The following is a 62,709-nucleotide window of genomic DNA, read 5'->3' on the forward strand; positions in this document are numbered from 1 at the left end:
GTCTGAAGTCAGGCAGGTTGATTCCTCCAGTTCCATTCTTCTTTCTCAAGATTACTTTGGCTCTTCGAAGTTTTTTGTATTTCCACACAAATTGTGAATTTTTTTGTTCTAGTTCTGTGAAAAATACCATTGGTAGCTTGATAGGGATTGCATTCAATCTATAGATTGCTTTGGGTAGTATAGTCATTTTGACAATATTGATTCATCCAATCCATGAACACTGTATATTTCTCCATCTGTTTGTGTCCTCTTTGATTTCTTCCATCAGTGTTTTATAGTTTTCTATGTATAGGTCTTTTGTTTCTTTAGGTAGATATACTCTTAAGTATTTTATTCTTTTTGTTGCAATGGTGAATGGTATTGTTTCCTTAATTTCTCTTTCTGTTTTCTCATTATTAGTGTATAGGAATGCAATGGATTTCTGTGTGTTAATTTTATGTCCTGCGACTTTACCATATTCATTGATTAGCTCTAGTAATTTTCTGGTAGAGTCTTTAGGGTTTTCTATGTAGAGGATCATGTCATCTGCAAAGAGCGAGAGTTTCACTTCTTCTTTTCCTATCTGGATTCCTTTTACTTCTTTTTCTGCTTTGATTGCTCTGGCCAAAACTTCTAAAACTATGTTGAACAGTAGTGGTGAGAGTGGGCACCCTTGTCTTGTTCCTGATTTTAGGGGAAATGCTTTCAATTTTTCACCATTGAGAGTAATGCTTGCTGTGGGTTTGTCATATATAGCTTTTATTATGTTGAGGTATGTTCCTTCTGTTCCTGCTTTCTGGAGAGTTTTAATCATAAATGGATGTTGAATTTTGTCAAAGGCTTTTTCTGCATCTATTGAGATAATCATATGATTTTTATCTTTCAATTTGTTAATGTGGTGTATTACATTGATAGAATTGTGGATATTAAAGAATCCTTGCATTCCTCGGATAAAGCCCACTTGGTCATGATGTATGAGTTTTTTAATATGTTGTTGGATTCTGTTTGCTAGAATTTTGTTAAGGATTTTTGCATCTATGTTCATCAGTGATATTGGCCTATAGTTTTCTTTTTTGTGGCATCTTTGTCTGGTTTTGGAATTAGGGTGATGGTGGCCTCATAGAATGAGTTTGGAAGTTTACCTTCTTCTGCAATTTTCTGGAAGAGTTTGAGTAAGATAGGTGTTAGCTCTTCTCTAAATTTTTGGTAGAATTCAGCTGTGAAGCCGTCTGATCCTGGGCTTTTGTTTTCTGGAAGATTTCTGATTACAGTTTCGATTTCCTTGCTTATGATGGATCTGTTAAGATCTTCTATTTCTTCCTGGTTCAGTTTTGGAAAGTTATACTTCTCTAAGAATTTGTCCATTTCTTCCAAGTTGTCCATTTTATTATCATAGAACTGCTGATAGTAGTCTCTTATGATCCTTTATATTTCAGTGTTGTCTGTTATGATCTCTCCATTTTCATTTCTAATTTTCTTAATTTGATTCTTCTCCCATTGTTTCTTAATGAGTCTTGCTAACTGTTTGTCAATTTTGTTTATTTTTTTAAAAAAAACAGCTTTTAGCTTTATTGACTTTTGCTATGGTCTCTCTTTTTTTTTTTTTTTTTTGCATTTATTTCTACCCTAATTTTTAAGATCTTTCCTTCTACTAACCGTGGGGTTCTTCATTTCTTCCTTCTCTAGTTGCTTTAGGTGTAGAGTTAGGTTATTTATTTGACTTTTTTCTTGCTTCTTTAGGTAAGCCTCTAATGCTATGAACCTTCCCCTTGGCACTAATTTTACAGTGTCTCATAGGTTTTGGGTTGTTGTGTTTTCATTTTCATTCATTTCTATGCATATTTTTATTTCCTTTTTGATTTCTTCGATGATTTGTTGGTTACTCAGAAGCATGTTATTTAGCCTCCATATGTCTGAAATTTTAATAATTTTTTTTTTTCCTGTAATTGAGATCTAATCTTACTGCACTGTGGTCAGTAAAGATGACTGGAATGATTTCAGTTTTTTTGAATTTACAAAGACTAGATTTATGGCCCAGGATGTGATCTATTCTGGAGAAGGTTCCGTGTGCACTTGAGAAAAAGTTGTAGTTGATTGTTCTGGGGTTAAATGTCCTATAGATATCAATTAGGTCTAGCTGGTCCATTGTGTCATTTAAAGTTTGTGTTTCCTTGTTAATTTTCTGTTTAGTTGATCTATCCATAGTTGTGAGTGGGGTATTAAAGTCTCCCACTATTATTGTGTTACTATTAATTTCCTCTTTCATACTCATTAGTGTTTGCCTTACATATTGCCATTTTCCTATGTTGGGTGCATATATATTTATAATTGTTATATCTTCTTCTTGGATTGATCCTTTCATCATTATGTAGTGTCCTTATTTGTCTCTTTTCACAGCCTTTATTTTAAAGTCTATTTTATCTGATATGAGTTTGTGATTCCTGCTTTCTTTTGGTCTCCGTTTGTGTGAAATATTTTTTTTTCCAGCCCTTCACTTTCAGTCCGTATGTATCCCTTGCTTTGAGCTGGGTCTCTTGTAGACAGCATATATAGGGGTCTTGTTTTTGTATCCATTCAGCCAGTCTTTGTCTTTTGGTTGGGGCATTCAACCCATTTACATTTAAGGTAATTATTGATAGGTATGGTCCTGTTGCCATTTATTTTGTTGTTTTGTGTTCGCGTTTATACAAACTTTCTGTGTTTCCTGTCTAGAGAAGATCCTTTAGCATTTGTTGAAGAGCTAGTTTGGTGGTGCTGAATTCTCTCAGCTTTTGCTTGTCTGTAAAGCTTTTGAGTTCTCCTTCATATCTGAATGAGATCCTTGCTGGGTACAGTAATCTGGGTTGTAGGTTATTATCTTTCATTACATTAAGTATGACCTGCCATTCGCTTCTGGCCTGAAGGGTTTCTTTTGATAGATCAACTGTTATCCTTATGGGAATCCATTTGTGTGTTATTTGTTGTTTCCCCCTTGCTTCTTTTAATATTCGTGCTTTGTCTTTGATCTTTGTTAATTTGACTAATATGTGTCTTGGGGTATTTCACTTTGGGTTTATCCTGTTTGGGACTCTCTGGGTTTCTTGGACCTGTGTAACTATTTCCTTTCACATTTTAGGGAAGTTTTCAGCTATTATCTCCTCGAGTATTTTCTCATGGCCTTTCTTTTTGTCTTCTTCTTCTGGGACTCCTATGATTCGAATGTTGGGGCGTTTCACATTGTCCCAGAGGTCCCTGAGGTTGTCCTCATTTCTTTTTATTCTCTTTTCTTTTTTCCTCTCTGCTTCATTTATTTCCACCATTTTATCTTCTCCCTCACTTACCCTATCTTCTGTCTCCGTTATTCTACTGTTGGTTCCCTCCAGAGTGTTTTTGATGTCATTTATTGCATTATTCATTTTTAATTGACTCTTTTTTATTTCTTCTAGATCCTTGTTAGACATTTCTTGCATCTTCTCCATCTTTGTCTCCAGGCTTTTTATCTGTAACTCCATTTTGTTTTCAAGATTTTGGATCATTTTTATCATTATTCTAAATTCTTTTTCAGGTAGTTTCCCTATCTCCTCCTCTTTTGTTTGACTTGGTGGGCATTTTTCATGTTCCTTTACCTGTTGGTCATTTCTCTACCTTTTCATCTTGTTTAGATTGCTGTGTCTGGAGTGGGCTTTCTGTATTCTGGTGGTCTGTGATTCCTTTTTATTATGGAGGTTTCACCCAGTGGGTGGGGTTGGACCATTGGCTTGTCAAGGTTTCCTGGTTAGGGAAGCTTGCGTCAGTGTTCTGGTGCATGGAACTGGATTTCTTCTCTCTGGAGTGCAATGGAGTGTCCAGTAATGAGTTTTGAGATGGGTCTATGGGTTTGGTGTTACTTTGGGCAGCCTGTGTGTTGACAATCCAGGCTCTATTCCTGCCTTGCTAAAGAATTTGCGTGGTATGTCTTGCTCTGGAACTTATTGGCTCTTGGGTGGTGGTTGGTTTCAGTGTATGTATGGAGGCTTTTGGATGGTCTCTTATTACTTAATGTTCCATGTAGTCAGGAGTTTTCTGGTGTTCTCAAGTTTTGGGCTTAAGTCTCTTGCCTCTGGATTTCAGTCTTATTCTTCCAGTAGTCTCAAGACTTCTGCAACTATACAGCACTGATAATAAAATTTCTAGTTTAATGGTGAAAAGATTCTCCACCATGAGGGACACACAGAGAGGTTCACAGTGTTACATGAAGAAGAGAGGGAGGAGGGAGATAGAGATGAGCAGGAGGAGAAAAAGTGGGACTCAAGAGGAGAGAGACAGATCTATGCTGTTCCTTGTTCCCAAAGTGTTCTCTGTAGCCCAGACACCCACAGAGATTCACAGAATTGGATTGGGAAGAGAAGGGGAAGGGAGGAAATAGAGGTGTTCTGAGGTAGAAAACAGAGAGTCAAAAGTGGGAGAGAGTAATCAACACACTCCTGAATAAAAATGGGTACTGAATATTGGATTCTTAAATGTCCAAAATTGATATCAAATACTGAAAAACAAAGATTAAAAATCTAGAGTAGAGGTTAGACTCTTAAAAATACAATATTAAAAACAACAAAAACAGAAATAATTTTTAGAAATATATATGAAGTTTGGTTTAAAAATAGGGCTTCTTTTTTTTTGCATGGTTATAGTGAAATGAAGATGAAAATTAAGGAGTAATAGAGGACTTTAAAAAAAATAAGAGAAAAAAAACACAAGAAAAAAAATTTTCCTAATTAAAAAAAGTAGTAAAAATATATGAAAATGAAAGTTAAGGAGTAATGGGGGAGTAATAGGGAATTTTAAAATGAAATAAAAGAGAAAAAATTGAAAAGAAAAGAAAAAAAAATTAATTAAAAAAAAGTTAAAATATATCTAGGAATTTCTCTGGAGCTGTTGCAGTCAGTGTGGGTTCGGTTCAGTTTCAGATAGCTCCTCATTCCAGCTTACACTTCTCGATATCTATAGGCCCTTTCAGTGTAGTTGGTGTTACCTACAGGGATTTTAATATGTTGCACCAGTCACTTCTGAAGCGGTTCCCTTTGTTTATTTGGCTTCTATTTGCCGCTCTCTTCAGTATCTAACTTCTGCCCTGACACAGGCAGGCAAAGGTGGTCTCTTGTTTAGGTTTGCTTGTTCAGTCGTGCTGTGGGGAGGGAGGGGCGTTGCAGACAGATATCGCTGTGTGTGGGTAGCTCTCACAGTGTTCCGGCCACACTGGGTTTGCCCCCACTCACAGGTGTGTGCTTTCCCTGTCTACACTGCTCGGGATCCCAGCTGCTCTATATGGAGTGGGCCCTGCGTTGCATGCGGTTCCAGTTTTCGGGTATTCCACAAAAGCGTGGACTCGGTTGTGCCTGCGTTTTGTGCCTTCCCTGGCCCGAGCAGCTCAGGCAGCCAGGAGCTTGAGGGGCACACTCTCCCCGAGTGCCATGTGCCTTTTCCCCTCCGTGGTCCCAGCCTCAGTTTCTGCGTGTGCCAGTTGGGTGCGTGCGCCTTGTGTCTATTCTCAGGAGCTGGCCTCTAGCCACGACCCTCCCGGCAGATGTCGACCATCCAGAATCTCAGGAAGTCTTTGGTTAGAAACTGGAAGCCTGTTTGCAGTTTGGTAGGGGGGTGCCATCTCTGGGGCCGAGTTTGCCCCTTTCCCCTCCCCCCTGCCTCCTGCCTCTGGTGGGGGATGGGCCGGTCTGCCGCTGGCTAGCTCCTCTCTGAAATTGCTCAGTCCCTTTGTTCTGCGAACCGCTGGCAGTGTGTTCCGGCCAGTTAATTTTCTCTCTCTTGCTATCCCAGTGTTTAAGTTGCTATCTCATGTTAGCTCCTTCCGATTGCCCTCAGGGCACTTGGGCCTGGTCCTTACCCTAAGCAATGCCGCCTGCTCCTCTCCGTTCAGCCCCCACTTGCTGGTCATGGATGCGGGCGCCTGGGGTACTTTTCTGCTGGGAGTTGCTTTTAGGCATGTAATCTGTGGGTTTTATTTATTTTTTCCTCCCAGTTAGGTTGCCCTCCGAGATTCGAAAACTTCCCCCAGACCCGCCAGTGAGAGGGTTTCCTGGTGTTTGGAAACTTCCTCTATTATGACTCCCTTCCTGGGACGGGTCTCCATCCCTAGCTCTTTTGTCTCTCTTTTTATCTTTTATATTTTGTCCTACCTCCTTTCGAAGATGATGGGCTGCTTTTCTGGGCGCCTGATGTCTTCTGCTAGTGGTCAGAAGTTGTTTTGTGAAGTTTGCTCAGTGTTCAAATGTTCTTTCAATGAATTTGTAGGGGAGAAAGTGGTCTCCCCGTCCTATTCCTCCGCCATCATGGCTCCTCCCCCCACCAATATATAATCTTTTATAACAGGCTAAATTCATCATTGTTTTATAAATAAAAAGGAAAGAATTAAATCCAAGGCAACTTTCTTTTTTTTTTTTTTAATACTTCATTAAAGTATGCCATGATGTTTGTGTGTTTTGGTGTTTGGGGTGCCATATCTTATTATCTTGGTGTCTTCATTTTAGGCTGTAGAATTTGTAGAGCCCTCTAACACAGAAAAAAAAAAAACTGGAAAAACTCTACATATAATTGTTTTTTGAGAACTTAAATTGTTGTTTAGTCACTAAGTCACGTCCAACACTTTGTGACCCCATGGACTGCAGCATGCCAGACTTCCTTGTCCTTCATTCTTCCTCAGAATTTGCTCAAACTCAGGTCCATTGAGTTGCTCATGTAACCCAATCATCTCATCTGTCATCCCCGTCTCCTGCCTTCAGTCTTTCCCAAAACAGGGTCTTTTCTGGAGAGTCGTCTCTGCACATCAGAGGCCCAGAATATTGGAGCTTCAGCTTCAGCATTAGTCCTTCCAATGAATATTCAGGACTGATATCCTTTAGGACTGACTGGTTTGATCTTCTTGAAGTCCTAGGGACTCTCAAGAGTCTTCTACAACATCACAGTTCAAAAGCATCAATTTTTTGCTGCTCAGCCTTCTTTATGGTCCAACTCTCACATCCATTCATGACTACTGGAAAAACCATAGCTTTGTTGGCAAAGTAATGTCTCTGCTTTTTAATATGCTGTCTAGGTTTGCCATAGCTTTTCATCCAAGGACCAAGTGTCTTTGAATTTCATGGGTGCAGTCACCATCTGCAGTGATTTTGGAACCCAAGGAAATAAAGTTTCTCCCTGTTTCCATTGTTTCCACATCTATTTGCCATGAAGTGATTCAATTGGATGCCATGATAAATTTTTTGAATGTTGGATTTTAAGCCAGTTTTTTCACTCTCCTTTTTTACTTTCATCAAAGGTCTCTTTCCTCTTCACTTTCTGACATAAGGGTGTTGTCATCTGCACATCTGAGATTATTGATACTTCTCCCAGCAATCTTGATTCCAGCTTGTGCTTCATCCAGCTTGGCATTTTGCATGATGTACTCTGCATATAAGTTAAATGAACAGAGTGACAATATACAGCTTTGATTTACTCCTTTCCCAATTTGGAACCAGTCTGTTGTTCCATGTCTGGTTCTAACTGTTGCTTCTTGACCTGCATACAGATTTCTCAGGAGGCAGGTCAGGTGGTCTGGTATTCCCATCTCTTTAAGAATTTTTCCACAGTTTGTTGTGATCCACAGAGTCAGAGGCTTTAGCATAGTCAATGAAGCAGAAGTAAATGAATGTGGGATCCTGAACACCAAGAAAAGAGTGTTTAAAAGAAGAAAGAGTGATTAAGTGTGTAAAATGCACTGATAGGCCAAGTAATATGAGACTTAAGAAATGAGTTTTGGATTTAACCAAGTTGGATGCCCCTGGAGAATATTTTAGTGGTGAGAAGAGAGAATATCAAGACAAGACATATAGCTTAGGTTACAAAGGGTATTTCTGTAAAGGGAAGAAGAGAAAATTATAGCATTCCTTTATTTTTTGTTTTTGTTTTTTGGTTTTTGGCATTAATTCATCTTTATTTTTTTATTTTTTTCCATTTATTTTTATTAGTTGGAGGCTAATTACTTTACAATATTGTAGTGGTTTTTGCCATACATTAACACGAATCAGCCATGGACTTACATGTATTCCCCATTAAACTATCATAAGTCTTTGTTTTTTGTTTTTATTTGTTTATTTGTTTGTTTGGTTTTTTAGCAAAATTCCAGTAAATTCATTTCCCAAAATTCTGACCATCTTGCTAGCAAAATTTTCTAGTATATATCTACCTCAATTTTCCATATAATGATATGGGCATCACCTCTGCTATGAGAGTAAAAAATATATCGTGTCTGAAAAAGTGAAACCTGAGTATATAAATAAGGTATGCACACATTATGTATAAAATATCAGAATTTTAGAGATCCTTAATTAACTTAAAATCCCTTAATATGTAAAACAAGTAGTAGTAAAAAAGTATTATTAGAAGTGAAGATGCAGGCTAAAAATAAAATGAGAAATTGTGATGTCATCTTCCATAGAGTATATGCTGGATATCCCAAGGCCCCATTTGAAGATACTTAGTTGAAGTGCCTCTAGACACTAGATACATTCTGTCCTAAATCAACTTCCTCCTTGTGTAGTCCAAGTATAGGATATTATAGCAAACCTCATCAAGGCAGTTTGATACAATAGCAAGTTTATGATGTTTGAAATCAAATGGGCCGATAACTTTTACCCTATTTCTACCACTTAAAAGCAATATTACCTGGAACAAATTAGTTAACATATTTAAGCCTCAGATTTCTCATCTTTAAAATATATGTAATGAGGAGCCAAGATGGCGGAGGAATAGGACGGGGAGACCACCTTCTCCCCTACAAATTCATCGAAAGAACATTTGAATGCTGAGCAAATTTCACAAAACAACTTCTGATCGCTAGCAGAGGACATCAGGTGCCCAGAAAAGCAGCCCATTGTCTTCAAACAGAGGTAGGACAAAATACAAAAGATAAAAAGGGAGACAAAAGAGCTATGGACGGTGACCCGTCCAGGGAAGGGAGTCTTAATAGAGGAAGTTTCCAATCACCAGGAAACCCTCGCACTGGCGGGACTGGGGGAAGTTTTCGGCAATCTAACTGGGAGGAAAAATTAAATAAGGCCCACAGATTACGTGCCTAAAAGCAAGTCCCAGCAGAAAAGTACCCCAGACGACCGCACCCGCCAGCAACAAGCGGGGGCAGCATTGCTTAGGGTAAGGACCTGCCTGAAGACCCTGAGAGCAATCGGAGGGAGCTTTTTTTAAATGATGGGACAAAATTAACCGGCTGGAACACACTGCCTGCGGTTCGCAAAACAAAGGGACTGAGAAAGCCCAGAAAAGAGCCGGCCCGTCCCCGCCGGAGGTAGGAGGCAGGGGGAAGGGGAAAAGGGCAAACTCAGCCCCTGAGAAGCCACCCCCTCCCACATTGCAAACAGGCCCCTGGTTCCTATCTAAAGACTTCCTGAGACCCGACTGGCGGCGCGCGCTGGGGTCGCGGAGGGGAAAAGCGCGCCGTACCCGGAGAGAGGGCGCCCAAGCCTCTGGCTGCCTGGGCCGCTCAGGCCAGGAAAGGCAGAAAAGGCAGGTGCAACCGAATCTGCGCTTTTGTGGAGTACCAGAAAAATGGAACCGCACTCAACGCCGGGCCCGCTCAGGAGCCTGAGCAGTGTAGACGGGGAAAGCACTGACACCCGTGAGCGGGGCAAACCCAGTGTGGCCGGTGAGTGCTAGCCACACGGAGCGGTATCTGTCTGCAGCGCCCCGCCCTCCCCGTAGCAGGACTAAACTGAACTAGCGAACCTAAATAAGAGATCACCTCCGCCCGCCTGTGTCAGGGCGGAAATTAGACTCCGAAGAGAAGCCAAAATAAACAAAGGGAACCGCTTCAGAAAGGACCTGTGCAACAGATTAAAATCCCTGAAGGTAACACCGACTACACCGGAAGGGGCCTATAGATATCTAGAAGTGTCAGCTGGAAAGAGGACCTATCTGAAATTGAACTGAACCTACACTCACCGCAACAACTCCAGAGGAATTCCTAGATATATATGTATTTTTTTTTAATTTATAAAATAAAAAATTTTTTTTTCTTTCCCTTTTTTTTATTTTTTATTTTTTCTCTTTTATTTTCTTCTAAAATTCCCTATTACTCCCCCATTACTCCTCAACTTTCATTTTCATATATTTATACGATTTTTTTAATTAGGGAAAAAAAAAATTTTTTTCTTTCCTTTTTTTTTTATTTTTTATTTTTTCTCTTTTATTTTCTTTTAAAATTCCCTATTACTCCCCCATTACCCCTCAAATTTCATTTTCATATATTTATACGATTTTTTTAATTAGAAAAAAAATTTTTTCTTTCCTTTTTTTTATTTTTTATTTTTTCTCTTTTATTTTCTTTTAAAATTCCCTATTACTCCCCCATTACTCCTCAACTTTCATTTTCATATATTTTTACGATTTTTTAATTAGGAAAAATAATTTTTTTTTTCTTTTTCTTGTTTTTCTCTTCTATTTCCTTTTAAAGTCCTCTAATAATCTTCTATTATTCCTTAATTTTCATTTTCATTTTACTATAACCTTACCAAAAAAAAAAAGAGAGAGAGAGAAACCCTATTTTTAAACCAAACTTCATATACATTTCTAATTTTTTTGTGTGTTTTTGTATTTGTTTTTAAATATTGTATTTCAAAGAGTATAACCTCTACACTAGATTTTTAATCTTTGTTTTTCAGTATGTGATATAAATTTTGGACATTTAAGAATCCAATATTCAGTTCCCATTTCTATTCAGGAGTGTGGTGATTACTCTCCCACCTTTGACTCTCTGTTTCCTACCTCAGAACACCTCTATTTCCTCCTTTCCCCTTCTCTTCCCAATCCAATTCTGTGAATCTTTGTGGGTACCTGGACTACAGAGAATACTTTGGGAACAGATAACTGTGTAGATCTGCCTCTCTCCTCTTGAGTCCCCTTTTTCTCCTCCTGCTCACCTCTATCTCCTTCCTCCCTCTCCTATTATTCCTGTAACTCTGAATCTCTCTGGTTGTCTCTCACAGTGGAGAATCTTTTCACCATTAACCTAGAAGTCTTATTATCAGTGCTGTATAGTTGGAGAAGTCTTGAGACTATTGGAAGAACAAAACTGAAATCCAGAGGCAGGAGACTTAAACCGAAATCCTGAGAAAACCAGAAAACTCCTGACTACACGGAACATTAAGGAATAAGAGACCATCCAAAAGCCTCCATACCTACACTAAAACCAACCACCACCCAAGAGCCAATAAGCTCTAGTACAAGACATACCACGCAAATTCTTTAGCAATGCAGGGACATAGACCTGAGTGTCAACATACAGGCTCTCCAAAGTCACACCTAACACAAAGACCCATCGCAAACTCATTACTGGACACTCCACTGCACTCCAGAGAGAAGAAATCCAATTCCATGCACCAGAACACTGACACAAGCTTCCCTAACCAGGAAACCTTGACAAACCAATCGTCCAACCCCACCCACTGGGTGAAACCTCCACAATAAAAAGGAACCACAGACCACAAGAATATAGAAAGCCCACTCCGGACACAGCAATCTAAACAAGATGAAAAGGCAGAGAAATACCCAACAGGTAAAGGAACATGAAAAAAGCCCACCAAGTCAAACAAAAGAGGAGGAAATAGGGAATCGAGCTGAAAAAGAATTTAAAATAATGATAATAAAAATGATCCAAAATCTTGAAAACAAAATGGAGTTGCAAATAAATAGCCTGGAGACAAAGATTGAGAAGATGCAAGAAATGTCTAACAAGGACCTAGAAGAAATAAAAAAATGTCAATTAAAAATTAATAATGAAATAAATGAGATCAAAAACACTCTGGAGGGAACCATGAGTAGAATAACAGAGACAGAAGATAGGATAAGTGAGTTAGAAGATAAAATGGTGGAAATAAATGAAGCAGAGAGGAAAAAAGAAAAAAGAATCAAAAGAAATGAGGACAACCTCAGGGACCTCTGGGACAATGTGAAACGCCCCAACATTCGAATCATAAGAGTCCCAGAAGAAGAAGACAGAAAGAAAGGCCATGAGAAGTTACTCGAGGAGATAATAGCTGAAAACTTCCCTAAAATGGGGAAGGAAGTAGCCACCCAAGTCCAAGAAACCCAGAGAGTCCCAAACAGGATAAACCCAAGGCGAAACACCCCAAGACACATATTAATCAAATTAACAAAGATCAAACACAAAGAACAAATATTAAAAGCAACAAGGGAGAAACAACAAAACACACACAAAGGAACTCCCATAAGGATAACAGCTGATCTATCAATAGAAACACTTCAGGCCAGAAGGGAATGGCAGGGCATACTTAAAGTAATGAAAGAGAATAACCTACAACCTAGATTACTCTACGCAGCAAGGATCTCATTCAGATATGAAGGAGAACTCAAAACCTTTACAGACAAGCAAAAGCTGAGAGAATTCAGCACCACCAAACCAGCTCTTCAACAAATACTAAAGGATCTTCTCTAGACAGGAAACACAGAAAGGTGATGTAAACGTGAACCCCAAACAACAAAATAAATGGCAACGGGACCATACCTATCAATAATTACCTTAAATGTAAATGGGTTGAATGCCCCAACGAAAAGACAAAGGCTGGCTGAATGGATACAAAAGCAAGACCCCTGTATATGCTGTCTACAAGAGACCCGCCTCAAAGCAAGGGACACATACAGAATAAAAGTGAAGGGCTGGAAAAAAATATTCCATGCAAACGGAGACCAAAAGAAAGCAGGAGTCACAATACTCATATCAGATAAAATAGACTTTCAAATAAAGGCTGTGAAAAGAGACAAAGATGGACACTACATAATGATTAAAGGATCAATCCAAGATATAACAATTATAAATATATATGCACCCAACATAGGAGCACCGCAATACGTAAGGCAAATACTAACGAGTATGAAAGAGGAAATTAATAGTAACACAATAATAGTAGGAGACTTTAATACCCCACTCACAACTATGGATAGATCAACTAAACAGAAAATGAACAAGGAAACACAATCTTTAAAGGACACAATGGACCAGCTAGACCTTATTGACATCTATAGGACGTTTCACCCCAAAACAATCAACTTCACCTTTTTCTCAAGTGCACACGGAACCTTCTCCAGAATAGATCACATCCTGGGCCATAAATCTAGTCTTGGTAAATTCAAAAAAATTGAAATCATTCCAGTCATCTTTTCTTACCACAGTGCAGTAAGATTAGATCTCAATTACAGGAAAAAAAATATTAAAAATTCAAACATGTGGAGGCTAAACAACACGCTTCTGAATAACCAACAAATCATAGAAGAAATCAAAAAAGAAATCAAAATATGCATAGAAATGAATGAAAATGAAAACACAACAACCCAAAACCTATGGGACACTGTAAAAGCAGTGCTAAGTGGAAGATTCATAGCATTACAGGCCTACCTCAAGAAACAAGAAAAAAGTCAAATAAATAACCTAACACTACACCTAAAGCAACTAGAGAAGGAAGAAATGAAGAACCCCAGGGTTAGTAGAAGGAAATAAATCTTAAAAATTAGGGCAGAAATAAATGAAAAAGAAACTAAAGAGACCATAGCAAAAATCAACAAAGCTAAAAGCTGGTTTTTTGAAAAAATAAACACAATTGACAAACCATTAGCAAGACTCTTTAAGAAAGAAAGGGAGAAGAACCAAATTAACAAAATTAGAAACGAAAATGGAGAGATCACAACAGACAACACTGAAATATAAAGGATCATAAGAGACTACTACCAGCAGCTCTATGCCAATAAAATGGACAACTTGGAAGAAATGGACAAGTTCTTAGAGAAGTATAACTTTCCAAAACTGAACCACGAGGAAATAGAAGATCTTAACAAAACCATCACAAGCAAGGAAATCGAAACTGTAATCAGAAATCTTCTAGCAAACAAAAGCCCAGGACCAGATGGCTTCACAGCTGAATTCTACCAAAAATTTAGGGAAGAGCTAACACCTATCCTACTCAAACTCTTCCAGAAAATTGCAGAAGAAGGTAAACTTCCAAACTCATTCTATGAGGCCACCATCACCCTAATTCCAAAACCAGACAAAGATGCCACAAAAAAAGAGAACTACAGGCCAATATCACTGATGAACATAGATGCAAAAATCCTTAACAAAATTCTAGCAAACAGAATCCAACAACATATTAAAAAAAATCATACACCATGACCAAGTGGGCTTTATCCCAGGAATGCAAGATTCTTTAATATCCGCAAATCAATCAATGTAATACACCACATTAACAAATTGAAAGATAAAAACCATATGATTATCTCAATAGATGCAGAAAAAGCCTTTGACAAAATTCAACATCCATTTATGGTTAAAACTCTCCAGAAAGCAGGAATAGAAGGAACATACCTCAACATAATAAAAGCTATATATGACAAACCCACAGCAAGCATCACCCTCAATGGTGAAAAATTGAAAGCATTTCCCTTGAAATCAGGAACAAGACAAGCGTGCCCACTCTCACCACTACTATTCAACATAGTTTTGGAAGTGTTGGCCACAGCAATCAGGGCAGAAAAAGAAGTAAAATGAATCCAGATAGGAAAAGAAGAAGTGAAACTTTCTCTGTTTGCAGATGACATGATCCTCTACATAGAAAACCCTTAAGACTCTACCAGAAAATTACTAGAGCTAATCAATGAATACAGTAAAATTGCAGGATATAAAATTAACACACAGAAATCTCTTGCATTCCTATACACTAACAATGAGAAAACAGAAAAAGAAATTAAGGAAACAATACCATTCACCATTGCAACAAAAAGAATAAAATACTTAGGAGTATGTCTACCCAAAGAAACAAAAGACCTATACATAGAAAACTATAAAACACTGATGAAAGAAATCGAAGAGGACACAAACAGATGGAGAAATATACCGTGTTCATGGATTGGAAGAATCAATATTGTCAAAATGGCTATACTACCCAAAGCAATCTATAGATTCAATGCAATCCCTATCAAGCTACCAACGGTATTTTTCACAGAACTAGAACAAAAAAATTCACAATTTGTATGGAAATACAAAAAACCTCGAATAGCCAAAGTAACCTTGAGAAAGAAGAATGGAACTGGAGGAATCAACCTGCCTGACTTCAGACTATACTACAAAGCCACAGTCATCAAAACAGTATGGTACTGGCACAAAGACAGAAATATAGATCAATGGAACAGAATAGAAAGCCCAGAGATAAATCCACGAACCTATGGTCACCTTATCTTCGACAAAGGAGGCAAGGATATACAATGGAAAAAAGACAACCTCTTTAACAAGTGGTGCTGGGAAAACTGGTCAACCACTTGTAAAAGAATGAAACTAGAACACTTTCTAACACCATACACAAAAATAAACTCAAAATGGATTAAAGATCTAAATGTAAGACCAGAGACTATAAAACTCCTAGAGGAGAACATAGGCAAAACACTCTCTGACATAAATCACAGCAGGATCCTCTATGACCCACATCCCAGACTTTTAGAAACAAAAGCAAAATAAACAAATGGGACCTAATGAAACTTAAAAGCTTTTGCACAACAAAGGAAACTATAAGCAAGGTGAAAACACAGCCCTCAGATTGGGAGAAAATAATAGCAAATGAAGCAACAAAGGATTAATCTCAAAAATATACAAGCAATGCCTGCAGCTCAATTCCAGAAAAATAAATGACCCAATTAAAAAATGGGCCGAAGAACTAAACAGACATTTCTCCAAGGAAGACATACAGATGGCAAAAAAACACATGAAAAGATGCTCAACATCACTCATTATCAGAGAAATGCAAATCAAAACCACAATGAGGTACCATTACACGCCAGTCAGGATGGCTGCTATCCAAAAGTCTACAAGCAATGAATGCTGGAGAGGGTGTGGAGAAAAGGGAACCCTCTTACACTGTTGGTGGGAATGCAAACTAGTACAGCCACTATGGAAAACAGTGTGGAAATTCCTTAAAAAGCTGGAAATAGATCTGCCATATGACCCAGCAATACCACTTCTAGGCATACACACTGAGGAAACCAGATCCGAAAGAGACACGTGCACCCCAATGTTCATCGCAGCACTCTTTATAATAGCCAGGACATGGAAGCAACCTAGGTGCCCATCAGCTGACGAATGGATGAGGAAGCAGTGGTACATATACACCATGGAATATTACTCAGCCATTAAAAAGAATTCATTTGAATCAGTTCTAATGAGATGGTTGAAACTGGAGCCCATTATACAGAGCGAAGTAAGCCAGAAAGATAAAGACCATTGCAGTATACTGACACATATATATATCGAATTTAGAAAGATGGTAATGATAACCCTATATGCAAAAAAGGCAAAAGAGACTCAGATGTATAGAACAGACTTGTGGACTCTGTGGGAGAAGGCGAGGGTGGGATGTTTCAAGAGAACAGCATCGAAACATGTATATTATCTATGGTGAAACAGATCACCAGCCCAGGTTGGATGCATGAGACAAGTTCTCAGGCCTGGTGCACTGGGAAGACCCAGAGGGATGGGGTGCAGAGGGAGGTGGGAGCGGGGACCGCGATGGGGAATACATGTAAATCCATGGCTGATTCATGTCAATGTATGACAAAAACCACTACAATATTGTAAAGTAATTAGCCTCCAACTAATAAAAATAAATGAAAAAATAAAATAAAATAAAATATATGTAATGATATTCACTGCAAATGATATGTGATAATTAAATGATATAAAAATATAAATGGCCTAATGATACCTGACACTTAGTAGGAGCTGGACAGACATTAGTTTACTTCATTTTTCTCTTCAATTCTGTATAGTATGTTTAAAAATTAAGTCTGTATGCTATCTTATAATAATCTCTTAAGTGAAAAAGTGAAAGTGTTAGTTGCTAAATCGTGTGCAATTTTTTGTAACCACATGGACTATAGACCGTCAAACTCCTCTACCCATGGGATTCTTCAGGCAAGAATACTGGAGTAAGTTTCCATTCCCTTCTCCAGCAGGGGATCTTCCTGTACTAGGGATCAAACCCAGTTACCCCACACTGCAGGCAAATTTTTTTACCATCTGAGCCACCAGGAAAGCCCCAATAATCTCTTAAGAAACCCATAAATCTTTGGGAACTTAACCTTAATACTTGGAAATTAATACCATACTTTTCTACAAGTCACTTTGGGGCCTTAATAATGATCGGTTTCAGTGGGCCAATGCCTGTGGTCTTAGATGGTTTAAGATTTTCAATATTTTTACAGTTTTATAATTTCATTATTTTTTTAAAGTGAAAACACATGTATTCTAAGCAGAATGGGCTTTTTTTTCTTTTTAAAAATTTGTTTATTTTAATTGGAGGATAATTTCTTTACAGTATTTTGACGGTTTTCACCATACATCAGTATGAATAGGCCATAGGTATACATGTATCCCCTCTATCCTGAAACTCCCTCCCACCTCCCTCCCCAACCTATTCCTCTAGGTTGTCACAGAGCACTGACTTTGCACGCCCTGCTTCATGCATCTAGCTCACACTGGTTATCTCTCTTACATACAGTAATATATATGTTTCAATGCTATTCTCTCAAATCATCCCACCCTCTCTTTCTCCCATTTTATTCTTAAAGCACATTTTTTTCTGTTTCTTTGTCCTACAGTATGATTAAAATTTCGGTGATTCCCATAATTTACATGATAAAAACTGATTTTCTTTCACTTTGCATGTGTGTGTGTGCTCAGTCAAGTCAGACTCTTATGACACCATGGACTATAGCCTGCCAGGCTTCTCTGTCCATGGAATTACCTAGGCAAAAATATTGGAGTGGGTTGACATTTCTTTATCCAAGGGATCTTCCTGATGCAGGGATTGAACCTGCATCTCCTGCATTGCAGGCAGATTCTTTGTCACTAAACCATTGGGGAAGCCCTTTCCTTTGCTTTTTACTTCCTCAAAACCCATTTGTACTATATTTCTTGTAGCCATATGCTTGTCTTTAAAAGTCTTTGTAAATATTACCTATTACCGATTCAAGAGGCTACAACTACCTGTGTGTGAAATTAAGCAGCAATTTTGGGAGAATACGTTGCATAGAGAAGTATTGTTAATTCTTTGTGAATCCTTCAACAATCAATTTGCTTGAAATTATTGTGACTAGAGCCAGACATCCTGAAATATGAAGTCAAGTGGGCCTTAGGAAGGATCACTACGAACAAAGTTAGTGTAGGTGATGGAACTCCAGTTGAGCTATTTAAAACCCTAAAAGATGATGCTGTGAAAATGCTGCACTCAATATGCCAGCAAATTTGGAAAACTCAGCAGTGGCCACAGGACTGGAAAAGGTCAGTTTTCATTCCAATCCCAAAGAAAGGCATTGCCAAAGAATGCTCAAACTACTGCACAATTGCACTCACCTCACACGCTAGTAAAGTAATGCTCAAAATTCTCCAAGCTAGGCTTCAGCAATGCGTGAACTGTGAAATTCCAGATGTTTAAGCTGGTTTTAGAAAAGGCACAGGAACCAGAGTTCAAACTGCCAACATTCGCTGGATCATCCTAAAAACAAGAGAGTTCTGGAAAAAAACATCTGTTTCTGCTTTATTGACTATGCTGAAGCCTTTGACTGTGTGGATCACAATAAACAGTGGAAAATTCTGAAAGAGATGGGAATACCAGACCACCTGACCTGTCTCTTGAGAAACCTGCATGCAGGTCAGGAAGCAACAGTTAGAACTGGACATGTGAACAACAGACTGGTTCCAAATAGGAAAAGGAGTACATCAAGGCTGTATATTGTCACCCTGCTTATTTAACTTATATGCAGAGTACCTCATGAGAAACGCTGAGCTGGAGGAAGCACAAGCTGGAATCAAGATTGCTGGGAGAAATATCAATAACCTCAGATATGCAGATGACACCACCCTTATGGCAGAAAGTGAAGAAGAACTAAAAAACCTCTTGATGACAGTAAAACAGGAGAGTGAAAAAGTTGGCTTAAAGCTTAACATTCAGAAAACTAAGACCATGGCATCCAGTCCCATCACTTCATGGCAAATAGATGGGGAAAGAGTGAAAACAGTGGCTGACTTGTTAATGGGCTCCAGAATCACTGCAGATGGTGATTGCAACCATGAAATTAAAAGACACTTACTCCTTGGGAGGAAAGTTATGACCAAACTAGGCAGCATTTTAAAAAGCAGAGACATTACTTTGTCAACAAAGGTCCATCTAGTCAAGGCTATACTTTTTCCAGTGGTCATGTATGGGTGTGAGAGTTGGACTATAAAGAAAGCTGAGCACCAAAGAATTGATGCTTTTGAACTGTGGTGTTGGAGAAGACTCTTGAGAGTCCCTTGGGCTGCAAGGAGATCCAACCTGTCCATCCTAAAGGAAATCAGTCCTGGGTGTTTATTGGAAGGAATGATGTTGAAGCTGAAACTCCCAATATTTTGGCCACCTGATGCAAAGAGCTGACCTCATTTGAAACGACCCTGATGTTGGGAAAGATTGAGAGCAGGAGGAGAAGGGGACGACAGAGGATGAGATGGCTGGATGGCATCACCGACTCAATGGACATGGGTTTGGGTAAACTCTGGGAATTGGTGATGGACAGGGAGGCTTGGCGTGCTGCGGTTCATGGGGTTGCAAAGAGTCAGACATGACTGAGTAACTGAACTGAACTGAACTGATTGTGACTAGGCATGTGTGTGTATGTGTGCTTATTCTTTTTACTTTGAACTTCTTGGGTCTGTGATTTTCTGTGGTTTTATTGCTTTTGGAAGTTCCTCATCTCTTGTCTCTTCAAATATTTATTCTACTCCTATCGTTTTTTCCTTCTGGGTTTGCAATTACATATTTTGTTTAACCATTTGATATAGTCCCACAGCTTTTGGATGCACTGTTCTCTATAATAGTCTTTCTCCCTCTCCTCGTCCTTCTTCCCATCTTTCTCTCCTCCCTTCCCTCCATCCCATTTTGTTTTAGTTTCGATAATTTCTATTTATTTGTCTCCAAGTTCATTGGTTTTTTTCTCAACTGTGTCTAGCCTACAAATAGGCCTGTTGAAGACATTCTTTATCTCTGTTGTCTTGTTTTTATTCCTAATATTTTAACTTGATTTCTTATATTTTCCACCTTTCTACTGAAATTCCCCATCTGCTAATGAATGTTTTCCACTTTTTCTACTATTTAATCATAGTTCTTTTAAGTTCTCTGATAATTTCACCATATATATTATTTATATTTGAATATCTGTTCTACTGTTTTCTCTTTCTTTTTTGTAACTAAGAACTATTTGCTTTATAATTGAACAGAATGTGTAGGACAGAGAAGACTAGGGTAAATCATATATATATATATATATATATATATGTATATATATATATAGGAAATGGGCATGTTTCTCCTGTTAGGCCTTTAATGTTGGATATTTGAGATAATCTAAACAGAAATTGAAGTGGGTGTAGATTTTGCTCTTGCTGTGATTATTCTCAGTGTACCACCTACTTCAAATTCCTCTAGTTCCCTTGTGCTTGTAGGATGAGCTCAAGGTCATCAATCTATATTGCTGGAGGATTTATCCAGTGTTTGTATCACACTCTCAGCTTTAGCCTTTCTTTGTGATCCTGTGCTTCAGAGAAGGTACTTGAAAAATGATTCTGCTGATGCGGAGGTCAGGTGAGGATATTCTCTATGGTCTTGTAGCTTCTGTCCTCCACTGGCCCTGTGCCCCTGGTTCTCCTGAAAAGGACTTTCTCAATGTTCTTGCCCTTGTTCCTGTGGTTGAGATTGTTTTTGTTTTGTTTTATATTACTTTCCTCTAGCCACAGTGGGTCTTCGACTGTGCCCTGAGAATGACAAGGTTTGCTGTCCTTCCCCTAGAAGCTTAGGCTTTTGTTCCATAAGGTAGAGTGTTCTGAACAGAGATTCATGTTTTTCCCACATTGGTAACCACTCCTTTCACCCAGGTTTATACAGTGTGCTCTGGCCTCCTGTCCAGTCCTCAGTGTTTCATTTTGGTTTTTTGTTTATTGTTGTTTTCTGTGGGCAGCCAGAGAGGTTTGTAGAGAAAAACCTGCAAGTGGTTAGAACTCTCCATGGTCTACAGATTTCAAGGGCTCTATACTGTCATGCTAACTCACATACAGCCTTAAGCAGTTTTATATATATATATATATATATATATATATATATATATATATATATACATATATACACACATACACACATACTTTGTAGGCAGCCTATTACCTTCCCATGTTATTCTGCAAATTAACCCAATTCTCATGTTCCATTCTTGGAAGCACTTCTCTTTCCTTAGATTTCAGGCCAGCTTGTTGCCCTGCAACCTTGCCTCTCTGACAGATTCATGGAAATCTATGATTTTGTATATTATCTAGTTTATCTTAATGTTACCGTGAGAATGATATGCTTTCCAACTATCTGCATACCAAATGGAAGTCATTAATAACCCCTACAATGTTTTTACTAGAATAGTAAGATCTAGCAATATGTAAAATTGTTGAAAGAATGTAAGAATCACAGAAAGTAGAACAAATATAACTATAAAAGACAGACCACATTTGTACAGTTATTAGGAAATTAGAAGTAAAAGAAGATAGATAAATTAAGACCATTTGGTTGTAAGGTGCAAATGCTTTATATCTTAGTGATATAAAAATGATGACATAGCCAATAACAATCATGAGTGAGATGAAATGTCAGTATGCTGATTTCATTATCTTTCATAGCTTGGAATAAGTATATTTCAACAAGTTAAAATAGGTAACTAATACCATGTATGTGTGCATGCTTAATCACTAAGTCATGTCCAACCCTTTGCAACCCCATGTACTGTAGCCTGTCAGGCTCTTCTGTCCATAGAATTTCCTAGGCAAGAATACTGGAGTGGGTTGCCTTTTCCTCCTCCAGGGAATCTTTCCTACCCAGGGATCGAACCCACAAACCATATGAATCAACAGCTCTGCTACTGGGCATATACCTGGAGAAAAACATAACTCAAAAAGACAAAACTCAAAAATGAACCCCATTGTTTATTGCAGCAGCCAGGATATGGAAGTAACCTCAATCTGCATCAACAGAGGAGTGACTAAAGAACGTGTGGTACATATATACAATGGAATATTACTCAGACATAAGAAGGAAGGAAACTAAGTCATTTGTAGAGACGTGGATGGACCTAGAGACTGTCATACAGAATGAAGTAAGTCAGAAAGAGAAAAACAAATATCATATATTAACACATATATGTGGAATCTGGAAAAATGGTGTAGATGATCTTATTTGCAAAGTAGAAATAGAGACATGAATGTAGAGAATAACTGTATGGATACCAAGGGGGAAATAGGAAGTGGGATGAATTGAAAGATTCAGATTGACATATATTCACTATTGATACTATTTATAAAATAAATAACTAATGAGAACCTACTGTTAGCACAGGAAACTACTCAGTGCTCTGTGCTGACCTAAATAGGAAGGAAATCCAAAAATGAGATATATGGATATATATATATATAGCTGATTTACTTTGCTCTACAGTAGAAACTAATACAACATTGTAAAGCTGCTATATTCCAATAAATATTATTTTAAAATAAATAGTTAAAAATAGAAAAATACTTTAATGTCAGTATAGTGGAGTTGTTTTACTTTAATTTTTTAAAAGCTAATCTACCTTGTTGTAGAGTCATTTATCTGATATTCAACCATTTCTTCAGTTTAACTTTAGTTTGTCTACTAAATTAAGTAAAATTGATATAATTTTATTTAAAGTAATATACAATCCTTTTGTAGTAAAATCATTTATTTCTAACCTTCCATATGATATATACACAGAGGGAACAAAGTGTTCCAGAGTGTGTTTCTTCAAATTTTAGCACTAGTAGGATTCAAGGTAATTTCTTTTTTCTATCCTAGTTGTATTTTTTTTACTGTTGCTTAAATATTTAAATGAACATGTGTCACTTTTACTAAAGTGAAATCACTGTGCTAAAAAATCAATTAAATGCATTCTAATCTGATTAATTCTTAGACTTAAAAAAGTTGAATCTACCACAAAAATCAGTAAGAAAACAACGTGAAATACCTTTAATAGACTCTTAATTACTGACTAACATGCTATTATTTTCCCTTCTTAAACCAGAAATTTCTGAGAGTTTTACAAAACGGAATCTTAAATTTTAGAGACCTTGGTATCCTTGACTAGCAATACTTCTCATTGAATTCATTGAATCTAAGTAAATGTCTGTGCTTCCTAAAAGCAAGTAGTTTCTCAACCTTGGCACTATTGATATTTAGACTGGATAATTCATTTTTGTGGGAAGCTGCCTTGTGCTTTGTAAGCTATTTAGATTCCTAGCCTCTATCCACTAGGTACCAGTAATAATTCCCTGTCCACAGTTGTGACAACCAAATAAATCTCCAGAAATTGCCAGATATATTCTGGGGGTGGGGGAAATTATTCTTCATTGAGGACCACTGTGATAATAGCACTTTGGAGGAACTATTTATTTTTCCATGAATTTTAGCAATTGAAGAAAAGTTATTGTATTTTATCTTACTGACTCTCATTAGCCATAACTGAGGGAGAACTTCAATAAATTCTTGCCCAAAATCTTCCTCTGACATTATTATATGATCATATTATATCACATTATAGTTTCAATTTACCATCATATATCTTGCTATTTTCATGCTTAATTTCCCCCCAATAGATTATAAAAGCTCAGAAGTTAATAATGGTCATCTGCTTCATATATACATAATTTAGTTTTGTACCTTACACACTATATAACTTCACCAAATGTTTATAGGTTCAGATCAACATTTTCTTATTGAGAAAAGCATCATGTTAGTCCTGAGAATCCCATGGACAGAGAAGCCTGGCAGGCTACAGTCCATGGAGTCGCAGAGTTGGACACTACTGAGCGACTTTCACATTCACTTTCAGACCTTGAAGAGTATACATATATGGGAAAGACTAGTCTATTCCTTCTTAAAGCATATTAGTATCAGAAGTAAAATAAATATGTTAAAAAATAATAGGAAGAATATTCTGAATGCCATAAAATACAAGCAAATGTCAAAGGTAAGAGAGATCAGAAAGGTTTCAAGGATGAAATGGTTTTGAAACGTGCCCAAAGGATGGCGCCTAATGGTTTAAGGAGACTAAAGAGTAGAGAAGGACTTTTATAGGCATAGTTTAAGGGAAGTGTTAAGGAGTAAGGAACAAATTATTGGAGATAAAAAAGCTTTAAAAATATGTTTTGGAAATAGAAAAAAGTGATGATGTAAATACCATTAAATCTTGTTTGATTAAAGTCATGTTCTATTTTTTTTATTTCTGCCAAACATAAAACTTTCTGCCATCAAAGAGGTCATGATGTTTTATGTAAAGGATTTGTATTAATTTGCTAGAAGTTTTATTAGTATAGTGAACCTTTGGAATAATATTAAAGCAAAGGAGTTCTTGTGCAGCTTTACTTTTTATCTTTTTTAAAAGTTATTTAAAATCATCCTTTATGAGTTTTATATAGTTTTTCTTTCCGCTTATTTATTTCATTTAAAATTATTAATATGCACAATGAACCATGATTTTGTTTACTAAATATTTTCTGTTCATTTTTCTCTTGCATTTAATGTGAGTTTGTTCATCCAAGTGGCAGTAGAGAATAACACAGCTCTGGTGTATATATGAATTTGGAAATAGAATATAGCTATTAAATTGTAGTTCCTCTTTTCCCATAGGAAAAACAGCAAAAATATTTCTGTTCAACAAAAGTATTTAAAATGTCATTATATAAAGCACACAGGAACCTAAACTAAGCTTTGGGTGTAAATAAAAGAGAAGATGTGGAAATGAGAAACTCATGCTTTTAGTTATAGTGCTTTTGAGTCGCTTTCAAAGTGTAGGCCAAGGATGCCTGAGTCCCAAAGATACTTCTGGAGATCCATGAGGTCAAACTGTTTTCATAGTACTAAAACACTATTTGCATTATGTACTATGTTGACATTTGCACAATGATGCAAGAACAATAAGTAAAACTACTAATGCCTTAGCATGAATCAAAGCACTAATACTAAACTGTAGTAGTAATTTGTATTATTCATCACAATGCACTCAGAGGAGGAAGAAAAGCCAGTTTTGCTTAATGTCTTTCATTAAGCAGTAAAAATGTTAATTTTATTAGATTTAGACCCTTGAGTATACATCTCTCTAATAATCTGTAAAACAGGATGGAAAGTAGGCAGAAACCACTTCTTTCTCTTACCAGGTATATGGTGGTTATCTCCAGAAAAAAACAGTTATAAGATTGTTTGAATCGTGAAACTTTCTTAAATGCCTTTTTCGTGGAACACCATCTTTACTTGGAAGAACTGGTGACAAACAATGGTCATTTTGATTTGGTTATTTGAGAGATTTCTTTATTCAAAAATGAATGATTTGAATTTTTCACTTCAAGAAGACAGCTGATGATGTTCATTGCCAGTGACAAAATGTAAGCCTTTAAGCGAAAATTGGAATTTTGGAATTTTAAAAAAATGTCTCAGTTTTCAGGTTTACAATATTATATTAGCTTCAAGATATACAGGAAAGTGACTCAGTTATACATATATATTTTCAAGTTATTTTTTATTATAGATGATTGCAAACTATTAAATATAATACCCAGTGCTATTTGATTAATCCTTGTTGCTTATCTATTTTATGTATAACAGTTTGTTAAGCCTATACTCCTAATTTATCCCTTCCCCCTCCTTTTCCTCTTTGATAACTATAACTTTGGTTTCTATGTCTATGAGTCTGTTTTGTATAATTTATACATTCATTTGCATTATTTTTTAGATTCTACATATAAGTGATACTATATAGTATTCATCTTTGTCTGATTTTCCTCACTTAGTATGATATCATTTAGGTCCATCCGTGCTGCTTCAAACGGCAATATTTCATTCTTTTCATGGCTGAATAATATTCCATTGTGCATATATACCACATCTTCTTAAACCAATATTCTGTTGATGGGCACCTGGGTTGTTTACATCTCTTGATTATTGTAAATAGTGATGCTATGAACATTGAAGTGCACGTATCCTTTTGAACTAGAGTTTTTCTCTTTTTCAGATAAATGCCCAGGATTGGGATTGCTAGACCATATGGTAACTCTATTTTTAGTTTAGGTTTTTTTTTTTTTTTTCTAATGAGCCTCAATACTGTTGTCCATAAGGGCTGCACCAGTTTACATTCTCACCAACAGTACACAAGGGTTCCCTTTTCTCCACAACCTGCTCAACATTTATTGTTTGTAGACTTTTTGATGATACCATGTGAACAAAAGATGCTTACTCCTTGGAAGAAAAGTTATGATCAACCTAGACAGTATATTAAAAAGCAGAGACATTACTTTGCCAACAAACGTCCATCTAGTCAGAGCTACGGTTTTTCCAGTAGTCATGTATGGATGTGAGAGTTGGACTATAAAGAAAGCTGAACACTGAAGAATTGATGCTTTTTAACTGTGGTGTTGGAGAAGACTCTTTAGGGTCCCTTGGACTGCAAGGAGATCCAACCAGTCCATCCCAAAGGAGATCAGTCCTGAATATTCACTGGAACGACTGATGTTAAAGCTGAAACTCCAATACTTTGGCCAGCTGATGCGAAGAGCTGACTCATTGGAAAAGACCCTGAGGCTGGGAAAGATTGAAGGTGGGAGGAGAAGGGGATGACAGAGGATGAGATAGTTGGGTGGCATCACCAACTCAATGGACATGAGTTTGAGTAAACTCCAGGAGTTGGTGATGGACAGGGAGGCCTGGTGTGCTGCAGTCCATGGGGTCACAAAGAGTCGGACCTGACTGAGTGACTGAACTGAACTGATTGTGAACAGTGTGAGGTGATACCTCATTGTGGTTTCGATTTGCATTTCTCTGAGAATTACCAGTGTTAAGCATCTTTTTATGTGCTTTTTGTCCATCTGTATGTATTCTTTGGAAAAATGTCTATTAAAGTTTTCTGCCCATTTTTTTTTTATATTGAGTTATATGAGCTCTTTATATATTTTGGATATTAACCTCTTGTCAGTCGCATCATTTTCAAGTATTTTCTCCCATTCTAAGTGTTGTCTTTTTGTTTCATTGATGGCTTCCTTTGTTGTGCAAAAGCTTTTAGGTTTGATTAGGTCCCACATGTTTATTTTTCTTTCTATTTATTTTGCCTTGGGATATTGGTCTAATCTAATTATATTGCTATAATTTATACTGGAGAATGTTTTGCCTATTTCATGTATCATATTTAAGTCTTTAAATCATTTTAAGTTTATTTTTGTATATGGTGTGAAGAAATGTTCTAATTTCATTGAATTACATGTAGCTGTCTGACTTTCTAACATAGCTTATTGAAGAGACTCTTTTCTCCACTGTATGTTCTTGCCTTCTTTGTTGTAGATTAATTGGATGTAGTATGTAAGTTTATTTCTGGGATTCTATTCTGTTTCATTGATCTACATGTCTGCTTTTATGCCAGCATTATGCTGCTTTTATTACTGCAACTTTGTAGTATAGTCTGAAGTCTGGAACAGTTGTGCCTCCAGCTTTATTACTTTTCCCTTATGATTAATTTCATAATTCTGGGTCGTTTGTGACTCCATACAAACATTTTTGGATTCTTTGTTATAGTTCTGTGAAAAAATGTCATGAATATTTTATAGGAGTTCTGCTAAATCTGTAGATTGCTTATGGTAGTATGGCCATTTTGACATTACAAATTCTTCCAATTCAAGAGCATGGGATATATTTCCATTTCTTTGAATTATCTTCAGTTTCCTTGATCACTGTCTCATAATTTTCAACATATAGATCTTTCATCTCTATGGTTAAGTTTACTCCTAGTTATATTTTAAAGTGATTTTAAGTGGGATTGATTTTTATTTTCTCTTTCTGGTATGTCATTGTTAGTATAAAGAAATGCAACAGATTTCTGTATATTAATCTTGTATTTTGCCATCTTGCTGAATTAATTAGTTCCAAGTCTTTGTGTGGAACTCAGTTTTCATTTCTAATGGGTAAACCTGGATAAATGTAATCCATGTAAACAAAATCCTTCAGTTTCTCAATTCTTTAGCATGCATAAACATCCTAAAGCCAAAATGCTTTGAGTATTGCTGATCTACTGCATTAACTACCTTAGAGATATCAAGGGAACATTTCATTAAGAGATGGGCACAGTGAAGGACAGGAAGAGTATGGACATAACATAAACAGAAGATATTAAGAAGAGATGGCAAGAACACACAGAAAAACTGTACAAAAAGATCTTAATGACACGGATAACTACAATGGTGTGATCACTCACCAAGAACCAGACATCCTGGAGTGGGAAATCAAGTGGACTTTAGGGAGCATCACTACAAACAAAGCTAGTGGAGGTGATGGAATTCCATCTGAGCTAATTAAAATCCTGAAAGATGATGCTGTGAAAGTGCTGCGCTCATATGCCAGAAAATTTGGAAAACTCAGCAGTGGCCACAGGACTGGAAAACATCAGTTTACATTCTAATGCCAAAGGATGTTCAAACTAGTGCACAATTTTGCTCATCTCACATGTTAGCAAGGTAATTTTCAAAATCCTTAAAGCTATGCTTCAACAGTATGTGACTGAGAACTTACAGATGTATAAACTGGATTTAGAAGAGGCAGAGGAACCAGAAATCAAATTGCCAGCATCTGTTGGATCATAGAAAAGCAAGGGGATTCTAGAAAAACACCGACATTTGCTTCATTGACTACACCAAAACCTTTGATTGTGTGGATCACAGCAAACTAAAAAAATTATTAAAGAGGTGAGAATACCAGACCACCTTACCTGCCTCCAGAGAAACCTGTATGCAGGTCAGGAAGCAACAGGTAGAACCAGACTCCTTTCACATTTGGGAAAGGAGTATGCCAAGGCTGTATATTGTCACTCTGATTATCTAACTAGTATGCAGAGTACAGCATGCAAAATGCCAGGCTCGGTAAATCAGAAGCTGGAATCAAGATTGCCAGGAGAAATATCAACAACCTCATATATGCAGATGATACCACTTTATTGGTAGTAATTGAAGAGGAACTAAAGTGCCTCTTGATGAAGGTGAAAGAGGAGAGTGAAAAAGCTGGCTTAAAACTCAGCATTCAAAGAACTAAGACTGTGTCATCTAGTCCCATCACTTCATGGCAAATAGATGGGGAAGAAACAGAAACAGTGACAGATTTCATTTTCTTGGCCTCCAAAATCACTGCAGAAGTTTACTACAGTCATGAAATCAAAAGACACTGGCTCCTTGGAAGAAAAGCTATGACAAGAGTATATTAAAAAGAAGAGATATCACTTTGCCAACAAAGGTACTTTGGTTTTTCCAGTAGTCATGTATGGATGTGAGAGTTGGACCATAAAGAAGGCTGAGTACCAAAGAATAGATGCTTTCGAATGGTGCTATAGTAGATTCTTGAGGGTCCCTTGGACAGCAAGGAGATCACACCACTCAGTCTAAAAGGAAACCCACCCTGAATGTGCATTGGAAGGACTGACACTAAAACTGAAGATCCAATATTTAGGCAACCTGATGTGAAGAGCCAACTCATTGGAAAAGACCCTGATACTGGCAAAGATTGAGGGCAAGAGGAGAAGGGGGTAACAGAGAATGAGATGGTTGGATGGCATTACTGACTCAGTAGACATGAGTTTGAGCAAACTCAGGACATAATGAAGTACAGGAAAGCCTGGTGTGCTACAGTTCATGGGGTTGCAGAGTCACCCACAACCTTGCAACTGAACAACAACAGCAAATTCATCTGTATATATTATTTATTTATTTTTACTATTTTTATTGAAGTCAAAATAACTTGAGAAATGTTAATCCTTAATATGTCCAATGTAGAATTGTTTTATTTGAGACTTGGAAATCATAATTGTCTCATATAAAAATGCTCATTTGAAAATACTCAACTATAATAGCGGTAATGATGCAACAGTAATATTCTTGGTCTCCTAGCAACAGTATCCATGTGATTGTTGCAAGTGAGGTGCAGAGAATGTGAGGAGATCAGTTTATGGTGAACTCTTGAGAAGAAAGTTAGTCTTCAGAGAAGGTGGTGTTAAATTCAACAAAGTGTGCTAACAAAAGACCTGGTAGGAAATCTCATAGAAAGGGAATTTTATTACTTTTAGTTTCAGCTGTGTGTAAACATTGAAATTATGTTTTATTCAAAAACATTTTATTCAACTAAAGCATATATACTGAATATCTTAGAAAATTAGCTCTTTTGTTAATAATTGTGTCTATATGGCTCTGGTAAAATTGAACACAGTTAATGTGCTGAAAGAAGCATCAGTGATTATTTTAATATTTCATTTTCTGTGCTAAGTCAACAGTAATAAATGGGAGATATAACATGTGTTCATGTAGTATCAATAATTATGTTTATTTGCAACTCCAAGGTAAAGGAAATACAAAACCCCCAGATTAATTGAGTAACACATTGACATCTTGATAACCTGATAGTGAATGCTTTTCAAAATTTAACTTCATAGATTTCTAAAATGAAGTATTAAAGTTCTGTACTTAATTTTTTCTTTGGATATCAAGTATGTTTAAGTACTACATATCGGTGAATGAAAGTTAAAACTAAGGTGATCAATAATCAAGTATGTTTACATATGTGTGTGTGTGTGTGTGTTAATCGCTCAGCCATGTCTGACTCTTTGCAACTCCATGGATTGGGACCTGCCAGGCTCCTCTGTCCACAGGATTTCCCAGGCAAGAGTACTGGAGTGGGTTGCTATTCCTTTCTCCAGAGGATCTTCCCAAGGCAGGGATAGAACCCGGGTCTCCCACATTGCACTCTTCACTGCCTGAGCCACTAGGGAAGACTCATTTTTCTTCCTATAAAGCACTCATTAGTTACCTCTTTTGCACAGTCTTTCAGTACCTTGAAAGTGAACTCTTATTTTGTGCTAATAAAACAATTGAATAATTTGTTAAATAATTATTAATAACCTTTATTACAAGCAAAGGTCAGAAACAATAGATTAATGGATTTAATATTACTAATCATACCTTAGTATATTTCATTAGTGTTCAGTTCACTTCAGTCGCTCAGTCATGTCTGACTCTTTGTGACCCCTTGTATTGCAGCACATCAGGCTTCCCTGTCCATCACCAACTCTTGGAGCTTACTCAAACTCATGTCCATTGAGTTGGTGATGCTATCCAACCATCTCATTCTCTGTCATCCCATTCTTCTGGCTTCAAACTTTCCCAGCATCAGGGTCTTTTCAAATGAGTCAGTTCTTCGCATCAGGTGGTATTGGAGTTTCAGCTTCAGCATCAGTCCTTCCAATGAATATTCAGGACTGATTTCCTTTAGGATGGACTGGTTGGATCTTTTTGTCCAAGGGACACTCAAAAGTCTTCCCCAACACCACAATACAAAAGTATCAATTCTTCGGCACTCAGATTTCTTTATAGTCCAACTCTCACATCCATACATGACTAATGGAAAAACCATAGCTTTGACTAGATGGACGTTTGTTGGCAAAGTAATGTCTCTGCTTTTTAATATGCTGTCTAGGTTGGTCATAACTTTTCTTCCAAGAAGCAAGAGTCTTTAAATTTCGTGGCTGCAATCACCATCTGCAGTCATTTTGAAAAAAAAAAAAAAAATAAAGTCTGTCACTGTTTCCATTGTTTCCCCATCTATTTGCCATGAAGTGATGGAACCAGATGCCATGATCTTAGTTTTCTTTTTCTTCCATTTATTTTTATTAGTTGGAGGCTAATTACTTTACAATATTGTAGTGGTTTTTGCCATACTTAAGCCAACTTTTTCACTTTCCTCTTTCACTTTCATCAAGAGGCTCTTTAGTTCTTCTTCACTTTCTGCCATAAAGATGGTGTCATCTGCATATCTAAGTTGATTGATATTTCTCCCAGCAATCTTGACTCCAGCTTGTGCTTGCTTCATCCAATCCAGCATTTCTCATGATGTACTCTGTATATAAGTAAAATAAGCAGGGTGACATATACAGCCCTGATGTACTCCTTTCCCTATTTGGAACCAGTCTGTTGTTCCATGTCCAGTTCTAACTGTTGCTTCTTGGCCTGCATACAGATTTCTCAGGAGGCAGGTCAGGTGGTCTGGTGTTCCCATCTCTTGAAGAATTTTCCACAGTTTGTTGTGACCCACACAGTCAAAGGCTTTAGCATAGTTAATGAAGCAAAAGTAGGTGCATTTCTTGAATTCTCTAGCTTTTTCTATGAGCCACTGGCTGTTGGCAATTTGATCTCTGGTTCATCTGCCTTTTCTTTCCAGCTTGAACATCTGAAAGTTCACAGTTCATGTATTGTTGAAGCCTGGCTTGGGGAATTTTTAGCATTATTTTACTAGCGTGTGAGATGAGTGTAATTATGCAGTAGTTTGAACATTCCTTGACATTGCCTTTGTTTGGGATTGGAATGAAAACTGACATTTCCCAGTCCTGTGGCCACTGCTGAGTTTTCCAAATTTGCTGGCATATTGAGTGCAGCACTTTCACAGCATCATCTTTTAGGTTTTGAAATAGCTCAACTGGTATTCCATCACCTCCACTAGCTTTGCTCATAGTGATGCTTCCTAAGGCCCATTTGACTTCACATTCCAGGATGTCTGGCTGTAGGTGACTGATCCCACCATCTTGGTTATCTGGGTCATGAGGATCTTTTTTGTATAGTTCTGTGTATTCTTACCCCTCTTCTTAATATCTTCTGCTTCTGTTAGGTCTGTACCATTTTTGTCCTTTATTGTGCCCATCTTTGCATGAAATGTTCCCTTGATATCTCTAGTTTTCTTGAGGAGATCTCTAGTCTTTCCCTAGAATTTCTATTGCTTTCCTCTTTCTTTGCATTGAACACTGAAGAAGGCTTTCTTATCTCTCCTTGCTCTTCTTTGGAACTCTGCATTCAAATGTGTAAATTTTCCCTTTTCTCTGTTGCCTTTCACTTCTCTTCTTTACACAGCTACTTTTAAGGCCTCCTCAGACAACAATTAAAGTAATTTTACTTTAACCGTTCATTAAAGTAGTTCTACTTTAAACTGTGAAAGATAGAATTTTGAAATTGTGTCTTTAAGGAATGCCATCCACCTGTTTTAACTTATGAGAAGTGGCTAAAGATATAGAGAAAAACATAAGGACTTAAAATATTTCTAGGAAAACAAAGAACAGATGGTGTTAAAGTAAGGGAGGGAACTCATGATAAAGAGAGTTTAAAAAGCCACTTTTTTTTTCCCCAGAAATACTGCCTTCTGAATTTAAGTTTGTGTTTGTGTTGACAAAGATTGAAGTGGGCGAGTTACTCATTTGTGTGTCATAGGAGGAGTTGGATGAGTGTAAGGTAGGAAAGACAAAAGCAATACACTATGGGAATGAGAAGAAATCTCCCTTCTCTTTATGGGAAGGAAGAAAAGGAGTATTATTCCACTGGAGAAAGTTCAGCACTAAAGAAAAAAGGAAAGTAGTGGAGAGATCACCAGCCTGGTGTAAGAGGTATTCATGACTCAATATTACAGATGACCTTTTGTGTGGCTACAGATTACCATGGAAATGGTTTTACTGTACAGAGCAAGTTAAGCCTAGCAGGAAGGGAATCTGTGGAGTGAGTGAATGGGACTAGAGGAGTTTATTTGGGGAAGTAATTTCAGCACCCATTTGCCTTTGAACAGCAGCAGTTTAGCAGCCCTGAAAGTTGCTGCAAGTTCTTGCTCTCTCTGTTCTCCTTCCTTTCTTCCTTAATTTCTTTTCTCTTTCCTTCTTCCCTTATTTATTTATTTTTGTTTTAGTTTCTGCATTTTTATTTCTCTCTATTTGACACCCCTCCCATTCTCCTGTGTGATTACCAGCAGGCCCCTCCAGAGCCTTACTCTAGTGCCACATCCCTGCCTGCTTCAGTTGCTCCTTGCCTGGAGGAAACTGAAGAGAGCCGCAGTTGGTGAAGTGAATTCTTACAGCCTGCCAGAGGGTCCAGTGAGGGGAGAGGTGGGGAGAGATGCAAACAAAGAGAATTTTTTTCTTCTAAGTTGTGTCTTTTTCCTTGAACATTCTAGTGAGTTCCTAATATCCTGCTTCTTCAGATAGTGTTCCTAAGTCATGTGGAAGGTGTATATGTCATTGACTATAATTCTGAGGCCCTTCATTCTCTGGAGAATCCTTGATCCCTTCAGTGCTGGCAGTGTTATCCACAAAGGGATATGAAATCTGGAATGATGAAGGGAATGCTTACCTGGTTACTTTATTTATTATGATAATAAATTTATTATTTATTATCATGAGGAGCTGAACAGGGTCCAGTGCAGAAAGGATGGCACTTTGGAATCACTAGGCAGCTTTAGCCCACAGCTTTCCCAGAAACCCATTGCACTTTAGAGTCTTCTCAGTGATATCCCCATCCAGTCACTCCCTCCAAAGAAAACTAGAGTTCTCTCTGGCCAGCTCCCTTCACTGAGGTTAATGATAGTTTGGAGAGTCAGCAAGTCTTTTCATTAGGTACGTCAGAAGTCAAAGAGGCCTGATTTGGTGGCCCATAGAATTTGCATAGCTATCAACCTCTGACAACCAAATAAGGAAATATGGGAAAGAAGGAGGAGGCAGTGCCTCCAGCCCCCATACTTCCCACTGTAAGGGATTGGCACTAAAATTGAAAGGAGTTGGGAGACAATTCCTTTAGAATAGTACATGCTTTTAAAACTTAGAAGCAGCAAACAATATCCATAACAACACAAAAAAATAAAAGTGAACACAACAGAGTGTATGTATGTGGATTGGGACAGAACTGGAAGAAAGTGATAAGATTTCTCAGGGATCAGGGACAGAGGTTTAACCCAGGAAAAGGCAGTTCATTTTCAGCTTCTATAAATCATGCCTTTAAATTTAGAGCTGCTTCTCTTTGGGACCTTTGTGTTCTTTTCTCTAGGTGCCTGCCATGTTTATCTTTATTGTCCCAATGCACTTTTCACCTGAGCTTTTCCACTCAAAAGACCATCTTTTAGCATGGTGCCACCCATATATAATAATTTTATGAACAACTTATTTCCCTTTCATCTGTGGCAAAAACTGAAAATTCATGTAAATTTTCAGTCAGTAAAGAACACTGAATTTTAGAATGTGAAATGGAGTTAAGCAAAGTATTTGAAAAGAGATGGTAATAAAATGGAGACAATGACAGATCAGGATATGAATAACACTGAAATAGAAACTATATGTGTGCCTTGTTCTAGGTCTGAATGAAAGCTTGCACACTTCCAATATTTTCTGGTACAAGAGAAATGGATGTTCTCTTTTCTTTCCCTCCATGGGTCAAGCCTAATTACAATAAGCACAGCAACATCTCTTAGCATTTTATCACTTCTAGTAGTTGAAAATTTTTATTAAATATATTTTAAAATTGGCTTAAGATGTCATTTTAAAAATAATGACAATTAAAAAAAGAATTTTTCTAAAGCTTCATAATCATCTGAGGTACATTTGTAAGAAGTTATACATTTGGAAAATGAAAGTGAATCTTTGCAAATGCAATAGTTTTGTGAATTGACCTAAACTGTAACTGTTTTAGCATTAGAAATAATGTGACTCATTCTTCAGAACCAAATTTGAAAATAACTAATGCTAAAAATGAACATGTATTGAGAACTCCCTACTGAATCTTTAAATGCTATAAACTTGTAAACTAAACAATGTCTTATGGCATGAGTGGTACATGTTGTAGGACTCAAGTACTGAGATCAATTACAAATCTGCTAAAATAGCACAGATTAATGTTGCAATTCTAAATTCCATAATATATAAATTAAATATCAGAATGTTAATTATATTAAAAACTTTGAAAATGTGCAGTTTTAAAGGTTCACATTTTCACTTAAAACACTTGTATGTTGCCACAGTTTAACCTGAGATATGTTTTAAGATTGCTTTGTAGCTAATCTTTTGAATGTAATTGGCCAAAAAGTCCACAAGGAGGAACGAATGCTTTATCTTAAACAATAATTTTTAGTCAAGATATTTATTTTGAACAGATTTTAAAATAACTGTCTATTAGAGCAACTGATAAATGCATTGTGATTAGGGTGTTTATAAAAAGAATTTCATAGATTGCCCACAGAGCTTAATGTTAGTACTAGTTTTTATAGAAAATGTCATTTGTCTACAATTTGACTCAAAACACAGGTTTATTTTTATCCTTATATGTAAAACCTACTCCAATTTTAGTGGAAAAAGCAACTAATGAATCTCATTGAAAGGAAAAACAAGTTCTTTGGAATTGTCTAACTTCAGTTTTACTTTATACACACTTTTGAAACTTCAGCCATCACATTTTAAAAACTTCAGTTATCACATTTATAAAAATTAGTATGACAGCCAAAGAGAAAGAGTCTACTTCAAGGTGTTGCAGCTAAGAATTTTTATTTAAAGATGCATTAAACTGCATGAGGTCAACCTTAAGTACATCTATCTTTATTTTCTTACATCCTGCAACTAGTTTCATCTGTCATATACAGGCCTATCTCATTTTATTCATTCCTTTATTACACTTCAGAAATACTATATTTGTTTTATTACAAATTGAAGGTTTGTGGCAACCATGCTTTTTAAAAATTTATTTATTTTTTAATTGAAGGATAATTGCTTTACAGAATTTTGTTTATTTCTGTCAAACCAACATGAATCAGCCATAGGTATACATATGTCCAGTCTCTCTTGAACCTCCCTCCCATCTCCCTCCCTGTCCCACCCCTCTAAGGTTGATACAGAGCTCCTGTTTGAGTTCCCTGAGACATACAGCAAATTTCCGAAGGCTATCTATTTTACATATGGTGATATAAGTTTCCATGTTACTCTCTATATACACTTCACCTTCTCTTCCCCTCTCCCTGTGTCCATAAGTCTGTTCTCTATGTCTGTGTCTCCATTGCTGCCCTGCAAATAAGTTATTCAGTACCATCTTTCTAGATTCATTAGTATATTTGCATTAGTATACAATGTTTATCTTTCTCTTTCTTACTTACTTCACTCTTGTATAATAGGCTCTGGGTTCATCAACCTCATTAGAACTGACTCAAATGTGTTCCTTTTTATTGCTGAGTAATATTCCATTGTGTATATGTACCAGAACTTCTTTATCCATTCTTCTGCCATGGACATCTAGGTTACTTCCACATTCTAGCTATTGTATTGTAAGTAGTGTTTCAATAAACAATGGGGTACATGAGTCTTTTTGAATGTTGGTTTCCTCAGGGTATATGCCTAGGGCCCATATATTGCTGGGTCATATGGTGGTTTTATTCCTAGTTTTTTAAGCAATCTCCATACTGTCTTCCATAGTGGCTGTGTTAATTTACATTCCCACCAATGGTGCAAGAAGATTCCCTTTCTCCACACCCTCTCAAGCATTTATTGTCTGTAGACTTTCTGATGGTGGCCATTCTGACTGGTGTGAGGTGAAATCTCACTGAAGTTTTGATTTGCTTTTCTCTAATAATGAGCCATGTTGAGCATCTTTTCATGTGTTTGTTAGCCATCTGTATGTCTTCTTTGGAGAAATTTCTGTTTAGGTCTTTTTTTCCCACTTTTTGATTGGGTTATTTATTTTTCTGGTATTGAGTTGTATGAGCTACTTGTATATTTTTTAAATTAATCCTTTGTCAGTTGTTTCATTTGCTATTATTTCCTCCCATTCTGAAGGTTGTCTTTTCACCTTGCTTATAGTTTCCTTTGCTGTGCCAAAGCTTTTAAGTTTAATCAGGACACACTTGTCTACTTTTGTTTTTATTTCCATTACCCTAGGAGGTCGGTCATAGAGGATCTCGCTTTATGTTTTCAAGTGTCCTGCCTATGTAATCATTCTTAAATGAGTATATTGGCATCATTTTTCCAACAGCAGTTTCCCACTTTGTGCACCTGTCACATTTTGTCAATTCTTGCAATATTTCAGACTATTCATTGTTACTATATTTGTTATGGTATACTGTGATTGGTGATCTTTGATGTTGCTGTTATAATTGTCTTGGAGCACCAAGAACAATGACCGTATAAGGCTGTGAACTTAATTGATAAATGTGTGTGTTCTGAGTGCTCCACTGAACAGCCTTTCCCCCATATCTCTCCCCTCCTCAGGCCTTCCTATTCCTTGAGACATAACAATATTGAAATTAGGCCAATTAATAACCCTACAATGACTTCTCTAAGTGTTTACTTGAAAAAGTCACGCATCTCTCACTTTAAATCAAAAGCTAGAAATGAGTAAGCATAGTGAGGAAGGCAGGTAGAAAGTCCACATTAATTGAAAGTTAGACTTCTTACACCAAACAACCAATTCATGAATGCAAAGGTAAAGTTCTTGAAATTTAAAATGCCGCTCCAGTGAAGAAGTAGATTATAATAAAGCAAAACAGCCTTGTTGCTGGTATGGAGAAATGTTTAGTGGTCTGGATGTGTTAAACAACTGATTTGCAATGTAGATGAAGCAGTTTTTGTATTGGAAGAAAATGCCATCAAGGTCTTTCATAGCTGGAGAGAATCACTGCTTGACTTCAAAGTTTCAAAGGGCAAAGTGACTCTCTTGTTTAGGGGCTGGTGCATATGGTGACTTTAACCTGAAGCCAATGCTGATTTACCATTCTGAAAATCCTAGGACCCTTAAGAGTTATGCTAAATCTATTACCCTTGCATCTATAAATGGAACAACAAAACCTGGATGACAGTATACCTGTTTACAGAATGGTTTGCTGAATATCTTAAGGCCATTGTTGAAACTTACCATTAAGAAAAAAAGTTTCCTTTCAAAATATTACTACTCATTTGCAATGTTCCTGGTCACCAAAGAGCTCTGATGGAGATATACAAGATTAATACTGTTTTCATTCCTGTTAACACAACATCCATCCTGTAGCCCATGGACTTATTTTGACTTCATGTTTTGTTATTTAAGAAATATATTTTGTAAGGCTGTAGCCGCCATAGTGGTTCCTTTGATGGATCTGGGCAAAGTAAATATAAAACCTTCTGGAAAGGAGTCACCATTCTAGATGCTATTAAGGACATTAGTGATTCATGGGAAGAAGTCACAATATTAACATTTAATCTCCAATTTTGAAAGAAGTTCTATAGTGAGTAAAATGCTATCAGAATTGCGTGCTACAGAAAAATCATTCATGAAAGCAAGAGTCAATTGGTGTGCCAAAACTTCATTGTCTTAAGAAATTGCCATAGGCACCCCAACCTTCAGCAGTCACCACCCTTCTCAGTCAGTAGCCATCAACACTGGGGGCAAAATCCTCAACCAGCAAAAGATTATGATTCATTGAAGGCTCAGGTGATGGTTAGTATTTTTTAGCAGTAAAGTATTTTTAATGTATGCACATTTTTTTAGGCAATGCCATTGTACACTTTAATAAACTACATGCATGCATGCTAAATCACTACCGTCTTGTCCTACTCTTTGCAACTCTATAGACTGTAGCCTGTCAGGCTCCTTTGTCTATGAGATTCTCCAGGCAAGGATACTGGAGTGGGTTGCCGTTTCCTACTCCATTAATAAACTACAGACCAGTGTAAATACAAATTTCATATGTACTGAAAACCAAAAAATATATGACTTGCTTTATTACAATATTTGCTTTATTTAGTAAGACAGACCTAGCTTCTCATTTGACCTAAGGTCTTTATTAATCTCACCCTGCATGGCTGTCTCTATTTTTCTAGCTCTAAGAGTTCAGAATGAAGGAGTGGCTCCAACATGCCCCACACTACGAGGCTTGTGGGATCTTAGTTCCCTGACCAGAGAATGAACCTGGGCCCTTGATGTTGAGAACCCAGAGTCCTAACCATGGGACTGCCAATGAATTCCCAATATTTGCTTTATTGTGGTTGTCTGGAACCAAACCCACACTGTCTTTGAAGTATGCCTGTAATCTGAAACATTCTATAGAATCATCCCTATCTCTGTAAAGGAATATCTGTTCTGATTTGGTGACCATTCTAAGCATTGCCTTAAGATCATATAGGTGGATGCTGTAGGAATTCAGAAAAAGAAATATGCATTATTACTGTGGACTCAAAGTAGTTGAGATATATAGGTAAATTGTTGATATGTAGTGATAACTGCAAAATACTCATGTCTTTCAAGGCAAAGTGAGTTAAAAGTGCATTAATCTTCAATCTCAGTCCTATCAATATTATGCATATTAGAAACAGACTTCCACTTTTAATTTGCATTCACTCTAATCAGGCAACTAAATCACTGGAGCTCTCTACTGTCACAGAGATCACTTTTGTCCCATTTAAAGCAACTCACTTACATTGTCTTTCACTTCTTTTATTTTTTTAATTATTTTATTTTTTAATTGGAGAATAATTACAATATTTTGGTGATTTTTGCCATGCATAGACATGAATCGTTCACGGGTATACGTGTGTCCTCCCATTGTGAACCCCCATCCCATCTCATTCTCCACCCTGTCCCTCTGGGTTGTCCCAGAACACTGTATTTTGGTACTCTGCTTCATGCATCAAACTTGTGCTGGTCATCTGTTTTACATATGGTAATATACATGTTTCAATGCTTTTTTATCTAATCATCCCACCCTCGCCTCCTCCTATGGAGTCCAAAAGTCTGGTCTTTTTTTTTTTTTTTTCATTTATTTTTATTAGTTGGAGGCTAATTACTTTATATCTGTGTCTCTTTTGCTTCCCTTTCATGTAGGATCATTGTTACCATCTTTCTAAATTCCATATGTATGTGTTAATATATAGTATTTTTGTTTCTCTTTCTGACTTACTTCACTGTATAATAGGCTTCAGTTTCATCCACCTCATTAGAACTGACTCAGATATTTTTATTATCTCTAACTGGTATCACATGCTATGGGTTACCACAATAATCAAGTAAAAAAATGTTTTCTGCTGGGATTTTTTTTAATTAATTTCTATTGGAGTATAGTTGTCTTATAATGTTGTGTTAATTTCTGCTGTTCAGCAAAATGAATCAGCTATGCATATACAAATACCCCCTCCCTTTTGGGCTTCCTTCCCATTCAGGTCACCATAGTGCATTAAATAGAGTCCCCTGCACTATACCATATGTTCTTATTAGTTATCTATTTCATACATAGTCTCAATGGTGTGTATGTGTCAATCCAAATCTCCAAATAAAAAAACCAAACCTGTTAAGATACTGATAGCTTACAGTGTTTAGTGAATGGTGCTGCCAGGTTCGTGGTCTCTGAAGGAGTAGATGTAACTCTGGGACCAAAGACATTGTCTCAATCACTCAAAGCTTTTGTGTAGCAGACACAACTGACTTGTTGGGCTAGGGGCATGGTTTTCACTTTAGTCATGAGAGGTCCCAGGTTCAGATCCTGGATGAGCCCCCAAGATGATAGTTTAGCATATGGTGAACGATGGTCAGTACCAAATTTGTGGTCTCCAAAGGAGAAGATTTATTTCTGGGACAAAAGATGCAGTCTCAATCACTCAAGAGCTTTTGTGTAGCAGGGATTTTATTAAAGTGGAAGTGATAGAAAAAGCTTTTGACATAGGTATCGGAAGGGGGTAGAAAGAGTACCTGCTTCACTAGTTTAAGCAAAGCATTATATACTTTTCTGTTAGCTGTTGAGAATAGATAAATGGAATGCCTCAAGGTTGTGAAAATTTTTCCCAGACCCTTTCCTGTAACATACATTCTGAGATGATGTCATCATGAGATTAGCCAGAAGGAATGGGTTAACCCAGAGCTCAAGGTTGTGAAAGTTTTACCCAGACCTTTCTTCGTAGCATACATTTTGAGATAACATTGGTTCAAGACTAGCCAGGGAGAGCTTGATCTGAGCAGCATATCCCTGGGTGAGAAATATTGTTTGTAATCATTAGCTCTTGGCCTAAAAAAAGCTAGTTTTTAGGCGAGATAGATTGTTGTCATAGTAACACAGAGCTTAAGAAAAAACATATCCTATGTGAAATGGGCAAAAGGATGTATGGATAAAAGAAAATGTTTGCTGCCTCCTCCTCCTTGGGGGTCCCTAGACTCTCCAAGACTCCCTGTCAACCTGCTCTCTCACTCCCTGCTTTTTCTTTTAGGAGAATATTTCTGCTGAAGGGAAAGGGGCAAAGCAATCTGTCTATAACTGCTTCCTGCTGGTGAGTGGTGCTGTCCCTAAGTTGTTGAAGCAACATATTCTCCTTACCCTTTTGTTTAGGATCTCTGATCTAAGGGACCCAAGTAATAACTAGAGGGGCGTGAACAATCATTTGTAATTTAAAGGCTTTCAAACAGTTAGAAACAAATCCCATTATACAGATACAAATGTAAGGAGCAAACAGCAAGAATAAGATGGTTACAGTTATTATGGTCAAGATAGTTTTTCACCAAGGAGAGTTTGTAAACCAAAATTGTATCTGTGACCAGAGTGGAACATCAGGGGAGTCCATTTTGAAGAGGGACCAGAATCCGTGTATCACCATTATTTTGTCTGGGAAGTTGTTGTATCCTTTAGAAAGTGAAAAGGCAGAGACCAAAAATCAGTAACAGAATTATTGTAATCAGTGGTCCAAACAAGAATAAGAATCAGGTTACATTTGGTAGTAATTTTGATCCTGGTCTAGATAGAGTCAACACTTGGGTTGCCCTGTTTATAAAAATGGAACAAACCCAGTTAGAAGTAGTTGAAAGAGTGACAACCTGAACTTTAACAGACAAATCTTGTAACAATTTTAGTGTGTTTTTAGGTATGAGAAGATGTAAGAACCTGGGCTCAAGAAAAATTGTTTTCCTGAAAATATCTGACTGTCTGAGGGCCAGTTTTGTCCATTTTTCCCAGAGCACAGAGTGCCTAATTTCTGATTTCCACCTGAATTCCTTTCAGGGGATATTACCATGTTTTAATCTTCATAGAGGCAGATAGCAAGTGCCAGTTTTCAGTCACAGAGCCCCTTCGTGGCTATGAATTTGACCATGGTTTGGGGGCATCTTATGACCATCTTGTAGGAAGGTTCATTTCCAGGTCTGTTGAAGATTTCACTGATAGGCCACTCAGTGTGCTGTTACTGGACTAGGCCCTTTGAGTAGCAAAAGTTTCTGGACCACGCCTGTCTTACTAGCCTCTTGGTTTAGGAAAATATTCTCTCTTGTGGCTTCTTATATATAGAGTCACTGTATTACAATCATTGTCACACACTTGATAATGTAAGGAACAACATTTTTGAAACAGGCAACATTATAAGTAAGAACTTAAGTCAAGAACTTCCATTAGATATAGCCCAGTGATATCTCCAGGTTGTCTGATTTAGTTTGTTAAATGAATATAGCCTGTTGTTAATCTTCTGGTTGTAGATCTTGAAGCATCTGATCTTTATTTAAAGATTGGTTACTGAGATAAGCTTTAAAAGTGTCTTTTTAATAACTTAATTAAACCTCTTGGCAATATAACATATCAAAAACCATATTTTAAGAACACTTTGTTCTTTTAATAGGGAGAGAAAACCAACTTCCGGTTTGGTACCAGCTTATATTCACTGTGAAACAAGAGTTATTTACTTAGCCCAAGTAATAATAAAATATTTCAAAGGCAGTTTAATATCTTAAGGTACTTGTGCCATGCACAAAACTCTTTTCCACTTGTCACATACTTTTTGTATACTTGCTACAAACCTTTTTTACACTTTCTACATTCATCATTTTATTTGACCATAACAATCACCTATAAGTTCAGACTTAACTTCCTTTCCCTTTAATAGAATGTAATTCCATCCCTTATATATGTTTATTAAAAACACACAGCTTACTTTCCTTCAGCAACTATGGCAAATTAACCTCAGCAATATTATCCAAAGACGAAGACCACCAAGACATATATAAATCTGGACCAAGAGAGATCTAACAGTTTTTCACTTGATGTTTAAAATGTTTCTTTGTCCTTTTTTTCCCCTTGACTTGAAGTTCTGCTAATTCGCTCACAGCTGGAGTTTCAGACAGGGTGAACTGCATCTCTCAAGGACATGGAAAGAGTTAACTTCAGGATTTTTCTAGGCATGTTTTTGCTTCTCAGACAGGATCATAGTTCCTATATATATATATATATATATATATATATATATATATATATAAACAAGCCAGCTTTGTCCTAATTGTATATGTAAAAAGAGCCAGTTTTGCAATTTTAAAAAGATTTTATTTTAACCAATTTTCCCCGGATCCTAAAGAATATCATGGCCATCCAGTGTCAAAAATGTCATCTCTCCTTCATAGCTAAAATTTAAACCAGAGAGTGTTCAAATTGGCTCTGATGACAGGGGTAGACTGACTGATAAGATGTTGTACCAGCAGGGATTGTCTCTCTGGGAGTGAGGTCTTCTCTTAAATCAAATAATGCCTGTATATAAGGGACTTTTTAGGCTCTGGGAATCAAACATCCGTTTTGCAAGATGCAATCTAAAGGGGTAGTACTGGAACTATGTGAAGCTCCCATCTATAAAAGAGAAAAAGCAGCATCCAGCACTTTTGCTTCTCTACCAGAGGCATCCCTCCCTGCTCTAAATGAGGAAGAGGTAGACTCTCCACCAAAAGCTTCCTCTTTCTGACCATCTGGTTGGACTTAGTCTACCTTGCTGACCCAGGTGCATTGTTTGTTTCATCTGACCCTCCTCGTTCTACCACTGAGCAGGGGTGAAGATGTGCCAGGGGGTAGACCCTGCAGCATCCCAAAATGTATTTGTTTATGTCCACCCTTCCTTTTTCCACACATGGTGGGGGGGGGCGTGGAGATGCACCCAGGGGTGGAACTAAGGCATCCGAAACTGTCTTAGTTGTCCGCCTTCCTCATCTCACAACAAGGATGGGAGGAGATGCTCCAGGGGTGGACCTGGGAGCATCCCAAATTGATGTCCAGTCCTTTATCATCAAAAATCTTCATTTGATTTCCCCTTTATCCCCTGATGCTACCTGGGGTGTAACAGAGTAACCTTTTGGAGTGCTTTCCATGTACCCAAATCTTGGATTCCATGATTTGTATTCTCAGAAATCTCATGTTTGCTAGCATTGCCTCTATCCATATAGTCCAGAGGCACGATCGTGACAAGGACTCATCTCTGGGTTTCTGGGGTCTCATGCAGGCTGCCAGGAGAGTGATTTCTTGCCAAGGAGATGTTCCTAGAGCTAGAGCTCCACCTAGCGCCCTAAAGTGTTCCTGCCTGCAGTTTATAAGAAAACAGCTGTCCAGGTTGGATGCATGAGACAAGTGCTCAGGGCTGGTGCACTGGGATGACCCAGAGGGATGGGATGGAGAGGGAGGTGGGAGGGGGGTTCAGAATGGGGAACACATGTAAATCCATGGCTGATTCATGTCAATGTATGGCAAAAATCACTACAATATTGTAAAGTAATTAGCCTCTAACTAATAAAAATAAATGGGAAAAAAAGATTAACAATAAAAGAAGAAAACAGCTGAGATGTAACTTTTGATCTCTAATAAGGTTAGGTACTATAGTACTAGCAAAACTTGAGATGGGGATCTAGCTAGAAGAACACAACAGCATGGATTGAAAAATCCTCCAAAAATCTACAATCTGGCATACAAGGTTAGTAGCTTCAATTCCCTAAGCAGTTGTAAAATGGTCAAAGAGCCCAGGAAAAGTTGACCAGGAAAGGAAAGTTCGGACGATATGCTCATCCACTTTTAGCTGCTCCCCTCATGGGGACAAAGGATGCCTCTTGACATTGGCGGGACTGTATAAACCCCATGTCAGAATCCCCCTTCGGGTCTGCCTTAAGCAATATGAGGCACATCCGTGGAAACGCAGAGCCAGACAGATATATCACTCTGTGCTCGGTTGTACATCTCAGGCTCAGAGCACTCACTCAAACAGGACACCTTAGTGTTACTAAACTGGAGGTTTTACAGTAAAAGAGCACTGGTTCCCTATCCAGGCTGTAACAAATTGCTTATTTTTGGTTGGTTTTGTTTACATATAAAGGTCCTGGAAACTTTTGTACAAAAACAAATTTGATAACTTCAGTAATGTCAGTATAACAATGTGAATGATCTTTATTTTCAGATCATTGGTGGTTAAAAGTAGGGATTAAATGAGGGTTATAAGCCTGGGATTAGGCCATTGATTTATTTTTCCTTTTTGCCACATCGCGTGGCTTGTGGGATCTTAGTTCCCTGACCAAGGATTGAACCCAGGCCCTCAGAAGTGAGAGTACGTAATCATAACCAGTGGGTCACCAGGCAATTTCTTTGGACATTGAGTTTTTAACTTTTACCTAATATTGAACAGGAAATTTGCCATTACATAAAGAAAATTTTCCACTTACAAAATAAATTTGCATTTAAAAAAGGATTTGGGGAACTTATTTGTATATAAGTTAAAATGGCATAATTTACTTTGGTATTGCTAAAATATGTATTAAGTAAATGATTGAATTCCCTAAAGTCTTTACATGAAACCAGCCAATGTCATTAACTATTAGTTTTCCAAATTGAGAATTTGAGGATAACAAACTTCTTTAGCTTCAAATAATTCAGTGATAATTCCAAGAAAATTAATTAGAAAATAAACACGCCAGTTCTTATTGCATATTCTGTCCTTCATATAGCATTTTGTTCTTTCCATTTTCCTAAAGATATAAAGTTAGTTTATACTACAAAGATAATTTCACTTGACAGATGAATGACCATCATCCAATGGCCCAATGTGTAGTCAGTTCATTTATCTTTAAGGATTGATTTGGATATTGAGATAGCTAATAAAATTGAATGAACATTGGCAATTACTGTGGTTTAAAATAAATCACACAACACGTTATGTGGACCATTTCATCACATATACTCTTTAATTACTCTTTAATACTCTTTAATTCATTTATTACTCTTTAATTAGTTTAATACGCTTTAATTCATATTCATGGGGATACCATGTAAAGAAACTTCTCACTAACAGATCTGCCATTGCTTAACTAGCCTTTTGCAACATGCTTGGGCTGTCAAAGTTGGTTCTACAGATGTGAAATGTTGTTTTTTCTTCAGTCGCAAAGTTGCGTCTGACTCTTTGAAACCCCATGGATTATAGCACACCAGGCTTCCCTGACCTTCTCTATCTTGAAGTTTTCTCAAACTCATGTCCATTGAGTTGGTGATGCCATCCAACCCTCTCATCCTCTGTCACCTCCTTCTAATTCTGCCCTCAATCTTTCCCAGCATCAGGGTCTTTTCCAGTGAGTCATCTTTTCACATCAAGTAGCCCAAGTATTGTAGCTTCAGCTTCAGCATCAGTACTTCCAATGAATATTCAGGGTTGGTTTCCTTTAGAATTGACTGGTTTGATCTCCTTGCAGTCCACAGGGACTCTCAAGAGTCTTCTCCAGCACCACAATTTGAAAGCATAAATTCTTTGGTGCTCAGTCTTCTTTATGGTCCAACACTTACATATGTCCATGACTACTGGAAAAAACAGCTTTGACTATATGGGCCTTTGTTGGTAAAGTAATGTCTCTGCTTTTTAATATGCTGTCTAGGTTTGTCATAGCTTTTCTTCCAAGGAGCAAGCGTCTTTTAATTTCATGGCTGCAGTCACCATCCACAATGATTTTGGAGCCCAAGAAAATAGTCTGTCCCTGTTTCCATTTTTCCTCCCTCTATTTGCCATGAAGTGATGGGACCAGATGCCTGCTTGAAAAAGTGAAAAACTCTCCTCTTTCACCCTCATCAAGAGGCTCTTCAGTTCCTCTATTTCTGCCATTAAAGTGGTGTCATCTGCATATTTGAGGTTGTTGATATTTCTCCTGGCAGTCTTGACTCCAGCTTGTGATTCAAACAGCCCAGCGTTTTGTATGATGTACTCTGTATATAGTTAAATAAACAGGGGGACAATATATAATTTCAGCATACTCCTTTCCCAATTTTGAACCAGTCAATTTTACATATACAGTTCTAACTGGTGCTTCTTGACCTGCATACAGGTCTCTCAGGAGACGGGTAAGGTAGTCTGGTATTCCCATCTCTATAAGAATTATCCACAGTTTATTGTGATCCACACAGTCAAAGGCTTTAGTGTAGTCAATGATTCAGTAGATTTGAAATAAGATGATTCTATTTGCTATAGTTCTACTGGGGAAATATACAACATAAAAGGCTAAATATTTAAACTCTGTTCTAATTGCTCCCTAGTTAAACCAAATATGAATACTGTCTATATAAATCTGTCTTAAGCTCTGTGTAATTTTTATTTCTGGAATTCTGGAAAGAATGCCTAAACCCAAATCTATGTCTATAATGAAATTCATTTACTAGGTTTACTGTTTAAATAGCTTTAAGAAAGTATTTGAAGATCCATGTAATAACTATAAATAACTATAAATGTACCTAATTAGATCATAATATAATCAAATTTAATTATATTTATAATGTTTATAATTTTAACTTCCTAATATTCCCCCAAGTATAAAATTTTCTGAGCATGTCATATTACACATCTGCAGAAAACAAAATTAGGAATCTTATGCTTTTGTATATACTTGTTCTCATTTTGGCGACAAATGTAATAGTATCATGTTTTTTTGTTTTGTTTTGTTTTGTTTTTAATGACATTTTTTATTTTCTTCAACCAGCATTTCTTTAAGAGCTACCAGGAACATAGAAGAGGTTTTGCATTAGGTACTCTCCTTACTCTCAAGCAACTCAAGGAATTTGTACTATAATAATGGACTTCAGTAATTTTCTTAAAAATGATAGTAACAATACATATATGAAACAATAATAGAATGATGCTTTTGGATTAAAAATTCTATATATTGCTTTTAAATATTACGCTGTTCTGTCAGTTGTGTCTAACATACACAGACATGCTATTTGATCTCACTTTAAATTCATGACAGTTAACCTCTATTATATACTATGGTTGTCATGTGAACGGCATTTATACCACCAAACAAATATACTCATTATAGTGTTTATGAAGAATGATTGAGAAAGCCCACAATTTCACATCAAAAATAATTACAACTCTAACAAATCTGTGAGAGTGTTTGTTTACATGAACCAATCAATCTAACAATTTTGACACAATAATAGTGGCCTTTATTTCACTTATAGATTTGAACACAATTAAATGCACTGATAATTTACTGTCTAGTATTAGTTTGATTTATGTTGAAGGTAAGTCTATACTTAACTTTTCATATGCTTTAGCTAAACATTAATTTCAAGATGCTAAATTTCTTCTCAATATTTTGCTTACTTTCTAGTTGATCTACTGACCTTATAATGTCTGAAATCAGATTCAGCAATCTCACTTATGATCAAGTTATAACACTGGATAAAGTGTTAGATGAAGTAATTCCAGTTCATGGAAGGGGAAATTTCCCCACATTGGCAGTAAAACCAAAAGATATTATTCATGTTGTGAAAGATCAACTGATACAGCAAGGAATTATTGTTAAAGATGCTCGATTGAATGGCTCCACAGCAAGTTACATACTTGCAAGCCACAATGGAATCAGCTATAAGGATCTGGATGTCATTTTTGGTGTTGAACTACCAAGTGATCAAGAATTTCAGGTTGTTAAGGATGTAGTTCTAGGTTGTCTATTCGACTTTTTACCAAAAGGTGTAAAAAAGGATAAGATCACCCTGAATACTATGAAAGAGGCTTATGTGCAGAAGATGGTTAAAGTTTGCAATAAGCATGATCGTTGGAGTCTCATCTCTCTGTCAAATAACACTGGGAAGAATGTCGAGCTAAAATTTGTTAATTCACTCAGACGACAATTTGAATTTAGTGTAGATTCCTTTCAGATTGTCTTGGATCCCATGTTGGATTTCTACAGTGACAAAAATGGTAACCTAACCAATGAATGCTGTCCTGTTGTGGTAGCTGAAAGCATGTATGGAGATTTCCAAGAAGCAATGACACATTTACAGTACAAGCTTATATCTACCAGAAAACCTGAAGAAATTAGAGGTGGTGGCCTTCTGAAATACAGCAACTTGCTGGTTCGTGACTTTAAACCAGCTTGTGAATCAGAAATCAAGACCCTGGAACGTTATATGTGTTCTAGATTCTTCATTGATTTTCCTGATGTAGCAGAACAGCAAAAGAAGATTGAATCATACCTCCGCAACCATTTCATAGGTGAAGAAAAGAGCAAGTATGACTACCTCATGACCTTGCATGGAGTTGTGAATGAGAGCACAGTTTGCCTCATGGGATATGAAAGAAGGCAGACCCTCAATATGATTGCCCTTATGGCTTTAAAAGTACTTGGAGAACAGAATATCCTACCTAATACCGACAACGTAACTTGCTTTTATCAGCCTGCTCCATACGTCGTTGCTGAGGGAGGGTACCCTACTTATTATGTAACATCTGGACCACCAACTATGTTCTATCAGCCATACAACCCAGTGCACTTTCATATGCCAAATGGTATGATTTAAAAACAGACACACCCACACACAATAGAAACTGCTTTAATTAAACACCTTCTAGAAGCAAGTTTCCAAATTTATGGAGTTATCAACTATTTTTATCATTTATAGCTTAAACCATCACAGTAAATACAATATCATCTATGAACTGACCTTTTTAAATGATTTTCAAATGTTATTGTTTAGATATGGCAACTTTCAAATATTGTAGACCACTTAAAATGATTTTCAAATCTGACTACTTATGACTCAAATTTGCTATGACAAATACATTAGAAATGACTGAATGAATATTTGATTAAAATATAAAAGAACAGGCTCATGTTTTAAAATCCAGAGGTACAGAAAAGACCAGTGCCAACAATTCTGTATTCAGTCAGTTCCTTTGCTACCTTTACTTCATTTCTTTTTCTAGTGAATAGTACCATCAATAAATTTTCAATGCCTAACAAAAATGCCTGATTTCAAAGACAACAGATTCAGAAGACATTAAAATCCTGGACTTTGCAAGCATATACTTTGTTTCCTAATTGAATTTATTCAGATACAAACTCTTACTATAATTTTAAGGAACACTGAAAAAAAAACGATTCTGTATAACACTGGACGTTAGTAATTTATCAACTATCAGGTTGATTTGTGGATCTGAAGAAGAATACACCCAGCTGGACAGCCAGTACTGTGACCATTTATACAGATTTCTTTATTTTTTCCCCCAAACAGTTGAAAAGAATTAAAATGACCAACTCTGAATGTGAAGTTTTCTATCATCATCTGGTAAAAAAAAAAAAAAAAAAAAGACTCTAAATGTCAAAAAGCAAAAAGCTAACAGAGGCTTTTATCCATGGCATTTACCATTTTTATGACCAGTATGACCAACGTCTTAATATGTGGAGATTTTAGTGTTAATAAGTAAGTGAATATATTTTCATTATTACTCACTGAAGCTTTTTTCCATTTTGCCCTTACCAAAGATGTTTCTAACATGACATTCAAGTGCCTCCTCATGTGAGGTTTTGCATCGTGCTGGAATTTATTCAGCAATTTTATATGTTCATCAAGTATCTGAATATCTACTCACTATATCACATATTCTGCTAGCAATATGCCCGTGGGAATAAAGCAATATTTTCTTCCTACAATGAAGAAAAGGATCCATGACCAATATTACCTGGGATGACAGGAGGAGCTATCCTGAATGAATATAAATAAGACCCTCAGATAACTTCAGTATTTTTACTTGCTTCTGAATTTTTATTAGTTTCCATCTCAGTTTTCTCTGGCCATTACAAGTTTTTCCATCGCAGCATGATCCAACAGGCATAGTCTGAGAATTTGGCACTTAAACAACTGTGCTGAATCCATCTTCTCTGTATTATTACGTTATTAGACTCAAGAAGTACACCAAAGATGGCGTTTTCAAATAACCAATATTGAGATTTTTTTTACCACAGTAGCTTTGACCATTAGTATATTTTTAAAGAGTTATATTAAAATATATATATTCATATGTATGAATATATATAAATACTATATATATCTCACAAGCATGAAGCTTTAAAACATTGTATGTATTCAATTCCTTGCTTGGGACAAATAAAGAATTTACAAATACTATATTAAAAAGAAAGTTCAGTAGTCTATTGGCGATGTAATGGATTGGCTAAAAATGACTGATCTTTCTGTCTTAATATACTCTTTAGTTTTTAGTTAATGAAAGTGCTTGTGTGTAAAATTGATGGATTATATGCTATATTAACAGTACCCCCCCAAAAAAAACAATTACAAGATGTATAGGAAAAGTATTTAAGAATAAAAGAACTATGATAGTGATGAGTCGTGGCTAAAGATTCAGTATATTGCAGAGTAACATTTTATGATGAATAACAGAATTTTGAAGCTATTTGGAATCCCATCTTATCACCCATGTGCCTCCTTAACTTCCTTTGGTCCTACTGAGTTTAAACCCCTTCCCTAAAAAGTGAATTCCCTATGATATTCTCCTAAAGCTTTAAATAATGCTGGAAGAATGGCCTGAGAGCTTCATGTTTCCTCCTAACGTGGCAAGCATATGTTTCCATTATAGAAGAAAAGCTTCAGAACTGGCATCTTAAAAGTTCATTTTTTTTTTCCATTTATTTTTATTAGTTGGAGGCTAATTACTTTACAACATTGCAGTGGTTTTTGTCATACATTGAATACCTGTAAAAGTTCATTTTTTTATTGAGAGGGAGCCCATATTTGTTGAAGGAAATGGTATCACTAAAGAGAAAACTACAGCTTTATCTCTCATGGTTTCCTTTATTGACTCCATCATCAAGCTATGCTGTGTTCTTTGCTCCCAACTGAGCAGAAAAACATATATTTTCATTAGTGTGTGAGCATCTCTCCAAAATTAGGCCAGTTGCCTTGAAAAGCAGTTTTATTTCATTCTGTTTATTAGGATAATAAATGGAAAAGCCTTTTATAAAGAAATGAATGCCAGCCTCATGGCCTAAAGGAGTTACTAGAAGTTACTTTAAATATAACTCTGTAGCATGTCATCCCATTACAAGAGAGAAATGGTGTTTTCTTTTCCTATTTAATTTTACACAAATTCAAGGCTGAGTCTTTGCTCAGAAGTTGTTTTTTCCCCCTCAAGAATACTAACCAGAACCAAAAAAAGAAAACTTTCTGATATACTTCTAGTATCCATATCAGCGGGACAAATTTGGTGTCAGTTAATGGTACATATTTTTGAAACTAAAATATTCTTGCATTTCACAAATATTTACACAAAGTTCTATTAGTAGAGTATTTGTAACTTTTAAATTCAGAGATATTCTAATGGTGACTGATGTCCAGTTTAGTCGAAGAAAACTGAAAAGAAAGATTAATTATTGTTTTAAATGAGAGCCCAGCAAAATAAAAGAATATCAGAGCTAGAAAAGTTGTGAATTTCTTTAAGAAATTGGGGAAACTCCTGGACCCAAATCCCATTTTTTAATATTATCTCAAAGACTCTGTTAAAATGCATCCAAACTAAAGAGATTTTAAAATTTGCCTTTAGCCACACTTTAGTTTTAGCCATTGATAAAGATATCAATATGCAAAATGCCTGAGATCTGATTAAAATTTCTTTCATTCCATGGATCTATTATCTGAAAATACTCATCCAAGTTACGATATATAATGAGAAGATTTTTGAAGTTTAAAATCCGTAATGCTTTTCAAAATTATATCAATATATGCATATAGCATTTCCATTTATTGAGGATTTTTTAAAAATAATTAACTGTAAGTTAACATTAAAACAGGATTGGGAGATATGTGGGACTACAATTTGGTAAATATTGTTATGAAGTCTATTGTGGCAAGGCATAAAACCCAACATTTTAACCTGCTTGGCAATTTATTTTCTTTACCATTATAGAAAAAATACATTAATTTTTTGAGTTCTGCTGTTGTTTTAGGAGTTATATTTTATATGTTATAATGATAAAATTTAGGTAATAAGTATTGGAAATTGTATTGCTAATCCACTGCTTCATTTAGTAACATATTTCCAGCATGTGTAGTTTGTTGTGATGTCAGCTCTTAAGAGAACAGTTTTCCTTGAATTTTTTTAAGTTTGAGCAGAAATACACTATTTTGAATATATGCTATCTGGAAACCAAATTAATAATGCATCAGGTGATCTTTAAGCTCTATACATTGTACGTTTTGTTTTGTTTTGCTTTAATATGGAGAAATGTAAGGTTATTTTTCACACAGTTATTGTGTCTGCATCAATTATATTAATGTTTGAAACAGCAACAGAAACCCCTATTTGTTTAGATTTAGCCCTTAAAAGAGCAACTGACAATCTGTATATGATTTTGTTGTGCATGTTCTTTTTATGACCCTTCAAAAAAAATAAACTTTCTATTCTTAAAAATGAATACCATATTGATATACCTCTCAGTGCTTTATGGCCAAGATGTTAACTGCTGTAAATGCATAAGTGACTCTTCCAAGAGATAAATATCTTGAGAGGGCCCTCTTGACAAAATTATCTCTTATAACTCCAAATCAAAAGTCATGGATTGATTAACCCTGTTAAATCCAAATACTTTCATGATGATTTATGAAAATTTACATTTTATACATCCTAGACTGGTGATAGAATTTGACCCATTCTTTAAAATTCTAATAAGTAGTCCATTTTCCTTGTAAAATATAACAAGTCATGCTGGGCCTTCGGCTCAACAAGAGAACCTGAAGTTGAATCTTGTTTTAGCATTGGTGCAGCTTTGGAGATATCAGTGGGGTAGATTAGTCAGCATGAAAATAACAGTAGAGAGTGGTATGTGGTTCAAGTGCATGTGTGCTAAGTTGCTTCAGTCATGTCTGACTCTTTGTGACCCTGTGGCCTGCAGCCTGCCAGGCTCCTTTCTCCATGGGATTCTCCAGGCAAGAATACTGGAGTAGAGTGCCATGCCCTCCTCCAGATATGATGGTTCATACTACTATCTTATTCAGCAATTTCATTTTATCATAGGACAGTATTTTTTTTTTTTGCAAGTGAATTCTTTTTTTTTTTTTATTAGTTGGAGGCTAATTACTTTACATCATTACAGTAGTTTTTGTTATACATTGAAATGAATTAGCCATGGATTTACATGTATTCCCCATCCCAGTCCCCCCTCCCACCTCCCTCTCCACCCGATCCCTCTGGGTCTTCCCAGTGCACTAGGCCCGAGCACTTGTCTATCATAGGACAGTATTTTTTAAAAGCATGTCTCTATATAGAATGTGACTTCAATCCCAAATTAAAAAATAATAAAGATATTGTAACATGTTCAGCTATAAAAAAAAATTCCATACATGTGTGTGTGTTAATCACTCAGTTGTGTCCAACTCTTTGTGACCCCTATGGACTGTAGCCCGTGAAGCTCCTCTGTCCGTGGGATTTCTCAGCCAAGAATACTGGAGTGGACTGCTATTCCCTTTTCCAGGGGATCTTCCCAACCCAGGAATTGAACCTGGGTCTCCTGTACTGCAGGCAGATTGTTTACCGGCTTAACCACCAGGGGTAGTAGTCACTTCTAAATGATTCTGTAAAATAGAAACTGGTATTAGATAGCCATTAACATTTAAAATTTGTTTAAAACAAATTTACCAGTGTTCACCTTCCTCCAATAAAATTCAGTAGTCAACCCAAACATATTATGGATATTTGAATAAAGAGGATTGAAAATAATGCTTTTTACACCTTACATGTGAACTCCTCGAACAAAATAATTTCTACAAAAATTATTTTCTTTATGGTTTCCAAAGTTTTCTAGGGTAGCTTTGGGGAACTTATTAATTACATGCCTTCAAAAAGCAATGATCACTCAGGCAGTGAACACCAAATAACTGTCTCATTACAACTCCTCCAGATTTATTATCAAGTAAAATGCTTTCAGACAGTGCCCGCAGGTAAAAGTGTAAGTTAGCAGTTTTTAAGGTGAAAAATCTGCTTCTTTTAAAAGCACCTAAATACATTTTAAAAATAAAAAACATCATCTTCTTCTAGGTAAATAATATATATACTGAAATAGAAATCATGCCAGGGAGGTTATCTGCTTTAGAAATGTAGAAAACTATATTTAATATGGTGTAATAGATATATGAAATTCAGTAACTGTTTAGTCAAGAAGACTTTCTCTGTGTAAGGGATATGCAAATAGTAATCCTGACAGTTTTTTAAAAAGGGGGCACATTTCCTGATGAGCAAATTTTTAATTCCTGAAGTTTTTCTTCTGCCTTTTCCTCATTTACTAAAATGGCATCCTTCTGTGCTCACAGTGATGTAAAAAAAAAATGAAGTCTAGGGGGAATTTATTACTGTTTATATTACCAAAAGATAAAATGGCACAACTTCAAGTTTAGTTCTATTGACTCAGATAGGATTGTGATGGTAGATGGTCACATTCTAGAGAATAAGATTTTCCTAAGTGCTTTATGGGGAATCCAATTTTAAGATTTCTTGTTCTTCAAGATGTCTCTTAACTAGAATATATTAACATTTTGACTCAAAGGCCATGCTTCTAGAGATGAGCATTGACTTTTCAGTTCTTTAAGAACCCAGGATTTCCAAGCAACTGTGTGGAGAAATCACTTACATGGCTTACTATATCATTCAGAGTTGAGATTGAAATTATAAACTTTTTTTTTAGTAAGAAATAGTCAATATTATTTTTAAAATCGTTATGTGCTCCTGTATAATTATTGGAAATTTTTTAAAGTTAGATAAGTTGCATTTTAATTAGTACATATAAAAATTTTGTCAAACCAATCAAACTTTTAAAATCAAAATCCACACATCAATTTAGATTCAATGCATAAAATTATATTTTAAAGTATACAAATTTTTTAAAACCCTATAATTAGCCTCCAACTAATAAAAATAAAGAAAAGAATAGATAAAAAATAAAACCCTATAGAATTAATGCTATGTTGAGACTTCATTAATTTAATGCAGTACCACGTTTATTGAAAAAAAATAGTATATTTCATGTATTTCACTCAGAAATCTTAATCATTTTCCAATAAATATTGGAAATAATCTGTTGAATTGTCTTAATCTCCCAGATCTCAACCCATTATGATTTGATAATATTGTTCTATGACTATCTTTTCCAATTTATGTTTACATTCCCAGTTTACAAATGATATACTAAAACATAGCAAATTCTTACTTACTCTTTTTTTTTTAATTTTTTAATTTTTTATTTTTAGTTGGAGGCTAATTACTTTACAATATTGTAGCGGTTTTTGTCATATATTGACATGAATCAGACTCTTTAAATAAATGCATTCTGCCATTTTAAAACAAATCTCATATATCTACTTTATTATATAAATCTACTTTAATCCATACAGTGCTACTTGATTTAATTGAAAAGTAGATTTTCCTTTGATAGTTTGTGGCTAATTGCTTCATCTCACATAGTTCCTGTTTAGACAGTAAAATTAGTCACTTCTAGTTTGAAAAGCATGAGCAAGTAGAAAACTTCTTCCATAACATTCTCCTGGATATTAAATGAGTGTGTCAACCTACAAAACAAAACAAGTAATCACCCAGATAATTCAGACAAGAAACGTCATTAAGTAATGAACATGGAAGAGTTAACCTAAATTATTTTTGATCCAAGTTATTAATAACTGCATTTATCTCATATAGACCAGACCAAAAGTAACTATTGGATATGAAAGAAATCCTGAGATCTATTACAAGGTGTAAAACAATTCATGCAACAAAGAACACATTAAAATCAGAAGAAAACCTTGACAGCTTAGCAAACAAACTGAACCAAAAAATATCTATGTTAAAGACGTGTTTCAAGTTTCAATTAATTCAAATCCAACTGTTCAGCATTAAAGAAAATATCAATGAAAGGAACTGTAATCACTGAGTGGGAAATGAAATAGAAACTTCTAAATGTAAGTACCCAGCACCTAGGAAAATTGTTGATATGATTTCCTACACTACTTCAAGACAGACCTACATTTTAACATTTAATTCAACATTTTATAAATGCAGTAAATATAAATATAGCTTTATAAATACAAATGTTTTCGGTGCCTTTCTAGCATTTTAGTTCACATCACTAATTTTAATATTTTACTGCAAAATTTTGAAGTGTTCTTAAAAATTTACTCTGCGTATGCGAAAATTTCAAGGGTATCAATGGAGTGTCTAAGGGATAACTAAAATGTCTAGAATTGAGTGAAATATGCACCTTTGCTTTCATGTTGATGATATGTTAACTCAGATAAGTTAGCCATGTTAGTACTCATTATATAGTTCTAAGACCTGTATATTCTACCTTGGAAAATGTATTTAACTGTTGACAAAATATTTAATGTTATATGAACAGCACAGGGATTTTTGGTGGAAACTATTTTCAAATCAATTCAGTCACTCAGTCCTGTCTGACTCTTTGTGATCCCGTGGATTTCAGCACACCAGGCTTTCCTGTCCATCACAACTCCCAGAGCTTACTCAAACTCATGTCCATTGAGTCGGTGAGAGTCAGTGAGGCCATCCAACCATCTCATCCTCTGACATCCCCTTCTCCTTCCATCTTCAATCTTTCCCAGCATTGGGGTCTTTTCTAATGAGTCAGTTCTTCGCATCAGGTGGCCAAAGTATTGGAGTTTCAGCTATAGCATCAGTCCTTACAATGAATATTCAGGACTTATTTCCTTTAGGATTGACTAGCTTGATCTTGCTGTCCAAGGGACTCTCAAGAGTCTTCAACACCACAGTTCGAAAGCATCAATCCTTTGGTGCTCAGCCTTCTTTATTATCCTACTGCACATCCATACATGACTACTGGAAAAACTATAGCTTTGACTAGATGGACCTTTGTTGGCAAAGTAATGTCTCTGCTTTTTAATAAGCTGTCTAGGTTTTCGTCCAAGGAGCAAGCATCTTTTAATTTCATAGGTGTAGTCACCATCTGGAGTGATTTTGGAGCCCAAGAAAATAAGGTCTGTCACTGTTTCCATTGTTTCTCCGTCTATTTGCCATGAAGTGATGGAACTAGATGCCATGATCTTAGTTTTCTGAATGTTGAGTTTTAAGCCAGCTTTTTCGCTCTCCTCTTTGACTTTCATCAAGAGGTTCTTTAGTTCCTCTTTGCTTTCTGCCATAACGATGGTGTCATCTGCATATCTGAGGTTATTGATATTTCTCCCAGAAATCTTGATTCCAGCTTGAGCTTCTTCCAGCCCAGCATTTCTCATGATGTTAAATTGGCAGGTTGACAATATACAGCCTTGACATACTCCTTTCCCAATTTGGAACCAGTCCTTTGTTCCATTTCCAGTTCTAACTGTTGCTTCTTGACCTGCATACAGATTTCTCAGGAGACAGGTCAGGTGGTCTGGTATTCCCATCTCTCTAAGAATTTTCCACAGTTTGTTGTGATCCACACAGTCAAAGACTTTGGCATAGTGGAGAAGCAAAAGTAGACTTTTTCTGGAACTCTCTTGCTTTTTCGATGATCCAACAGATGTTGGCAATATGATATCTGGTTCCTCTTCCTTTTCTAAATCCAGCTTGAATTATACCATGATAATTTTATCATTTTATTTACCTAATAGTTCTTATATCTGTTTCCTTTGCTTTGTCTTGTGCTTTTACACACTTTGTGGAAAAAGCACTGTAGAGATTATTAGATGACATTTGGAAATAAAATCACTGTGAAACTTGCAGCAATGTGCCAACTAAAATAATGGGTAAATGTTTATTATTTCATTACCACAAAATTAATTGTTTGCAGTGTGTTTACAAAATATGCTTAGAAATTAACCTTACCCTGGAATTTGTATATAATCCCCATTTGTAATGGGAATTAACTGACCTTCAGCATATTATGGCTCTATATAATTGACTTTAACATTTATAATAGGTTAACCAACAGATAATCCCATTTGTTTAGCCTAATTATATAAAAATAAAAAGTGTGTATTCATTCATTTCCAAAATTTCATTTTAGTTTATATTGGTAAAATGTACTACCTTCTCCTCTCTCTCAGGTAGATGGTATCTACAGTATATTGAATAAGAATGTAACTGGTGGAGAAGTGAATAAAATGGCAGTATCACTCAAGGAAATGAGTCAAATGATATGGTGTTGTATTGAATATACCCCCCCCCCACACACACACACATACATATCAGCATTATACACTTAGCAGAGCTAGATGGTGTCTCAGTTCAGATCTGTATGCTGACCACATTATCTAAACAATGATCTTAGTGATTACTCAATGGAGTGACAAATAGGTTAGAATACAACAAGTATTAGAAGAATCAAGAACTATGGTAAAAGTGATCAGGGAGATGAAATAACACTTGATATGGTTTGCTAAGTTTCTACAGCCTTAGCAACAGCCTAGCATCTCTGCAGGATTAAGTATCCTATATGAAACATAGAGTAATACATCAGTAAATACCCTTGTGCTAAAATTTTTTTTCTACATATCAGATGGCTAAACCTTAACCTAAAATAGATAATTACAAGAAATGAACAAAATGACCTACTGACACAACCAAGATAACTTTTTAATCTTTTAATATGCAAAGGTAAGTTGTGCCTTGTCTGGTACTTCAAGCTTTACCAGAAAGCATAGATACTATCCACACATAACAGTAGTCAACTTTAAATTTAGTAACAAATGGTGGTTAAAAAAAAAATGCAAGACAAAAATTTTCCTATTTTTGCCTCCCACAATGTTTTGCTTGTAAATGTGCCAGTTAAATCATAGGAAATAAAAGCCACCATTATATTAACTTAGTATATTTCATCAATCATTGTAATGCTTTTCCATTATTAAGTATAGAAATGAGATTGGTAGAAGTGAGATTCATTTACTTTGAGATCCCTGCAAATGATACCATTAAAGTACATGCATATTACAAGGTTCCTTATTGAACTTGGTGATTTCTGTACTTGTCTTCTCCGAACACTTTTTTCCAATAGTAAAACAAAATGAGACATGCAATTAGTCTATCTGCTCTTATACCTGCCTAAATCAGTCCCTGTCTTTAGTAGGAATATCTAAAATTATCTACTTGCATGATTTCTTCAAAGGTATACTTTGTTAATTTTTCTGAAAACATTAACAATATTGTCATATATTTAAAAATAAAATTGTAAAGACATAGAAAGGGGATGAGTCATATTATACTTCCCATCACTGCTCATATTATATATAATCCATCCCAGCTGCTTCCCTATTCATCTCTCATATTCTGTGTTATTACAGCATCTTCATTTCTAAAATCATAATTAGTTGCATGGGAAGAACTGGAGCATTAAAATGTAATTTGAATAATGTGATCAAACAACCAATTGAGTCTCCCAGTAGAGTAAACATATAACTGTGAAATGGACTCCACATTTCTTTTAGCTCCATAACCAACACACAATGTAGGATATGCGAAAGTAACAGGTCCTTCTGATATACATGTCATGGAGGAAAATCACCTCTTCACCTTCAAAGGGAGACTGAAAACTGGCATATGTGAGAATGGTCTTGCTTGCTTATGCTAAGTTGCTTCAGTCATGTCCAACTCTGTGGGACCCTATGGACTGCAGCCCACCAGGCTCCTGTGTCCTTGGGATTCTTCAGGCAAGAATATTGGACTGGGTTGCCAGCGCTCCTCCAGGGGAATCTTCCTGACCCAGGAATTGAACCCGCATCTCTACCATCTCCTGCAATGGCAGGCTTTTTTTTTTTTTTTTCACATCTAGTGCCACCTGGAGTGGAGGTGGCTTCCCTGGTGGCTCAGATGGTAAAGAATCTGCCTGCAATGTGGGAAACCTGGGTTTGATCCCTGGGTTGGGAAGATGCTCTGAAGGAGAGCATGGCAACCCACTCTAGTATTCTTGCCTGAAGGATTCCCATGGACAGAGGAGCCTGGCATGCTACAGTCCATGGAGTCACAAAGAGTTGGACAGGACTAAGGGACTAAGCACAGCACAGTGCCACCTGGGAAGCCCAAGAATGGTCTTAGGTTATAGTTAAAATATTTCATTGAAACCGATCATTTTTTTCTAGGTACACAAGATATAGGGATAAGATAGTGACTGAATTGAGAGGCATTACCAACTAATGTTATAAAAAGTTAAAAGAAAAAAAAAGCAGGGAAGTCGTTTGAGAGTATTTCTATGGGAAATTAATTATCATAGTCTTACAGGTCTCTGATGCCTTCATAGATTCTAAGGGAGATTTAAAATCATCTGAAGAACCCTTTATTGAGCATGTTTGGGTATCTCTTTCAAAACTCACTCAAATATCACCATCTCTAAAGTGACTTCCTTCATGAACCCCAATGCATAAATGAAATAACTTTAAATATCCCCACTGGGGAAGTCCTCAGGGCAATTGTTAAGCATGGTTTTATCATTCTCTTCCAAAGACTCAAGCCCATAAATATTTGAATCTACACCATAGAACTCCACTCCACACATCACTCAGCTCATACATGTGTATATCCTGATGTGACTCCACCTCCATAGGCTGTACTTAATAGATCCCTCCATCAAAATACGAACACCGCATGATATCATCTCCTGCCAAGTTCATTATTTTAACTTCTCTTTGCTTACACAAAATATCCAGGGTGAATTCAGTAAAAATGGTAGAGTAAGGACAACCAAAAATTCAGTTATTGATAAAAGCAAAAAAATTT

At 36.4% G+C, this 62,709-nt stretch overlaps 1 protein-coding gene across 1 annotated transcript; it reads left to right on the forward strand.

Annotated features, from left to right (window-relative positions):
• Window positions 1-30,085: 30,085 nt before the first annotated feature.
• Window positions 30,086-52,125, forward strand: TENT5D (terminal nucleotidyltransferase 5D). The gene is made up of 2 exons (XM_020880282.2): window positions 30,086-30,177; window positions 49,313-52,125. Exon 2 carries the CDS (start codon window positions 49,332-49,334, stop codon window positions 50,502-50,504), a length of 1,173 nt encoding a protein of 390 aa, XP_020735941.1. The 5' UTR covers window positions 30,086-30,177; window positions 49,313-49,331; the 3' UTR covers window positions 50,505-52,125.
• Window positions 52,126-62,709: the final 10,584 nt, after the last annotated feature.

The sequence above is a fragment of the Odocoileus virginianus genome, chromosome X, assembly GCF_023699985.2.
Source record: "Odocoileus virginianus isolate 20LAN1187 ecotype Illinois chromosome X, Ovbor_1.2, whole genome shotgun sequence".
NCBI classification, from domain to species: domain Eukaryota; kingdom Metazoa; phylum Chordata; class Mammalia; order Artiodactyla; family Cervidae; genus Odocoileus; species Odocoileus virginianus.

What these genes read in the sequence shown, in the direction of transcription:
- TENT5D (XM_020880282.2), top strand. Translation starts at nt 49,332, where the DNA reads ATGTCTGAAATCAGATTCAGCAATCTCACTTATGATCAAGTTATAACA.